Source organism: Cibotium barometz, chromosome 22 (genome assembly GCF_041138505.1).
Source record: "Cibotium barometz isolate CiBa-2024 chromosome 22, ASM4113850v1, whole genome shotgun sequence".
Lineage (NCBI taxonomy): Eukaryota > Viridiplantae > Streptophyta > Polypodiopsida > Cyatheales > Cibotiaceae > Cibotium > Cibotium barometz.
In genome coordinates this window covers 12,277,189-12,349,277 of record NC_141067.1, presented here as the reverse complement: position 1 = coordinate 12,349,277, position 72,089 = coordinate 12,277,189, and the positions used below count along the sequence as shown (strand labels likewise).

Genomic DNA, 72,089 nt, shown 5'->3' with positions numbered 1-72,089 from the left:
CAAACGATGCTCGTCTTTGATAGCACCAGTGATAGTGAAGACCATCCCAGCACGAGACGAGAAACTCCTAACCCCTCGAGGGTGGAGAACCCGAATCTCAATGTATGGACAGACCACCTGTCCACCAAGAGCAAGATCTTACCTCTCCCACACATTCACAGAGAAGCCTTGCTTAAAGGCTCCGCAACTTTATCCTGGGAAACACACAGTCAAAAGAGCCAAAACCCAGGGCGAGAGGTATGGAGCATCCACAAGAAAGTGAGCCCATGCCATCTCTAGATCCTAGAGTAGAAATAGGGCAGAGCAGCCATCTAGCCACCGATCTGGAGAGCCATGCCTGTCTCAGGAGTGGCTGATTCTTACATGCCCAAAGACCCATACAAAACCTAGGGCCAGGTCCATCTTCTCAAGGACCATAAACATCATACCAAAGAGAAAGGGCCTACCCGAGCCCATCACCTCAGCCCAATCCACCTGTATATCAATAGTACCCACCACCACAGGGAGCATACCCCCCAAGGTACCACATGGGACCACAAGGGGCACAACCAAACCCACCCACAAGACAAGGGCCTCCAATGATCTATTATTTGCTTGGCCCCGCTCCTCCTCCAATCATTCCTCAACCAACATCCGCTCCAACCATGGCAAGAGGGCTAACACAAGAAATGTTAAGGTTAGCCATGGAAATAGGGAGGGGGGCTGGGAACATCACACCCTTAGCTCCAGTGCAACCTACACCAGGACCCAAATTAGAGCGGAATAAACCCGCAAACATCTCAAAGCTAATCACACTAAATTTGATGGGACTAGAGACCCCATCCCACATTTGGAGATGCTCAACCAAATTTGTGAAGCCTTTAGCCACGTGGAAGATCAAGTTAAGGTGAGTGCCTTTGGCCTCACCCTAGACGATAAAGCAAGCCAATGGTTTAGGTCCTTGAAAGCTGAGGACAAGGCCACCTTTGAAGCCTTGAAAGAGGCATTCACGGCAGGATATTCTCACCAAGGTACAGATGGATTCCGGTGGAGCAGCTGCCCATGAGATAGAGGAATGGTAAAACCATCCGAGACTATATCAATAGAGTCAGATATCTCCACTCTCACTATAGTGCCAGAGACAATTTCTCTGATGAAAGATTAATAGGGAGATTCTTGGAAGGTCAGGATGACGATTCCTTACACAATTCATTGTATGCCTTGGCCCATACCTCCTTTGAGCAATGATGTTGGAGTGCTATGGACTTTGAGTACAACTTCAAGGGAACACGTTCCTAAGAACTCCATGAGGGTATATCAGAAGCCTCATTCAAGACCACCAACTCAAAATCTGATGGAAAAAACAAAGAGTCCACATTTGGATAGCAAGTTGAGCAGTTGGCCGCTGCATTAATGTGCAGCAAATGACCCAACATTGGAGAACCGAAACCGGCCAAGGCCGATGGCCAACCCCATCTCTATCCAAGGAGGGATCTTGTATGGTGCCCAATATGTCGAGCTAACCATACCAACACGGAGCGTCCACATTTGTGACCCTGTCCCACCCTCTATTGCACATATTGCCAAAGATGGGGTAATCACGAAGTCATGAACTGCTATTAGTAGCAAAGGGCTGCTCAAGCTCAAGCTATATCTCAAGCCTTGCCTGCAAACCCAAGGCAACCACAAGCTTTGCCAGCACCTGCTCTCCAAAATGCACCTCAACCAAGCCAAGAAGTGTCCCAAAGAGGAATTCTTAGGGTACCTAAAATGCCCTTACCACCCCCAGTTCTCCTACCTCAACCCCCATTGCCACAAATCACACCAGTTCGTCAACTAACCCTGACGAAAATCTTTGAAGAGGGAGATGAGGGGGAAATTCTAGAAGGTCCTAACTACGAAACCCTTGAGCCAACAAGTCCACCCTCTCAAATTCTAAGCCACTATGTAATGGAGGGTGACCGAATGTACCCAGTGTACTTAGCTGCCCCAATGCCCACGGGCCTGAGACATGAATACAATGGCAAAACAACCACCTATGCAATGCTATCATTGCGCAAGACCTCACCAAGTGGCTAAGTGTCCTATCAAGAAAGGGATGGCAAGTACCTCTGTAGGTGCTCCCGCCACCACTAACCCCTTTATGCATTGGGTGTGGAATTGACCATATGTATAAAGATTGTCTACTGAGACCTGGAACAATGAGGAAGGCTTGTGAAGCTAATCCCAGCACCAGCATTAACTTGTTGAGTGTAAGAGATGGCTTCATCCACACAGTTCCTCTCAATGTTGTAACCAGATTGCAAAACAGACAGAGGGCCACAGCTCATGCTACAGCAAAGGCATCAACCTCACGAGACTAGGGACAAGCGAAGGTCTTATTCTCAAAGCATGTCCTTGAACTACCATAAGCAACTAGATGCTTAAGAAAGAAAACCATGAAGATCGGCAAGGGAGACAGCCGGGTAGTATTATAAAAAGTGGTTCGGAAGATGGCATAACACATTTATCAACCTTTTCGTGAGAAGAAGAAGATCTGCTACGCTCAATCGCCCGAGCTAGGGAGCCGATTGACGCTAACCAGCTCCCGAAAAAGCTTGCCAAATATCCTAACCCCATTGAGGAGAAAGGAAGACTCTTGGCAGCCCAAGATTTTGTCAAGGATTACTAAGCACAAATAAAAGACGAGCCTCCTACTGCTTACCTTGAGCCATGTCCATCGGTCTCCAACATGAGATTCGCCAAAGAAGCTCATGTATATTCTAAAGAGCTCCCAGACCAGTCACCCCCACAGAGGCTGACAGAAGCATCAGCACCCACTGTAGCAGCTACCCCCCAACTAGGGAAACCGGGTAGTTGAATATCTTAAAGATTTGGGGGATGACCATCTTAAAAGAACGGATACTGAAATCCCCGTCCACATACCATATACACATAAGAGCTTAAGATTAAGCCAAAGTGATCTTGCTCACGGAACAACCTCCGCTCCTAGAGACATTGTTGGTCTCTCTTCCTTCCTTTCTTCTTAGATCCAGATCCCTATTGGCACCTTGCTTCAAGGTAGAGACATTGTTGGTCTCTCTTCCTTTCTTCTTAGATCCAGATCCCTATTGGCACCTTGCTTCAAGGTAGCCCAAGATTATGGAAAGATCTGAAGGATTGGATGGAGGGACGCCTAGGGGCAGGCATGTAAGAATCCATGGAGCTAGATAGCTCTAATAAGTACGAGGAAGATGAACCTGTTGTACCCCACGAAATCATTGGTTCGAGTAAATAAGCTTGGATAATACTTTGAAGGCGACAAATTGAATGTGGCTTTGCTAATAACCTTCGATGGCCTCTAGGTCATAACAATCCTGGACGGGGGAGCAAGACTGAGCATTATTACTAAACAATGCTAGGAAAAATGGGAAGCACCCGCCATGGATGACACCACATTGCTAATCAAACTCACCAAAAACAGAGCCACAGCTAGACCAATTGGTCTACTGAAGGATTTAAAAATAAAGATCCTTGGAACTACCTACTGCCACCACAAGCTCTTCTGTACCTGGTAAACAAGCCCTATACGATAGGAAGCATCACCAGCTGGCTACTTATCTGGCTTGAGTTTGACTTCACTATTATAGTGAGGAAAGGTGCCACAAGCTCTTCTATACTTGGTAAACAAGCCCTATACGACAGGAAGGATCACCAGGTGGCTACTTATCTTGCTTGAGTTTTACTTCACTATTATAGTGAGGAAAGGCTTACAGCATGTTTTGGGAAACCACATGTCAAGGATCCCTAACGGTGAGCCGCCAGTGGGAGTGGATGATGATTTACCAAATTTCACCCTATTCCAACTATGCTTAATTCCTGAGTGGGGCGAGGAGGTAGCACACTTTCTAGCCAACGGCTTACCAATGGACCCCCTCCTAAACAAGGATCGCTCCCATCGCCTAATTAAACAAGCAGCCCCCTACCAACTCATTGTAGGCCAACTCTTCCAACTCCTTGCCCTCCCCCCATAGAACCCCTTTCCAACTCCTCGACCTCCACTACCAAAGTGTCTGTCTTAACTTGCTCCAACACAACATTTTTCTGGAAAAGCCCCTCTTCCGCACATCCTATAATTATATCCTCACCAAGCTTCCCCTCTCCAGCATCACCCTCCTACCTCTCTTCTTCTTCCAAGGGCTCATCTCCTTCAGCCACCCCCAGATCTTCTACGAGCTCCCCACCCACCCTCTCCAAGCCACCCTCATCAAGTGGTGCCACCTCCTCCGCTTCGGCCAACCAACACAAACCAGCTGATCTCATTGACCTCTCAATCTTTGATGGCTTGCGGATCAAGTCACGGTGCAATCTCCTAATGCTCACAAAGGATAGCTGACGCTCTTCAACATCTTCACTGTAGGGGTTGGCACATAGTCGATGTTGCCTACCGCTCCCTCCGTCACCGTCTCACGAACTCCCTCCATACTCCGCAGCTGGCATTCTCATCCTCTACCAAAAACGATGCCATGTATAGATGGAGGTAATGGAAGCCACGGGCATCATCCAATTCGATGACTCGCACATGGCCTTCCTGATGGACTTCACACCTCAAGAAGCTGTAGAGGCAAAAGCATTTTTCAGATCGCATGGCCCAAAAGACTACGAAGACGAAGCTCATGGCAACAATCACGACGACGGCCATGACGGCGGGGACGACAGTCGGCGGCCTCGAGACGCCCCTATTTACTAAAGCCCTTCATTTGGGAAACCTACTGCAAGGTGCCACGCCCCCTTCGCATCAACCCATAGTACCTGCCGATCCAAAGAAGGTGGGCTTTGAACCTCTTCCATAAGGAGCAACAAAAGAACCCAAAGCTACAGTTCAACTTCCCACGATTTGGTCCTTCGACGCCCCAGCAACCCTGCACATGGAAGAGACCATGATCAAGCGTGTCCACGAGTTCATCCAAAGATACGATCAGGTCCTCAACCCACCGTGATAACAATGATCAGATTCTTCAACTTGATCATCACGCTGTTGGAGGCCTTCCCTGATTGGGACCACTACCACGAAGGCACGTAGGGCTTGGCCTTCAACATTAACAAGGGGCTGACACTCAAACAAAATTTTGGCTACTAAAACGAGCGTATCATGTGGATGCCTGCCTGGCACCTCTAGACATTCGAGGACATGATGGAGACTACATTATGGACAAGCTATCAAATCTTCCATCGAGCACTCCCTACTCCTACCTCGCACCGCGACTTTATCCACATCTATTCGATCTACTACCACTAGATCCAGCCAACTCCGAGGACGGACCTGAATCAAGGAGGGGGATATGTTAACCACTCTGGTTACCATTACTTTTCAAGTGTGGCTACACTCATTCTAACTCATCTTTTGTAACCGCACAAAGCGCTTAATGATAAAAGAGACATGGGATGACCGAGCTTAAGGCTTGTGTAATGCCAGTCATAAGAAAGAGTTGTACATAGACGTAGGAAGACTAGTTTTGGGCCCCTAATTGTAAATAGGCGGCCGGCCATTGTAAACTAAGAGCTCTTGTATATAAGACATTTTATGAAATATGAAAAGGAATAATCCCATTAGTCTCATTTGAGTTTTGCCTCTCTCTCTCTCTCTCTCTCTCTGTGAATGAGCTTGTGGATGTATGATTGCTTGTTGTTGGCTTGTATGCTTGATTGTTAGTGTGTGTGCTTCTAGAGATGGTGATGATCTAGCTTCTCCTCTCCTCTCCCCTCTCTTTTCTCTCTACCAAGGTCCCTCTTTTCTCCTCTCCTCTCCTCTCCCCTCTCTTTTCTCTCTACCAAGGTCCCTCTTGCATGCCTGTGGCATGGAGTGAAGGTTGAGGTTTCCATAGCTCCCTCCTTCTTGCTCTCTACCTAGCTCTAGAATCTCTACTTGGGTGACACAAGTAGAAGTAGAGTGAGCCCCAAGCGGCTTCACATCAAGGAGTTAACCCTCATTAGGGTTTGCTAAGTACACATCTCCCAACTCCACCCTTGCATGTTTTTTCTCTTCTTCTCTCCATCTCTCTTGTGTGCAGCAAGGTAGTATGTTAACAACATTTCAGAAGGCATGGACACATCTACATCATGGTGTAGCCTTTTAGTTATAGCAGAGTGGTTGGTGGGAAGTCCAAGATCCAGCTAGTTGATGTTTATAAGGTGCTCTTTAAGAGGAGTAGCCATGTTTGAGCATCCTAGATATGGAGAATGTAGGTTTGGACATCGAGCGAGACCTTGTGTGGTCAATGACGAATTGATAGCTTATGGAAGGTCTAGCTCAAGACAAAGAGGCCAACGTAAAGTGTTGACATAGTAGAATCATTATGGAAGTATTACGGATTATGGCTTTTGCACAAAACATGGAGAAAGTCTACTTTTGATCTGATTATGGGTGCTAGTTTAAAACAAACATCTAGCTAGTTTGGGCATATTATTAGGTGTTTAATGGTAAGTGATGGTTTACTTTCGATCTCTTTTATATGATTGTGAAGTTGGTCACACCACATTGGTCTATTCTCTTACATGGCATTAGAGCCAAGGTGCCAAACCTTTGGCTTAGCACACACATCTTCTTCGTTAGATATTGTCCAAAAGCAACTGTTGGGAGAAACGGTTAGAAGGGTACACCTGCCTATCTTTGGCTTGAAGGAAAGCTCACCACACTAGTAATAGAGTTTCTCACATCCAAAAAGCCTCACTTGTGAGGAGGCTGAAATTCCATTGTGAGAAGAGAATTTGCGATAGAAAGCAAAGGGAGGCGAGATTGAATGTTTATCACCAAATTGGAGTGTAAAGAAAAGAATGAAGGAAGAGGGCAAGGAATGTTCTTAGCCCTATGATTCATTAAATACTTAAGGGGTAAGTGTCTATATTGTATCAATAAGTTGCATAATGCCAATGAGTGCCATTGATTGTAGGAAGAAGCAAGTGGATGGCACAAGTAGCAATATGATAAATTTCGTGGCAAGTTTGATTACCATTGCAAAACGTGGATACCGTGTTTGAATAATGATCAATACCCAGATTTAACATGATCTTTGCACGGTAAACAGAGAGTTGTGGCCAATTGACTTTTGAAGACCTAAGTCAATGAGTTGCATAATGCCAGTGAGTGCTAGTGCAGGAAGAAGTAAGAGGATGGCATAAGTGGCAATATGAAGACCTGAGTCAATAGTCAAGGAAGGCCATGGAGTCGAACTATCTATTCATCTCTCGGGACGAGCATTTTAAAGAAGCTGAGAAAGTTGCATTCAATTGTACTTGGATTATCATCAATAATGGGACATGACATAGAACCAAGGGTGGTTTGTTGGATATTTCAAAGTCTAGTAAGTGTCCAATGGTGTGTGAATACTTTAGGTGTGAACACCCTCTTATTAAGAGAACATAAAATAGGTCCTTAGTGCCTATATAAAGCATTGTGCATGATGGAAGAATTATCATAATATAATCATTGTTGTGCTATGCAACCTCTCTCTCTCTCTCTCTCTCTCTCTCTCTCTTTATGCACCAAGTCACCACCATGACTTGATCTCTCCATCTCTCCTTCTGCTCACACTCTCTCGTGGTGGTTGAAACCATGTTCACCTACATGGTATCACACCTCCATTTTTTTTCTCCATTCAGCCTTTTGTTTTTCTCTACTGTTTAGCCTTCACCACCTATACTGGCACCACCTCTCCTCCCTACAGTTTTTTCTAAACAAAGCCACCATGTGATGTGTTTTTCTAATGCACACATGATAAAACGCTACGTTCTTTTTGTTGCTCCCTTCATTGTTACATTTTTCTAATGCACACACGATGAAGCCTTGTATTCTCTGCTAGCTGTTGTCCATACATAGCTAAGCACTTCTCTTTGTTGCCTCTTCATCATTGTATTATGGGTTGTCCCCCCTGTTGTGTAACCAGCTACATATATATCATCCTCACTCATGAGCTGCCTCCTACTATCTTTGACATACAAACACAGCCCTAACACGATAATTTCTTCATCAAAATCAACCAATTAGCATGTGTGTTTTTTTTTCCTAAATCATCCACATCACCACTTTTATAGCTTCTTGCATAGCATGGAGGCACACATCATGAGCAACATGTCTATTGAGAAGTTTATTGGGGCAAACTTCCTAACATGGCAGACTAAGATCCAACTTCTGTTAATGTGAGAAGGAGTATGGAGCATCGTTAAAGGAACAGAGATGAAGCCTGAAGATGCCTAGAAAACCCTAATATGGAAAAACAAGAATGACACTAGTTGGCTTGGGGATTTTTTTTTTGTTAGCTTTCCTTGTAAGCTTCCAAGAATATCTCGTGGGCTTTTGAATTTATAGTTCTTTTCAAGAAATTATCTTTAGGTTATGGTGAAATTTATAATGAATTATTCTCTCTCTCTCTCTCTCTCTCTCTATCCAAATCATACACCATAGTGCATGTTCGCTTGCAATAAGTTACAAATAAAGCTTTGCATGGTGGGTGCTTCCATTTGTCTTTTTATTATTCAAACCTCAGACCACACAAAGCCTTGGCCGAACCAACGTGCTTAAAAAGATGCATAGGGCCCTCGAAAAGATGTTTAAGGCCCACAACATTCCACCTCCACCTGAGTCTATGCTGAGACTAGCTTGTGGCATCACACACACACGCGTGCGCGTGCGCGTGCCATCATTATATTATAAAAAACTTATAGTGCATAATTTTAGACTTTTGACATAACAAATAGGCATCAGAGATTTGGCATCTGAGCTTTGTATTCTTAAGAGAGATTAAAAGGTATGGGATTAAATGGATCTTCCTAGACCCATAACTCTGATAGCACTAACATAGATCCAATTCTAAGGAAAATAGGGAAAATAGGAACTTGCAAGAAAATAGATTATTCAACCCAAATAGCTCATCAAATCCACAAATCCAACATATTCAAGAATTGAATGAATAACAAATAAAATACGTAGCTCAAAATAATGACTCAAACATTGGGTGCAATCACCCCCCCTCACGTGTGTGGCCTCTCTACACGCATGAGTATTTACGTAATTCTTTATTCCAAAATATGCCATAGCCTCCAAACATATAAAAAAGTGCTTTTACTTGCACGACAATCTCTTATTCTCAAGGCTAGGGTTAAAGCATATCACGCTTTACAAAAATAGTAAAGTTCAAGTCTAAGCTTGATAAACCAAGGCTTTCCAAAATAAATCAAAATGTACACAAGCTAACACATGTATATACAAAGCTTGTTTACAAAAAGGTGTGCAACAATTAATACTGTGTGTATTCTCCTCAATCTTATTAATTCTCTTCACCTATAAAATAACCAACAACAAATTGGTAAACAAATATTTCATCAGTATACAAACCATAACCACACATATGTTTGCTAAGCGTAAAGTAACCTAGGAATCACCCTTCAATACAAACCAACTGTAACAAACATTGGAGGCCCTAAACATATGTCAATATATACCAAATGTATTAATATTTATAATGTTATCACCCATGATATTAACATGATTTGGCTCGATGCAAAGATAATCCAAGCATCCCCAAATTATCTAAGAGGGTAGAATAATATTCTTAAGAGAGCTTAAAATATAGTCCCATAATAAGAAGTTGAATAAAGGGAAAGCAGTGAGGGAGTTTCTCACTAGAATTAAAGATCTTTGAGACCAAATGGCTATAATTAAGATGAGGTTCCCTCTTTGACCCTCGTGCGTCACTTCATGATGATATTACCTGTCAAATATATCAATTTTGTCACATCTTTGAATCAATCTTTGAATGTTGGGAGTCATAGAGAAAATCCTCTCACCTTCGAGGAGTTTTGCTCTTTAAGATAAGGAGATGTAGATGCAAATTTATAGCCATTGTGGACTAAGATTTCTCCACTAACACCAATAATAGGACTAAGAATTATAACTTCTCAAACTAGAATTAAAGGTTTAATAATTTTATTAACACAAAAAAGGACACATGTCTAAAGTGTCAGAAAAAGATACCAAAATGGTTATCGAAAATGTCAAAAGAAACCAAAAATATATCTAAAGAGCGCAAGAAAAAGATGCCAAAAATGGTTATCTAAAAACAATGAAGAATCCAATCATAATATAAAATTTGAGATATTTGTGACTATTGAGAAGGTGTATAACAATACAAACAATGCAAAAATGCAAAATATGATTCTTAAATCATTGAACTCTTGATATGATAATTCACTTATTAAAAGTATGACATGTTAGGTCTTGATATGACAATTCTGTTATTAGAAGTTTGTCATGTTAGCTTGATAAGTCTTGATATGACAACAAACGTATCAAGATATAGCACAAATCCCATTCAGAAGCTTGAGTGTTTGTATGGTTGAGGTCTTAATTCTTAAGACCCTAGACCATGACGAAGAAGTTATGGTTGAAGATACCTTTGAAGAAGATGTTCAAACTCATGAGCTCACTTTTTAGATTCCATAAAATAGAAACTAAAAACAAACACAAAAACAAAGAACATAAACCTCTAGTTCTCTCTGCTCAAGCTTTTTCTTTATAGTGTTACCATCAACAGTTTTAAAGCTACACCAATATAGTATTAGAGCTACACCAACATAGTTTTAGAGCTACACCAACATAGTGTCAGAGCTACACCAACATAGTATCAACCTCTAGTTCTCTCTTCTCAAGCTTCTTCTTTATAGTGTTGCCATCGATAGTTTTAAAGCTACACCAACATAGTATTAACCTCTAGTTCTCTCTTCTCAAGCTTCTTCTTCATAGTGTTGCCATCGATGGTTTGAAAGACCAACATAGTATTAGAGCTACACCAACATAGTATTAAACTACACAAACAATTACAAATTACACAAAATAGACATTGATATTCTCCATAAAACTTTAACTAAAACTCATCAACACAGCTTTCTCTCACTTGTTCTTGCATAAGAATCTCTCCTTGTATGTACAAAAAATCTTATCTCTAGAGCACCACCATGTGTTATGCAAGCTTTTCTTCCTCTCCTATTCTTTACTTAATGGATTCTCAAAGCTTTCACTCTTTGCCTTCTCTCTTCTTATGTAGATTCATCTCATTAACTTACAATCCCCCTCAAAGCTATCAGCACAATGTGGCTAGTTTCCTTAATAGCTATCCTTGTTTGTAACCTACACCACTTCCCCAAAGTCAGCTTATTAATAAACATTAAAGCTATTTGTTGCATAAGCCAGTAAAAGCCTTGTTCCCCACAAGGAATTTTTGGCCTTAACTTGAATGGGTAATTTTTTGTGCCTAAGCCTTCATGGACTAGCTACTCACTTTGCTTCTCCTGAGGACTTTAGAGTACACCCAAAAAAGGAAAGCACACTACATCACAAGGTCACACTTTTCCCCCAACGCCTCCTACATGATCTGTAAGAATATTTACACTAGCCTCTTTGTGAGATCTACATGGCAAGCTAGCTTCAAGAAGTAACCCATCAACTATTGTTTCTTACCCCATGTTGACTCTATTCAAACCTTTAGTAAGATTAATGAACTTGACTAAACTCCATGTTTTATACACACTTGGGATCTTACGGAAATAGAAGTGGGTTTAGAAGCTAAGTACAAAAGTGATGGTACATTAGATAAGTACAAGGCAAGGCTCATGTGATGAAGGGTTTTGCATTAGTTGAGGGGTTCACTCTAATAACTAGATTGATCAGTTCTTGTACTTGGCTGCTCATAGTAAGTGACTAGTAATACGAATGAATGTGAAACATTTTTTAATGGCCATCTCAAGGAGAAGGTTTACGTGGCACAGTCACCTGGGTTTGAGATACCCGGTTTAGAAACAAAGTGTGGAGACTTCTTGATACATGGTACCAATAGATAAATGCTTTCTTTATAAGTATTTGTATTTCCCTCTGTGGATTTAGAAACCTAGAGAGTAAGTTCCTTTAATGCCTAAGGTAAGATTGGGGCAACCTTTGCATAAGGTTCTAGGAAGATGGTTGATAACTTTTAGACAAGTCATTGGCTAGTTGGCGATATAAATTAGCCCAATTTAAGGTTATATAGCTCTTGCACTACGGAATTTTCTTAGGACCTCTTTCCTTATTATGTGTTGCTTGTGACAACATGCAACTATTGCTACTATTGGGTCACCTCATATATGTTTAAAAAAACTTTCTTGGTATTCCTTAGTATTTGTTAAGAGTAGTCAAAGTCTCAAAAAATATTTCTTGGTAAATTCCATTGTATTCCTTGGTACCATTCAAAGTCTCTCAAATTTTGCATCAATTTTGAAAAGTTTGGAGAAAAAGATTGCACAAAACTACTTAATTCCTAGCTTGATTATGGAAGAGTTTAATTAGGTAACAAGTTTATAGCCTTTCCAGCCTTTTACTTTCATGTTCTTAAATTTAAACAAAGTAACAACTCTTGGCAATAACATGGAGGGAGGGTGAAGGAGGTTGTTAGATAGTGATGTGTTACTTTCTTCTAGATTTTTGTTATTGATATGTGTTTTATGCATTAAAATGTCACTTCCTTAAGAGTATTGGTGAATAAATGCTTTATGCATTTACTTCTCCTATTCTCAACTTGCCATGGCAACAAGGAGTTCATGTACTAATGAGACCATTTCTTAACCTCCTATGGCAAGGAGTTCAATTGATGAAACCATTTCTTAACCTCCCATGGTAGTTGAGAAGTAAAAATGTATCCCTAACTATTCACTTCAACTAGGAGTCTTTTCATAGATTAAATTGGCATAAGTTACCACATTTTATGCAACTTTCACCTGCCCAAATTGGTCCTACAAAGGCTAACTATTGTTTAAAAGCTAAAGCTATCTCATTGCTAACTATTAAATATTGTTTAAAAGCTAAAGCTATCTCATTGCAATCAAAATTCATGTGATTAAGGAATTGGTTATTGTAGCCATAATGCTCTAAAAATTACTATTGACTAAAATGGTGCATGGTGTCTCTATTGCCAAGCAAGAAGATGTCTTACCAAAGATGAAAGATAAGAGTTTTTTAATCATTTTCTCACTTGTATGTATAAGGAGTTGCTTTCTCATCATATACACAAGGATCTTACCGCTCATAAAAAATGGATATAAAAGGGAGATGGTTGTCCCATATACTTTCATTTGAACCCGTGGAAGAGTTACATACAATGACCTTGTCCAAGTGGTTCACTCAAATTTTGCATAAGGTCTTTGGACTCTGTGTAAGTTTTGAATCATGCACTACATACTAACAAAACATTAAAAAATTAGGAGTGGTGCAAAAACACTCTTCTTTATAATCATTGGGGTGGAGAAGCTAGCTAGGAAAATGAAATCTAATAGGACAATAAGGGAAACTAAACATAAAGAAGCAAGTCTAACTTCTTCAAGAATGGGCATTGTAAATTAACTTATTTATAGAGCTATTTTACATGGCACTATCATCCATTGAGAGATCCATTTGTTATGGGCTACCACACCTCTAAGAGAGAACTCTACACATTCACCTAATGAGTGAGTAATACATCACAATCGTCATAGGGTACTTACCAATGCTTTGATCTTGAGTCCCTTGAGGCCTCCAAGCTCGCTTTGTTAAGCTCCAAACTCCAAGCTATCACCATGGAGTCGCTCACACCGTTGCATAGGACAATCATTGCTTATGCTACCATCACTGTTATGTTTCACCTTATACACCCACTTACAGCCAATATCTTTCTTGCCTTTAGGCAATGGCACCGAATCCCAAGTCTCATTTCCATATAATGCATCCATCTCCTCATCCATAGCTTTGTCCCAAACACATATTTCCAATAGCCTCATCAAAGCATGTGGGTTCTACAACCTGCACAAGTTTTTCCATATATGCATAGTGATGTGCCACATAACCATCATAAGTCAACTTCTGCACAAGATTTTTGATTCTTCCAGATCTTTGCAACTTTACATTCATAGCTTCCATAGCCTTGTTCACACTAGGTGTCCTCATTAATAGAATCCCAAGCTCCTTATCAAGGCTCATCTCCGAGCCACTAGAATCTCCATCAACAAGAGAATGCCCTGCAGAATATCAGGCATACCAAGGTTTTAACCACTTTCTCTTTACCTTTATGTGATGTACCACCACTCTCATACAAGCATGAATCATACAAGCATAAGAGAGGCACAATGTTAGAATGCTCTCACTCCTTCAATCTCTCTCAAGACACAAAGGGAGAACTCTCAATAGGGGACAAAGAGGATTGTGTCTCCTCATTATGAGAAAATGCCTTATATACAATTGGCCCTTATTCACAGTCGGGCACCTAAAACTTACGAGGCCTTGGGTAGCCAATCTCTCATAATGTACAACTTTTATAGTGCCATTTCATGACACTTATTAATGTCCTCAATTGAGGATCATGTTTGTTAATCCAAAATGGGATTAACATCCCACCCTTCCTGATGTAGGTTCTGTCCTCAGAACCTGTTACCTAGGTCGGAAGACCTGGTCACCGAACTCATGTCGATAAAAATTCCTTCTGGATTGGAGTTTTTTAAGTGTTCGTCTGAAGGCTGAATGGGATCTCCAAAATCTAGTATCCACCATATCTTCAAAAATGTGATGTGCATGTAGCCCGAAAGACAACGAAGACGGTGGTAATACAACATGATTTCTCTATCTGCTGATGGGCCTTGGTTCATGTCGACAAGGTCAGACTTTTGCAGGTTCCTCTTTTGATTTTTATACTATTCATGGTGTCATATTGCTTGATTGGATGACCCTTAAGTAGGCTCTTAGGCTCCCAGTTCTGCATACCCTTAGTGTTGGATATTGTGAGGGCAAGCTTCTTGGAGTGGGTGCTGGTGCTGTTTCCTGATGTATTGCCTCTGTACTTGTTGTTTGTTTATCAAATATGACGTGCTTCCCTTCGTTTGTCGAGTTCCATAAGAGTATGGACATGACCTTCTCGCCTGTGTTGAGCAATGTTGTTCTCTCTTCCCATTGGATAGTGCATTTACTGGCATAGATCCAGGATTGTCCTAGAATCATCTCTTCTTCCATGGAACCTGCAGAGCAGGCATGACAAACACCTTTCCCACCAACAAGGAATTGTTTCGGATGGAAATATTAACATTTAAATACCCTTCGGCTTTTATGGTTGTCAAATGAACGCTACGAACCTGGGCATCAGTGGGTTCAAGATGTGGTTTGTCTAATGCTACCCAAGTCTGATAGGAGATCAAGTTATGACTTGACCCTGTATCGATTACTGCAATACTTGTTGCATGGCTCTTAGCTATGGTCAATCCCACCTTAAGTCACGCTGGCTCAATATTCAGTTCCCCTTCGTCCAAAAGGGTCACAGATGCCATGTTGACATGTATGAGTCTTTGTGCATTAATTATCTAGCCTTGGCCTCCCTAGCCTTAGCCTATTATTGTGCTTGCTGGATTTTTTATTTTGCAAGATGTTTCTGTTGTTTTAAGAGATGTTCTTGCAAGAGCATCTCTTGGGTCAGTGGTCCAAAATACTTTTTTAGATTACTTCCATTGACATAACCCTCTATTTGGATACCGTCAATTGTTTCAATTCGAACAGATCCTAGAGGTGTGATTTTCGACACTCGAAACGGTCCCAGACCTCGGTATTTAAGTTTCTTTTTCCTAGTGCTATCGACACCATACACGAGGATAAGATCCCTTGTTTCCAGTTCTTTTTGCTTGAGGTTTTTGTCGAACCAACGTTTCCTGCGTAGTTTTTCAACCATGAGCCCATGTAATGCCATCAACTTGGTCTCATCCACCTTTTCCAAGTCAATTAGTCTTTCGGCTAAAGCATTCTCCATTAGACGCTCTTTTACAGCAATCCTTAAGCTTGGGACTAGGTATTCCATGGGCATAACTTGCTTCAACCCCATAAGTTAGACGAAAGGGAGTATATCCCGTCGCTACCTTATATGATGTGCGATAGGCCCAGAGGGCTGCCGTTAGTTTATGCTCCCAGTCTGTTCGATTTGCTTCTAATGTTTTTGTCAGGATAGTATACAAAATCTTGTTTGTACTCTCTGCTTGACCATTGGCCTGTGAGTAATAAGGTGATGATTTTCGATGGATTACTAGGAACCCTGCAAGTAAATGATCAATCACCTCATTGATAAAGTATGAGCCGTGATCACTGACTAATTCTAATGGACATCTGAACCTCGAGATGATTTTCTCATATATAAATCTTGCTGTTGTTCGTGCATCAGCTATCTTAGCGGCTCTGGCTTCTGCCCATTTTGTGAAATAGTCAGTGGCTACGATCACATATCGGGCTTGGGATGGATGTGCCGCTGGACTAATAGGTCCCACAAAATCTATCCCCCATTTCTCAAATGGTTGTCTTACAATGATGGGGGTTAGTGGCATCTTGTCCCATTGTTATGAGATAGCGAAACGTTGACATTCTTCGCATCTTTTGACAAATTCTATGGCATCTCCGAATAACGTAGGTCACCATAGTCCTACTTGAAGAACTTTTTGAGATGTAATTTCTCCAGAAAAATGCCAGCTATCCTTGAATAACCTTCTGCCAATATGGTGACGAACTCATCCTCTCTAACGCATCTTTTGAGTACGTTATCTTTTCCTAGCTTATAAAGCTCTCATGGAATCAATTGATAAGGTGCAGCAAGCTTGATAAGCCGTCACATTTTGTCTTTGTTCAAAGGTATTTCCCTATGGAAACCCATAAGCTGATACTCTGAGATTTCTTCACTCCATTCGGGTACCATGTCTAACTTAAATAAACAAGCATCAGGAAGATCATCATCAACACCAGTTTGCTGGTTCCCCATTAGGAATTCTTGACATGTGATCAGCTAACACATGCTGTGTTCCCTTTCTCACTGTGACTGTAAAGTTGAATTCCAACAACAATAGCAACCATCGTGTGATTCTCCCCATGGTGCAAGGTTTATTTACTAGGTATAGTAAGGCTTGATCATCCACGAAAAATATAAACTTGTTGGCCAAGAGGTAATGTTGGTATTTCTTGACGGTGCAATCTTTTCTCTATGTGGTGATGTAATTCACCTCTACATCGTTTAACTTACGACTAGCAAAGCAAACTGGATGATACAATTTAAACTCACCAGGCTGAGCTAGTACGCAACCAATTGCAAAATTTGATGTATCAATATGCACGTGAAAAACGAGATCCCAATTGGGGGGTTGTAGAATTGGTGCGCTAGCCAATGCTTGCTTTAGATGATCATATGCTTCCTGACACTCCTGAGTCCACTCAAAGACAATGAGAAGCTTGTGTAAAGGTCTCGCTATCTCAGCATAAAAAATTATAAAGCGTCGATAATACCCCACATGACCCATAAACCTTTGCACTCCTTTGTAATTGGTAGGTGGTGGCAGCTCCAATATTAGTTTGACCTTACTATCGTTAGTGGATATGCCATTCTTTGAGACAATGTGTCCCAATATCACACCATGCTTGACCCAAAACTGACACTTCAAGGGGTTCAAAAAAATACAATATAATCGACATCACTCGAACACTTTCCTTAAGTAAGTTAAATGGTCTACCCATCGGGAGTGTGCACATAGATCGTCAATGAATACTTCCAACCACTTTTGTAAGTAGTCCTTGAAAGCTGTGCACATAAACCGTTGAAAGGTCGTTGGGGCATTTGTGAGGCCGAACGACATAACTTTGTACGCATATGTCTCCCACATTGTGTTGAAAGATGTCGTGTTGATCCTCTGGTGCTATGGACACCTGATTGTAGCCGGAGAAACCATCCAAGAAGCTATATGCTTCTCTCCTAGAGCCACTCTTTCCAAAATGTGTTCTGTATAAGGTAATGGGTAATGCATTAGCCTTTTTAAGATCAAAGCATACCCAAAGTTTTCCATTCTTTTTAGGCACTATCACGATTGGTGACAACCAATCCATATGTTCGATTTCATAGATGAAATCCACAGCAATGAGCTTATCAAGTTCCTCCTTTACAACTGTCGCATACTTAGGATTCATCTGGTATGGTTTCTGCCTGGTTGGTCTCGAACCTTCCATGATTGGAATCGTATGTTGTACCACCTCAGGCGGTACCCTCTTCATCTCATTGTAATTCCAAGCGAAACAATCTTTAAATTCCTTAAGGAGAGCAATGAGCTCTTCCTCCTCTACCGAAGTCAAATCCTTAGCAATGTATACGGGTCAAGCTCCTTCCCCCAGTCCCGCAATATCCACTTCCTTGACTTCTGTCGGGCCATCGTATGATGCGGATAGCCCATCCCTTTTCACCCTCGTAGAGCTGTCAGTCGAGCCACCCTACGTTTGTCAAACAGTGTAGTTCTTGAAATGGTTGAGCACCGTAAGTAAGTCTGGCTTGTCCTCACGGTCACTTTTGGCTTTAGCCATGATCTTTTTTGCTTCACGTTCTACCTTTGCTAGGACTTTACTGTATTTTTGATGTTCTACTTTTGTAAGCTTGGGTGCGTCTGGCACTTGAAGGACGACCTTCTCTTTATGCCTCCCCTCCAACGATATCTTACTCAACTCCTTGCCCCAATCCTTTGAGAATTCATCGTGTACCTTAGTAGCCTCAAGGTATCTCAGCCACACTGGGCGTCTGTAGGTCTGCTTCATAGCAGGGCATTTTGTAGGGCTATATATCGTTTCTATCTCCGCCATCGTCTGAGGTGTTGAGCACTGGTACGGCTTCGTGCCACAGTATCTTCTGTACTTGATGTTTCCCCTCCTAATTCCTCATCCATGGTCTGCTAATTAACCATGCAGATAGAGGTTATAGGGACGGTTCCAGATTCCAAATACTAGGTTCCCGTAGGTTGTATTACATCAATGGTAGCCAACACATTCATCCAGTTTTCACTTAAGTCTGGAGGAGGTAGTGTCACATACATTCTCGTTTCGTTCCTTATCCCTTCCATTGGGTGTGCTTTCCATGCTCTTAGATCAATCGTCAAGATTTGCGAATCCCTATGTACATATATGTGATCCAAGGCCCAATCATGCACCAATTTGGATTCCCTCATGAAAGGTCTCCCCAATATTATGTCGTCATAGGTATCCAATTGGCGCAGGAAGTCCATGACCACAAATGTATGATGATAGCGAAACGTAAAAAGTATGAATTTAACATTTTCCAAGAGCCCAATGGGTCTTGAAGATGTTCCATCAGCCATTTTAACGATTAAATCTACTCTTTTTATATCAGGTTTCCCCCAGTTTTTCCAGCAATGTTTAATAATGATGCTAACCCCCGCCCCACCATCCAGGATAGCCAATGTCTGGTATCCATTATTATGATGAATCGGGATGGTAGCGTTCGTGTCGTTGCTTTCATAGTAGCATCCCAATTGGTTAACCGGTATCTTGACAACTTGGGTTTCCCTTGTATGCTTCAAGGTTCTTTCTATACCAGGGGTGGCAGAGTCTCATCTATAGTATCGGGGTTGGCCTTAGACCCTCGACCCATTCTTTTATGGCTGTCCATAAGGTTGGTGAATTATGTAACAGTTGTCCCAATGGCATTTGGACAGGGGTGGATAGCACCACTGCGAGACTCCCTATATCTCTAGGTTCTTTGGAGACAGAGGGCTCTTCCCATGTAGGTGTCTCATATTCTACCACAGGGAAGGAATGGATGGACTCCCCTAACCCATTTTCTTCAAACATTTTGGACATTGTGTTTGCTTGGGACTCCTCTTCTGTTCCTTCTGGAATCGGGGTTGGCACGTCTAATACCCTATCCCTGTTTGGCTCGTTTCGTAGGTAAACTGTATCCCTTACCCTGTTGGCCCTTAGCTTGGCATAATGAAGCCGTTGGTATTCTTCGACTAAGGCCTTGGCATCTTCAAGCCGTTGGTATTATTCGACTAAGGCCTTGGTATCTTCAAGCTTTCTTATTTCTTCGTCTCGGCATTGGGATATTCACCGACCCCCTTAGGAGTCGTCGGTTGCTCTCCTTGCTTCCCTTGATCTGATCCTCTATGATTGATCTCTTGACCCCCTTCATCCTTTGATTGGGTGGATCCGGTATCAATTGTATCTTCTTCGGGTCCATCTTGGATTGTGACCCATGTCTCACCCTTACCTACTTTTTTAACTCTTCTCCTTCGGCCAGTTCTAGGAATAGTCTCATCCGCTCGATTTCTTCCCTTGTCCTCTAGTTGAGCTTGAGCTCTTGTCAGGACATTGAGCGGTGTGATCTTCCCAGGTTGTACACTAATGGTCCGGATGGCGGTTTGATTGGTAGTAGAGGCAAGGTTACTTGCCTCTACTGGTCCGGATGGCGGTTTGATTGGTAGTAGAGGCAAGGTTACTTGCTCGATATGGACAGTCTTTGATCAAATGATCAATACCGCATTTAGTATAGGTGAGCATTGGCATGTCATTGGGTCGCCTCTTGTGGTTGATGTGTATGACATATATTCTTGTTAGGGCAATCGGCTACTCAATGTGGCCCTCCACAGCCAAAGCATTATAGAGGTCCCCTTCTCAAATTCGAGTTCATGTCCTTGGCCTTCCATTGTATCGTGGTTTGAAACACAGGTACTGGTGTGTTATTCTGTAGGACGTAGTATTCCGGCATAACTTCCACTGTTTCCCTGGCAACACGCCTAAAATGTTATGGGCTACCATACCTCCAAGAGAGAACTCTACACATTCACCTAATGAGTGAGTAATAGATTTCAATCGTCGTAGAGGGTACTTACCAATGCTTCGATCTTGAGTCCCTTGAGGCCTCCAAGCTCGCTTTGTTAAGCTCCAAACTCTAAGCTCCACCTCCACGCTATCACCATGGAGTCGCTCACACCGTTGCATAGGACAATCACACTCTCTCTCACTCTCTCATACATGCATGAATCATACAAGCATAAGAGAGCATAAGAGAGGCACAATGCTAGAATGCTCTCACTCCTTCAATCTCTCTCAAGACACAAAGGGAGAACTCTTAATAGCACAAAGGGGATTGTGTCTCTTCATTATGAGAAAATACCTTATATACAATTGGCCCTTATTCACACTTACGAGGCCTTGGGTGGCCAATATCTCATAATGTACAACTTTTATAGTGCTGTTTCATGACACTTATTAATGTCCTCAATTGAGGATCATGTTTGTTAATCCAAAATGTGTTTAACACCATTGAGAGAAGCTACAAAGTTGTAGACCTCAACTCAAGGGCTACGAAGTTGAAAATACCAAATGATTCTTATAGTAACAATAAATAAAAAATCGATTCACCTTAGATATTTAAAGGACATTGGAACCCTAGTAAACACACAAGGGATGAATGCAACCCTAGGTGGCAATGTTCCACTCTATAGCTTTGGTGATGGGACTATATGCATTACTAGGGTTTGCCTTTTGTTATAGAAGATGCAAAGTTAAGGTTGCTCCTTGTTTAATGTCTTTTTACTCTTCCACTTGTTTGATAGATCTTGAGATTTGAGAAGATGTTGCTGCTACTTATTATTGTCCCCCTTGATACCTCCATCCTAATTGCCTACATCAATGATGAAGCAAAAAAAAAAAGTTGAAGCACACAAAAAGGCTATATGACATTAGGGTTAGGAGGGTTTGGTCTTGACCTCTTTACAAGCAACCTTGCAAGTCCTTTTTTGCCATAGCCATGTAGGTAAAACACTCCAAGAACGAGCGAGACAAAAAGAGAGAGAGAGGGGATAGGTTAACCTAAGCAAAGACTTGATCCGAGGTATAATCTTACCTTATCTCTACAATTTCCTATAGGTAAAAATGAATGTAGCTTTGTGGTAGGGTTGGCGTTTGGAAAGAAAATGATGCAACTCACCTCTATGAGACTTCCAAGTTAGCATTAGGGATATGGATTATAGAGCCTTTTGTCAAGGTTAGGGTTTGCAAAAAAGCTATGAGACACGATTAGGATGGTTGTTGCAATGCTAGACATATATCTACAATTAATAGACCATATAATCAAGATAATGGACAATGGGTTATGCATAGATTAGAGGCAAAACGATGGAAAAAGCCAAGGGATGGCTCCTCGATAACGGTGCCAAAAATGTTATGCCTCACCCTAACCCTCCTTTGCAACACATCCAAAAAGAGATTACCTAGTGAACCGCAACTGTCGTGAGGATCTTTCCAATGGCCGAACTTGTAATACTTCAGGTCTCCAAGCTCTACAACTCCTTAAGAAGCAATTCCACTGCGTCTTTCACGAGCATTGTCACACCGCCGCGTTGCACTACGGTTCCTCGTCCCTCCTCTCACCTCACTTCACTCGCACACTCACTAACATGCATTAGGGAGAGAGATCATACCATTCGATAGGTTGAAGCAAGGGAGGCTTGGAGGTCCTCCTTTGACATATATTTAGAAGTGTTGTTTGGCCATCTACTCTAGCCATGTAAGACAACTTTTATAATTTAGGAGGGTCACAAAGTCCTTGCAAGTGCCCTTTGTAAAGAAGCCCAAGATTGGGTTGCCCTTTTTGGCAAATGATTTTATGCCATATCATTTAGGCTTTGTGTCTGCCATACCTTGCGTACTTGTCACGTTGTTCCAAACTTGTTAATGAAGATAGGAAAACTAGGTATCCATAAGATATGGGTGGTAAGATATTCATATGGATGGAGACAAAGGTAGACGGTTAAACAAATTCACAAGGTAGCATACCTTTAAAAATAGCAAAATCTTCCCAAAGAAGGAGCAATATATAGGAATATTTTTTTCCAAAGCATACCTTCAAAAATAGCAAAATCTTCCTATAAGGAGGAGCAATATATATAGGAATATTTTTTTTTTTCCTACACATTGTCTCTCTTTTCCCACCTCTTGGACAAGGAGCAACTCTCTCTCTCTCTCTCTCACTCTTCCACCTCTTGGAGTCTTGGACAAGGAGCAACTCAACTCTTTGCATAGCACGTATAAAAAACCCTAACCAAGAAAATGTCTTAAAATTTCAATTCCATAGCATTTATCTTTGCATTCATTTTAGTAGTCTCTCTCTCTCTCTCACACACACACACACACACACACACACGCACACACACAAGCGCGCGCACACACTCATATCTCATCTCTCATCACTCTCATTACAAATACAAGCACAGCACGAGATCACCAACCTAGAAGGGTATGGCATCCCACGGTCTTCTTCACCTTGGGCCATTAGGTCTCACGGCCTCTTATTGCGGTAGTGGGCGGTCTGCTGTATTGCGGTCTTCCTGTAGAGCTGGCAACGTGAGCTGCAGCAGCAATTGTGCAGTTTCTCTGGGATTCAAAAAAACCCCACAACAGAGAGTGGGCGGCAGTGACCCGTGGGGCATCAGCCCATTGATAAACCTGCAACCCAGTTCAACTACAGCATCACAAAATCGCAGGTCTCTTCGCTTCTCATCTGGTTAGCTCCCCACCATAAATCTCATTATTTTTCTCTGCTTCTTTGAAAAAACTCACCTCTTTTTCTTGGGAAGTTATTCATAGAAAAAGGGCCTTCAAAGTATGCACCACTATTCAAACTTCACACCATTTTCTTTTGAAAAATCTAGATTTTTTTAAATTGAGATTTTGAAGCGGTAGGTTTTTGTACCTTTTTTGGAATTTGTAAGGTTTTACTTGTGAAATGTGAGGTCTTAATCCTTGATAGCTGGGTAGTTGTGGATGTGTTTTCCTAGTACTTTTTGTGATAAAACTTGAAATTCAAGATCAGTGAATCATAATAGAGCTGTATATTGTGTACTTAAGCTGGGGCCAATTGCTTGAAAATCGTTTTGGAGGGTTCCTCTTGCTTTATTTGTTGCCTAATTGTCGTTTGGTAATGATAGTATTTTATAATTTGCATATATAATGAAACGTGACATAGGAATTTCAACCTCGGAGGAACATACATCATATCAACAATTAGCTATATTTGATTCTATATAAATAACTTATATTACTATAAACGTATGGCAAATAGATCATTCAACAAATAAACCTTGGGTTGACCATGACAATTGGTCACATTCATGGCTCTTCTGGCCTCCATCACTTCTTCATTCATTGACAGGTTCATCGGTACTAGTTTCCCTACATGGTAAACCAAGATGCCGCTTCTCCTTACGCGGGAAGGAGTTTGGGGGAGAGTTTTTGGCGGCGATGAGGAGCCCGAAGCCGATGAACCAATGAAGTTGAAGTTGTGGTAACAATGTAGCCAAAGAGCTATTGCCATGATTGGCCTCAGCTTGGTAGATTCCTTGGTGCATCACATCGTCTTCAAGTCCACAATAAAACAAATATGGGAGAAATTGGAGAGCATTTTCGGTAATAGAATCACTAACTCTAAGGTCTTTCTCAAGCCCAAGTTTTACGATCTTAAAATAAATGAAAGTGAAGAGTTACATGATCATCTTGCCAAGTTTGGGTCGATAGTCCAGCAGCTCGCTAGTCTGAAATGCGAGCGTGATAATGAAGATAAGATGGCTGTGCTTTTAAAGAGCATGTATGGCGTGTTCAATAGACTCTAGAAGTCCTTCGCCTGGCGGCCACAACCTACGATGACCTAGTGGCGCTACTTATTGAGAAAGATAGAAGAAATAAAGAAGAAGAGCAAACAAACAGGAGCTATAACTTAGACAAAGCCTTCATCAACACCAACAATTGGAAGACATCCAAGAAGATTCAGTGTAGATATTGCAAGCGAATGGGCCACAAAGAAGCTAATTGCTTCAAAAAGAAGGAGAAGGAACAGGAGCAACATCATGCAAATCTTACTATTGAAGATGTTTTAGAACCATCTAAGGAGAGAGACAAGGATGCTGAAAATGAAGAATTTCACGCTATCATTGCTCAAGTTCTGATTCCTTTCCCATGTTATTCCCTGTTAGTAACAAGGGCGGTGTCGAAGAACTATCCAACTTCATATGCCTGACTGGAAAACTACTATGATGGCACGGAGGTGCACATGCATAGGTAGGTTATTCCTTTGTAGGATGTGATGGAAGAGGGGGGGGGGGGATAGGGGGTCTTCCTTTCATCTTGGGTCACACCTGTTAGCAGTCATCTCCTGTTTGTACCATATTACTCAGTAGGGAGTGAGGGCCTCTGTTGTGGGTGTGCTCGCCCAGTTAGGAGTACTCTCCATTTTTTTCTCATTTTTTGTGTTGTTTTCCCAGTTTTGCTAGTCGTGGGGGGACTTCCTGTGCTGGCCGACCATTGTGATGTTGGCCGATTTGATCTGGTCCTGGCCGACCTTGTTTTCTCCTGGCCGACTGCCATATTTGCTGGCTGACTGGTTTTATTCCAATCGTGGACCTCTTTGTTGCTGTCGGCTGTTTTTGGGCTAGTCGACCAATAGCCTAGGGTGGTATAAATACCACCCTTGCCCCCACTTGTCATTTGTACCGGATCTTGTTGTATATAGCAGAGTTTATATAGCTTTTCTCTCTCTATACTTTTGCGTTTTCTTTCTCACAGTAGTTGTCTCATTTTCTGCTGTGCATTCCGACATGGTATTAGAGCCCTAGGTGGCTTGAAGCTTGGAGACAGTGAGAGCTTGAGGGTTTGCTGTTTTCTGGTACTGATTGGAGAATTTCTAGGCTGTTTGGGACTTGGAGAAGCAGGTAGAAGGCGGCCATCATTGCTGGACAGCCACCTTGCATAGTGTTTGTAGCCTCTTCTTCATTGTTTTTCCCACCCACCCTCCCTTCACAAGACCTTGTGAACCCTTGAGATGATAGATTTGCTTGAGATGGTTGAGAAGCATGTGAAGATCTCCACCCTCCCCACATTCCCGGTGGATCGATAGTTGGACGGGACAACTATGGCATCTGGAAGGTAATGATGGAGTCTGTCTTGGAGTCTTATGACTTGGCTGATTTCATTGTGGTTGGTGTTCCAAGGCCAGAGTTGGAAGAGGGGGAGCTTTTACCTTCTTCCAGGAAAGAACGGGAGGCTTAGGCAGAGTTATGGGATCCTGTCAATGCCCGTGTGCGTTCTTTCATCTTCGTTAATCGCACACCCCATGACGCTGGCCTGAGGGATTTGGCAGCACTTGGCTTCTTTGTATAATAGGGTATCACCCATGAAGCAGATTTCCTTAGAAGTGCAGATGCGAGTGATGGATCTTGCAAAATCTTCGACGATGCGGGAGCACATCAACAAACTCCAGGCTCTTTAGCAGGAGGTTCTTCAGGCTAGGAAGGAGATATCTTTAGAGGACATGGCCATCACTGTGTTGTGGCATCTGACTCCTTAGTACTCAACTTTGTATTCTTCTTTGATCACCAGTGGGAGGCTCAGCACCATCACATGGGAGGAGCTTGTGCCTATGGTTTTGGACCAGGAAGAGTAATTTATGAACCCTCCACAGGGCAGAGGTTCTGAGGCCTTGATTGGCCAGCGGTCGAAAGGCCGCCGCAACAACAAGGGCAAAGGGAAGTCTTCACAGGTGAAGTCTTTTGAGCAGGAGCTTGACTTGGATCGTGACGCCTTGAAGGCCGAGCGGATCTGTAACCATTGTGGCGAGAAAGGTCACTATTGGAGGAAATGTCCTCAGCGAAGCACCATGAAAGGTGCAGATTCCTTAGCTTTAACCGTGAAGACTCTAGCTTTTGTGCGCTTGGAGATTATGGACACCGGAGTTTCATCTTCTTCGAGCAGAGAGGTGGTTGGACTCACCGCTAGGGATACTCGGGAGTGGATTCTGGACAGTGGTGCTTCTAGGCAGTTTCGTCATGGCCACTTGAATGTGGATATGTTGCGGCGGGCTTTTTGGGACCAAATTGTGGATGGCTTGCTAGATGTTGGCAGCAAGCAGGGACATTCTAGTTCTTGCGTTCGTCAGTCAGAGGAGCCTTTACAGTTGAACTATACTTTGATGTCTCGTATCATTCAGGACAAAGAGCCCACGTTCGTTAAGGAAGCTCTTTCCCAGGAGACTTAGAGGAAAGCCATGCAAGTGGAACTTGAAGCCATCGAGAAGAATAACACTTGGAGTTGGTTCCGAGGCCGTCAAAATAGTCTGTCATTGCTGTCAAGTGGGTCTATAAGACCAAGTATATGTGTGATGGGTCAGTGGACAAGCACAAGGCCAAACTTGTGGCTAAGGGCTATGCGCAGCGGCTTGGCATCGACTATGAGGATACCTTTGCACTGACAGTGAGGATGACCATGATTCGGACAGTTCTCGCCCTTGCCTCTTCTCAATAGGGTGGCCCATATATCATATGGATGTAAAATTTGCGTTCCTTAATGGTGACTTGCAGGAGGAGGTGTATGTGGAGCAACCTCTAGGCTTTGAGGTTCCGGGATCAAAGGGGATGGTTTACAGGTTACGGAAGGCCTTGTATGGTCATAAGAAGGTTCCAGGACTTGGAATCAGAAGATTGATTCCTTCTTTCTACGGAAAGGTTTTCAGAGATCAGTTACAAATCCTAACTTGTATCTCTTTCGGAAACGCAGTATGGTCACTTTGATTATCCTTTATGTGGATGATCTTATTCTCACTGGCGATCATGTGGAGCACATAGCTGAGACGAAGGTTGTCTTGTCAAAGGAGTTTGAGATGACCGACTTAGGCTTACTCCATTTCTTTTTGGGATTGGAGATTTGGCAGACCTAAAGGGGGTTCTTTGTTTTAGAGCAGCGGTATGTTCATGAGTTGCTGGAGACCTTTGGGATGGAGAATTGCAAGCCTATTTCTTCACTGATGGACCCAAATAACAAACTTACAGTTAATGATCCTTGTGAGTAGGTTGATGCCTCCTTGTATTGGAAGCTTGTTGGCTCATTGATTTGGCTGCTCAACACCAGATTGGACTTGCCCTTTCCAGTGGGGCTATTGAGCTCATTCATGCAGACACCTTTGAAGACTCATTGGGACGCAGGATTGCGGATCTTGTGGTATTTGTAGGGTACGAAGGATCTTGGACTCTTCTATGACACTAGAAGGGAAACAAAGGACCGAGTCAGACTCCAAGGTTGGAGTGACTCAGATTGGGGAGGAGATCCAGACACGAGGAGATCTACATTAGGCTACAGATTTACCCTTGGCTCAGGAGCTATTTCTTGGAGCAACAAGAGGTAGCCAACTATTGCCTTGTCTTCTACAGAGGCAGAGTACCGGGCTGCTTGTGGTGTTGCTTGCGAGGTTGTGTGGCTACGGAGGTTACTTGGTGAGATTGGGTTTCCACAGAAGGAACCCACGGTCATCCAATGCGATAACCAGAGTTGCATATCTATTGCTCGGAACCTGGTCTTCCATGCCTGGACCAAGCACATACAGATACAATTTCACTTTGTTCGTGAGAAGATCTTGGCTGGTGACATCTTGCTTGTTTATTGTTCAACGGGGTATATAGCAGAGTTTATACAGCTTCTCTCTCTCTATACTTTTGCGTTTTCTTTCTCACAGTAGTTGTCTCATTTTCTGCTGTGCATTCCGACAACCTCCTTCACTCTGAAGGGGGGTTTTGTTGGGAATCGGAGCTCCATGTGTGAAACAGCCATTATATGTTTGTAAGTGTGTGTGTGTGTGTGTGAACAGCCTCTTAGGCTGAGGTATTATATGTGTGTGTGACATGAGTAGTGATGTCAATGACTCCCATTCGGAGACTGATCTGCGACCTTGTACATCTTCACACTAGGCTCACAACATGCTCTTGGCCCATCAAAAAAAGTGATCGACTATCCTAGAAGCTCCCTAATGTCCGCGTGGCACCCTAAGAGAATGGTGCACATGACATTTGGTCTCGCAACTTAGGATTTCTCAATGTTTTTTGGTTCTGGCAGTTTCTTTGTCCAATTTAGGGTTAGCCCTTGGTGCTAGGAGAGCACTGTATGTGTGGGGGAAAGGCGACTTTTTTTAACGTGTTGGAAGCTCACGATGATCACCCCTGGTCACTTTGGTGCAGCGAGCAGCCCTCCTTCGAATTTAGTTATCCTCCACCCATGGGTTCGGAGTATAATAGGGACTAGGGTAACTGCAGCCTTAGCTGTTAGTACATTGTTAGGCGTTTAATCATGTGGACTTTGTTGTGATATATTCCTATGAACAATAAATTCCACACGCAAACTCATGAGATTTAGGTTGAGAGAATGTAGACAGTGCATACAGTTCACTAGTTGGTTCTAATTGTTTTTGGAACGACCAAAGTCGCTAGGTGCTTGGTAACAAGCTGTGTTGATTTTAGAGCCTCTCAGAACCCCTAGTACTTGGTATCAGGCTGTGTTAATTTTGAAGCCTTTCTTATCTCATAAAAGCTTTGTTGAACTCAAACAAAAGTGCAAGCAAACATATGAGGGTAGATTTAAGGGAGATATGCATAAGAAATCTAACCAGGCTGTTTTTTTTTTCTGCTTCTTAGATGTCAGATCAGTGTTGACTCCAGCAGAGCTTGAAACTGGCTTCGAACAAATGGTTTTAGGAACCCAAAGGAAGTATTACATGCTCGGTGGCAAGGGTGGCGTGGGAAAGACAAGCTTGGCTGCTTCTCTTGCAGTAAAGTTTGCAAATAGTGGGCATCCGACATTGGTGGTTTCGACAGACCCTGCCCATTCTCTGAGTGACTCATTTGCACAGGTGTGATTTTAATTGTGTTTGCAAACCACGTGACTGTGGGTCCTATGAAAAAAATTATTCATATTGCTTGTTTGGCAGGATCTAACTGGTGGTATGCCTGTGCCTGTTGAAGGTCCCGACTTCCCACTTTTTGCGATGGAGGTATGTTATTGGTGGGTTTCTTGAAGCTTATATCTGTGCTCAAGCTGTGGGTGGCAGTTTTTGATTGTAGTTTTGGGTGGCTGTGGCATGATTTCATGAGAAGGAAGAAGAGGGGGGGGGGTGAGGTAGAGGCCTTGTCTAGCTCCGGTGGTGGCTATGCAAACTGAGCCCCTTTTTTAGTATTTTTTCTTAAAAGCTCTTTGGCTGTCAATGACACACCAGATTAATCCCGAGCAAGCAAGGGCGGAGTTCCGTGCAGCTACTTCAAAGGATGGAGGGAGTGGTGTGAAGGATTTTATGGACAGCATGGGACTTGGTGGATGGGTGGAACAAGTAAGTAGGAAATTCAAAGTATATCCATTGTCTAGCAGAGTAACTGCTGCCTGGCTTCCATATACAATGCCAATTTTTTCGAAAAGACTAATCATTTAAATTATTGTAATTTGAGCTCTTTTCGTGGTAATTTGTTAAGTTAGGTGAATTGAAGCTTGGGGAGCTGCTAGATACGCCACCTCCTGGCCTCGATGAAGCTATTGCTATTGCAAAGGTTCCCTTTTAATGCCATTGCAGTCATCAATGTACTGTGTTATCATGCCAACAAAAGGGTCATGTATGCTGCTTTATGGTTCACTTCCCTGTTTTTATGTTGGCAGGTCATTCAATTTATGCAGGCGCCCGAATATAGCAAGTTCACCCGCATAGTGTTTGACACAGCTCCAACGGTTAGTAGTATCAATACATTTATATGCATCTGTGTACATGTGTGTGCACGTGTGTGTGTGCGTCATATGTAGACATTTTGTCCGACAATGCCCACACGCATGCATGTGCACACACACAACACACACACATTCACATGCATGCATGCAAGCGCACACATATTGGCAAGCCCTTGCCTGGGTGGCCATCACACCATGCTGCCCAGCTGGGGCGTTAGTTTGGACCCCTAAATATGACTCAACTAAAAAAGTACATGCACTGCCATCCTTTTATGGAACATTAATTTTTGCAGGGTCATACCTTACGCCTGCTTTCTCTTCCAGACTTTTTAGATGCTTCTATAGGGAAGATTCTCAAGGTAGCTTTGAATTCTACCTCTCTTTGAGGCTTTATTACTAACCTTATTAAATTATGTAAACAAATTAAGTTGAAAGCAGTTAGTTATAGTCAACAAATCAATTATACTAATTTTGCTTTGTCATTCAGTTGAAACAAAAATTATCATCTGCAACTGCAGCCATCAAGTCAGTGTTTGGACAATCCAGCGATGGAGGGGACAGTGCGGTATGCCTCTTGCCTGGACCTTTATGTGTATGAACACAAGTATGCCTCTAGCTTGTACCTATTTGTGTATGAACACAACTATTAATTTAAACTTAGCTTCTTTGCAGCATACACACTTCTACAAAACAAAGAGAGTACTGGTTTTAGTGCCTGCTTGCATTGTGTCTTCCACCTCCACAGAAGTGATAGAAACTTGGTATTGTCATCTATTCATAAAGACTTCTCCACAGAGGTGGATATGTCTAATTCTACATTAATTATACATAGGTTACGTATGGTATGTTTTCATACATTAAGATACATGCATGTATGGCGTGAGTGCATTCATGCATTCACGCATGGATGTAAGCAAGAGGTGCTAAAGAGATGGGAAGCAAGCAAGAGGGGCCAAAGAGATGTTGTGCAGGGAAGAGATGCCAAAGAGATGAAAAGCAAACGGTAGCAAACAATAAAGGAGATGTTTTTGAAAGCCCTACTCTCGCTTGGGTGCATCCATGTCCGTAAGTATTGACATAGGGGTGTTTGGTGCATATCCAGTATGGATGTACTCACGCATGGATGTAAGCAAGAGATGCCAAAGAGATGAAAAGCAAACGGTAGCAAACAATAAAGGAGATGTTTTTGAAAGCCCTACTCTCGCTTGGGTGCATCCATGTCCGTAAGTATTGACATAGGGGTGTTTGGTGCATATCCAGTATCTACTTTGCTTAATTCAAAGCTTTCAACCCTTGGGAGAATAGTAAAAGGTATGTAATGTACCATATGGTACAATAAGATCTGTACCACAGATGGGGTTTAAGTATGAGCATGGAGTCTACTATTCATGAACATGCACCTACCCGTGGGTGCTGATGATGTGACTGGGGATGTCATAGCTGCTAGTCTGTGCTATGTATAATGGAGTTGAATGGTTTGAAGCCTTGTGACCAGACTTTTGTGAAGTTAAGATCACACTTTTGTTTTGGTAAGTAAGGGAGGCAACCTAAACTTTCCATGGAGTCTGCTAAGCAACGGATTCATTGAAAAAAGAGAAATTTTAAAAGATAGGGAATTGAGGTCAGTTTGCATATTTCAAAGTGACATGTGAGAGATGTTGGGAAAAGGCTTGTTTTGCTTTAGAAAACAACACTCGTTCAGCATCTTATTGGTTTTTCTTCTGTTTTCTTTTGCAGACGGATAAACTTGAGTTGTTGAAGGAACGCATGGTGATGGTGCGAGAAATTTTTCGAAACAAAGAATCAACTGAATTTGTCATAGTGACAATACCTACAGTATGATCCTTAATTCTGCCTCTTTATATCACTTATCCAAAATCATAGGCATTCTCTCTCTCTCTCTCTCTCTCTCTCTCTCTCTCTCTCCGGGCAGAAATGGAAGCCCTAAAGGCTATTGTCAATGACCATACAGTGGAGGAAGGGGAACTGAATATATAGGAGGGTCTGTGCATGCACATGGACATGCTTTATCCTAGGCTAATCCGTGATTTGCAGCAGATAAAAACATCAAGATTTGAGCAGTTGTAGCTGTTAAGAGGCATGTGGAGGCATGATGTGTGGACCAGGACCCTGTCGGCCAGCAGTTTAGCATGTATTTGAGGTGGTTGGTGAAACTGGCCTCTGGTAGAAACCAAAGTGCGGTAGACTAGCAGTCACCCAATCCAATTGTAGTCCAGACAAATAATCAAATAAACAGGAGCTAGAGTGCTCCAAAACAAAAAGGAGAAAGACACTTGTTGGCCCCAAAGCTTGGCGCCCCTTTTGGTACTTCTTTATTCAATTTCAATGGAAAGATTTAGATGATTACAACATGGCCATCCATGGCTCGTATGTCTGCAAGTCCAATCTGCCAATCCTCAGTACCTCTTAGCATAGAGGTTACACAGCCTTGTGTCCCAAGAACACCACACTGTTATCACCTCTAATCTGCTAAGTTTGTACATCCATGAGGCTTTGAATAAGCATCTGACTGAACCATGCACATAGCCATAATCTCAGCCATGAAAACCAGTCCACAAACTCATCCAAAACAGCCCACAAACTTGTCCTGTTTCCACCCTCTGAACTGCCAAACCCTTCCTCTCACAAAGGGCTAGAGAGAACCACTCTAGAGCAGTCTTGAAAAGAGAGACTTCAAAAGACATCACCTGCAGTCCCACTTGCTCACAAAGAAAGAGAAACTTACAGTCTTGATGTCGGTTTCCACAAGGATGAAAAGACTCGAGGAAAAGCCTCGAATTGTCTTGTCCTCTTGTCTTGCAGCCGGAAGAGGGAGAATACTTGTGAGAGAACCTGCTGTCCAGCCTTGTGTTCCCTTCTCACAACTCACACTTCCCAACTGACAACCATCTTCTTGCCAAAAGCAAAGGAGAGAGAAAAGAAAGAACGTGTTGGCGCCTGTACCTTCTGCAATTCAGCAACCAACTAGCTCTTCAAGAACTAAAGAGAGAGAGAGAGGAAAGAGTCTTGAATCTCTGTTCTGTAGCACAGCCAGCAATCAGCCTTTGACTTTTCCCCCATGAAACCAGTCGCCTGTATCTTCTGCAGATCTGCTTAGGTGTTCACCATAGAAAGGGGGAGGTCCATACACTATTCAGCCCCTGCCCGCCAGTCGCTCCAAGATGAAGTACACCTCTGCGTATGCATGCAGTTAACAGACAGAGAAAGGGAAGAAACTTTGTAGCTGTTTTTCCAGGCTTCAGAACAACGCTGCCCTCCTACAGTCTCTCCAAAGGCAAGAGGAAGCGAGGAGCAGCCCTGCAACCAGCTTGTATGCCTTGTTTTCAGAAAAGCTTCCCTCTCCCTTGCGCTGCCCGCCAGCCTTCTATTTCCAAAAAGCTAGAGAGAGATAGAGAGGGAGGCGTGTACTCTAAAAGTGGAGTAGCCCCCTCTCCCCATAAAAATCCTAGGGGCCTCATAAAGTTAGTCCCTTGGTCCCCCTTCACACTTGGGGGTCCACATGTTAACTTTTTGTCCGGCCACCCAAGTATGAATCATTAAATGTTTATCTTGCTCACCGATCACCATGCCCACACTTGTGCTGTACCAATTTCACAGGGTCATGACATACCCCCCTCTTGAAAAATGGCAAGCGTCCTCGATTGCAGTCTGGTGATACAGCAAGACATCCAAAGTGAAAAGTACAATATGGCAAGATCAGCGTCCCAATCTCTCTAAGCCATGCATATGCATGCATATGTAGCAACATTCACTGCAAACCAATGGTGTAGTAATAGTCCAAGTTGTATACCACTGTGAACCATACACAACCACAACATCCAATGTGACTAGTACACATATATCATAGAAGTCCCATAAACAGATGTACTGTCAGCCATCAGTACCTTCGGGTGAGACAAAAGCTGCACCAAGCGACCTCTAGATGTCATCTGAGCCTGTCTGTATCAAGGGAGCGGAGGTGCTACTCCCCTCTTGAGCATCAGGCAATGCTCCAGACCCATGCTGTGTCGAACCTGAATGAGCCGTAGCAAGAGTCGGCTCCAACTCAAAGGCATCGAGATAAAGCTACAAAACCCGAGGTGAATCTGCTAAGTCACCTTCCTCCATCCACTTCGCATCCATTGGTGAATAGTTCTTGAACTTCACAAGATAGCGACGAGAAACTTTACCTCGTACCTTTCTTTCCTTATGTGCCAGTATCTGCTCTGGAATAAGAACCTCATCAAGTTCCTCAACTTCCGGCTGAGCCTCATCTGATACATCCTCAGGCACATCCCCACAGAAAGGTCTAAGTAGACTCACATGAAATGCATTGTGAATCCTGCAGTGATCTAGTAGCTTCAAACGATAGGCCACCTCACTAATCTTTTCCAATACCTGAAAAGGTCCATAATAGCGCATGCTCAACTTAGGGAATAAGCGCTCTTTACCCTTCATCTTTTTGAGCCTAGCTTTCTCAAATCGCAAAAGAACCCAATCACCCAATGCAGACTCTAATGCACGTCTGTGACGGTCTGTTGCTTTCTTTTGCTTTTGCTGAGTTTTCTGGAGTGCCAACTTAACTCTCCTATAAGCTTCACCCATGTTCTCCACATACTGGTCAGCCTCAAAGATCTTATCCTTTGTGTGCAAAATAGGTGGTACCTTCTTCCCTCCTTCCACGATCTCAAAAGGCGCCTTGTCCGTCGAGGTATGGACGGTGTTGTTATAAGCAAACTCCACCAAAGGAAGATACTTTTCCCATTGTTGCTTGTGCTCTGACACATAACACTTAAGAAGATCTAACATTGTGGAATTAGGCCTCTTGCGAGACTGACCATCTGTCTGTGGATGAAACGATGATGAAAACTTGAGAGTTGTACCCATGTTGTCAAACAACCCTCTCCAAAATAAACTTGTCATCTGTGGATCACGATCACTAATGATAGACGAAGGCATGCCATGATACTTGAAGATGTTCGCCATGAACAACTTCACCATGTGATCAACTTTGCTTGTGCACGGGAATGAAATGAGCCTGCTTACTGAACGTGCATATGATAGTCCAAATGCCATCATTCCCCGTTTGTGTCCTCGGAAGATCAAATATAAAATCCATGGCAATGCTCTTCCATGGTCTATCTGGAATAGGTAAAGGCTGAAGTAACCCTGGTGTCTTCTGACGGTCAAACTTCACCTTCTGACATACGATGCATTGCCTAACAAAAGCATCAACATCTCTTCTCAAGGTCGGCCGATAAAAGAAAGCCTCAACTGCCTTTATCGTGGCATCAATACCTCTATGACCTCCATACGGTGGAGCATGACTTTCAATCATAACCTTGAGTCGTAACTGCCTAGTAACACAGTCTGCATCGACAACATCCATCCCTGAGAGTATAATGATCATGCTGTTGACTCTCAGACATCTGATCATAGACCCTTCCAAAATCCTCATCTTGGGCATAGTGCTCTTTCATCTCATCAAGCTCATGATAATAAGCAAGTGAAACTGCTGAGACCTGTGGCTTGTGTGACAAGGCATCTGCCACAACATTCTTTTTACCTTCCACATGAACAATCTGAAAGTGGAACATAGACAGAAAGTTGGCCCATGTCATATGCTTCTTATAAAGTTTAGTTTGCGTGAGGAAATAACGCAAGGTCTGATGATCTGTCTGCACAGTGAAATCAGCCCCAAGCAAATAGTGTTTCCATGTAGAAAGAGCATGAATTATAGCCAACATCTCTTTCTCATAAACCTGTAAATGCTTCTCGGCATTCTGTAAAATATGACTCTCATAGGCTATCACATGTCCTCCTTGCATGAGAACTGCCCCAATGCTGTTCCCACATGCATGACACCAAACAACAAAAGCCTTTCGGAGATCCGATAATACCAATACAGGATCCGAAGTAAGCTTTTCTTTAAGCTTTTTAAAGGCTGCAATTTTTCGATCAGCCCATCGAAACAGAGTTCCCTTCTTTGTTAAAGCATGAAGGGACAAAGCAATCTCAGCAAAATATCGTATGTACCGCCTGTAATAGGAACACAATCCCAAAAAGCTGCGTACATCATGCACGGTCCTCAAATCTGGCCAATTGAGAATTGCTTCCACTTTCGAAGGATCCATACGGACTCCATCTTTAGACACGATATGCCCCAAGGAGTGTATCTCTTCCAAGAAGAACTCACTCTTCTTGCCATTAATGACCAACCTATGCTTCCGGAGTTCTTCAAACACAATGGCCAAATGCTTCCTATGCTTCTCCTCTGTGCGTGAATGCACAATCATATCATCAAAGAATGTGCCCACAAACGCTCTCTGAGGTCGGAAAATCTTGTCCATCATCCTGTTAAATGTGGCAGGAGCATTTGTCAAACCAAAGGGCATGACCAAGAACTCGTATAGCCCAAAAGTGGTCTGAAATGCTGTCTTATGCACATCCTCGGGTCTAATGCGAATCTGATGATACCCGCTTTCAAGTCTATCTGACTAAAGACTGTCACCATTTGGCCACCCAATTGGTCCACCCGTGCTTTCTTATCATGTATGTACATTGGACTGGTGTCCATGGCAGTTGTTTATGCCGGGGATTGATGCCACTCATGTGATACTGTAGACTTGGCTTTCTGTTGGGAAATGTGCCTCCGTGTACATGTCCGGAAATGCTTGGTGGATTGGTGTTCCATTGGGTATGGTACCTTGTGTACTTGCCTGGAGCACGTCTATTTTGGTATAGTCTCATGAACGGGGATTGTCCATACCAATGTTGCATTGCATAGCATCTTTATGTGCTTGCCTGCAAATGAAATTGCATACTGTTTTCATGCCTGCATGACCTATGTGTAGTTCCGGGCTAGGGGACGCTCGCCCGTGAACCGTGCGTGTGAAACTGTCTGCTGACATGGTTGTGTGGCATGTGAACAGGTGGTAAGTATTACCCAATCTAGGCTCAAATAGCCCTTAGGACTTAGCCAATATTTATAAGTGAGTGCGTTCCCACTTAAAGTTTGGGTGCCCAAAAGTCACTTATAAATTATGACCGCTTCCAAGTTCACACTCACTGAAGTCCCGAGGCGGACAAGACTCAATGTCCAAGACCTGATCCTCCCCTTTTACTCGTAAATGGGCATCTCCCCATGTCCCTTCACCTGATTGGACCTCAATTCACTTACTTATTAGGAGAAAATTCGTGTTTTCTCTTCATGAAGATTTTTGGAGATTGAAAACTCTGTTTTTTCACCATTTCTCTCCATTTCCAAGCTCTCCATAGCCATACCCAACTTGCTAGGGTGTTTTCCAAGCTTCCAAGAGTGTTTCCAAGTGCTAATCACTCTCCCACTCACTCCCAATGAGACTGAAATTCAGCAAAACAGCTCTCATTTTTGCTGTAATTTTTGGTCTTTTTGCTGAAAACCCTAATTTCAGCCTTCCTTTCTCAAGTTGAACCATAGGGGAAGATTTCCCAAGGTTCCCTTCATCCTCTTGAAGACTTTTGTCGTGAAGAAAGGGGACAAATCAAAGATCTCAACACTCCAAGGACTTCCATCGCGAAGACTTCCGCTGTCATCGACTCTACTTGCTATTGGTAAGCTTTTATGCTTAAATATGGGAGCAAGTAGCAAGAGGGAGGAACCGGATTACAAGATCACATACCTTGTGTAGTGTTCTCTTGTCCTACGTGCTCTCTTGCAGATTGTTGCTACCATGTGTTGGTGGAACAATAGAGAGCAGATGGTAGGGAACATGGGCACTTGGGAGGGTAGTGTGGGTTGCAAGTCTACATCGACAACCACTTGTTTGCAATACTGTATTCATATGCATTGGTATGGAAATCTGGTCAGAAATGCCCATGACACTATGTACTTGATTCTCCCAAGATTAATATACTTTATTTGAGGGAGGGGTCGGTCGTTCTGGCTCATTGTGTGTCTCTTGTCAATTCAACAATTTACTTCTTGTATTTGAGCAAGTGTCCATCAAATCTTAGTATATTTAAGTGTATTGATTAGCACTGTGCTCAACCAAGTTACATTGGTATCAGAGCATACGGTTCTCTTTCACTTCTATCGTGAGAGACGATCATCGTGAACACTAGCTATCTCTACACTTAGAACATTATGGACAGCCATACAATGAATGTTGGAGATGCGAATACAAGAGGCAGGGACAATGAAATGCATGCCTCCAATGCTTTAGAGGATAAGCAAACTCATGTGGTGCACAATAGGGAACATGAATATGTGGGACAGCCGTCCCGTGGCAAAGAGAAGATGCAGGAAGAAGAGTCCATAGTCTTGAGGGCTGAACTTACTCGTATGCAGAAGAATTGAATCTCTACCGCCGCGAGGATCTGTCACCATTTGGCCACCCAATTGGTCCACCCGTGCTTTCTTATCATGTATGTACATTGGACTCGTATCCATGGCAGTTGTTTATGCCGGGGATTGATGCCACTCATGTGATACTGTAGACTTGGCTTTCCGTTGGGACTTGTGCCTCCGTGTACATGCCCGGAAATGCTTGGTGGATTGGTGTTCCATTGGGTCTGGTACCTCGTGTACTTTCCTCGAGCATGTCTATTTTGGTATAGTCTCATGAATGGGGATTGTTCATACCAATGCTGCATTGCATAGCATCTTTATGTGCTTGCTTGACCAATGTGTAGTTCCGGGTAAGGGGACGCCCGCCCGACTCAATGTCTAGGACCTGATCCTCCCCTTTTACTCATAAATGGGCATCTCCCCATGTCCCTTCACCTGATTGGACCCCAATTCACTTACTTATTAAGAAAAAATTCGTGTTTTATCTTGAAGATTTTTGGAGGCTGAAAGCTCTCCATAGCCATACCCAACTTGCTAGGATGTTTTCCAAGCTTCCAAGAGTGTTTCCAAGTGCTAATCACTCTCCTACTCACTCCCAATGACTGAAATTCAGCAAAACAGCTCGCATTTTTGCTGTAATTTCTGGTCTTTTTGCTGAAAACTCTTATTTCAGCCTTCCTTTCTCAAGTTGAACCATAGGGGAAGCTTTCCCAAGGTTCCCTTCATCCTCTTGAAGACTTTTTTCGCGAAGAAAGACCACAAATCAAAGATCTCAACACTCCAAGGACTTCCATCGCGAAGACTTCCCCTGTCATCGACTCTACTTGCTATTTGTAAGCTTTTATGCTTAAATATGGGAGCAAGTAGCAAGAGGGAGGAACCGGATTACAACATCACATATCTTGTGTAGTGTTCTCTTGTTCTACGTGCTCTCTTGCAGATTGTTGCTACCATGTGTTGGTGGAACAATAGAGAGCAGATGGTAGGGAACATGGGCACTTGAGAGGGTAGTGTGGGTTGCAAGTCTACATCGACAACCACTTGTTTGCAATACTGTATTCATATGCATTGGTATGGAAATCTGGTTAGAAATGCCCATGACACTATGTACTTGATTCTCCCAAGATCAATATACTTTATTTGAGGGAGGGGTCGGCCGTTCTTGCTCATTGTGTGTCTCTTGTCAATTCAGCAATTTACTTCTTGTATTTTTGAGCAAGTGTCCATCAAATCTTAGTGTATTTAAGTGTATTGATTAGCATTGTGTTCAACCAAGTTACATTGGTATCAGAGCATACGGTTCTCTTTCACTTCTATCGTTAGAGACGATCACCGTGAACACTAGCTATCTCTGCACTTGGAACATTATGGACAGCCATACAATGAATGTTGGAGATGCTAACACAAGAGGCAGGGACAATGAAATGCATACTTCCAATGCTTTACATGATGAGCAAACTCATGTGGTGCACAATAGGGAACATGAATATATGGGACAGCCGTCCCGTGGCAAAGAGAAGATGTAGGAAGAAGAGTCCATAGTCTTGAGGGTTGAACTTACTCGTATGCAGGCTCTTCTCCATGCACAACAAGAAGAATTGAATCTCTATCGCCGCGAGGATCCATTGGTACATGACCGTTTGAAGGCCAAGAAAGCTGAATCTTATATGGATCATGCAATGGCAATGATTGCTTAAGAGTTGCACATGCAACCGAGGGATGCAGCACGTGCATACTTGGCTCGTACCGAGGATGCCTATGCAGAAAAGGCAACCATCCCACATGTCTTGGAATCCCCACAAGTACCCGAACAAGAACTTATGTCTAAGAGGATGAATCTCCATGCTATGGGAGAGGAACAATCAGTGACTTTACGCCATGCAAGAACACCTTATGTAGCTCGTGAAGGATACAATGTTTATGGCAGTGGTCAAAATGTATGTCAAATGCCATTGCCGGTTGAAAATGTGCATGCACAACACATGCAACATGGGCTGCAATTTTCTGTTGGTGCAGGTATTCCGCGTATCTCTCATGCCACTCATGCCTTCGAGTGTGCTCGTGAGGGAGAAGTTATGGCTGAAAATGTATCAATGCATGTTGAGGGGTCAGCCATGCCTCATGCTTACAGGGCACATGTATCTATGCCTTATGCACCACCTTTTGGTCCTAAAATGATGCCAGTCACAGGGGCTGACCCAATGGACAAACATGGGGGAAAACATGTTGAGATGCACACACATACATCAAAATCTCGTGACTTCAAAGCCGGAGACAAATCTGTGAAGTTTGACACATATCATGGAGAATATGATGCATCAAAGGCACTTGCTTTTATTGCCCAGTTTGATATTGCTTTCAGTGATGAGGATTTCACTCAGAAATCCATGATCCGGCATGTAAGCATATTCATGAAAGGCACTGCTGCCCATTGGTGGCTCACGGAGAAGCTCTCACCGAATCCTGTTAGATCATGGGAAGAGTTCAAGGAGAGGTTCTATGCTCAATTCTTGCCTCCCAATGCATTGAATGAGATAACAATGAAGTGGGATTGGGTAAAGCAAAATGAGGGGGAATCGGTAAATGCATATGTACAAAAGTTTTGGAAAGTGCTCTTGGAGGTGTCTCCATTTATGCATGTCACCGAGGCGGAAAGGAAGAGAAGGTTTCAATCGGGATTGCAACCCGTGTACAAAGCGGGACTACAAATGTATCTTGGTCATACCTTACATCAATTAATCGCAGCCGCCACCGCCACCGCCACCGCCACCGAGCAATTGGAACTCAAATTGAGTCGATCCAATAAGGCTAAACCCTCATTTCAAGGCAAAGAGAGGGTTGTCCAAAACCTGCAAAATGATGGACAGCCACCTATAAAGGACCAAAACCAAGATAAAAATGGTCTAAAGGCTCAAAATAACACTACCAAGAAGCGTCCCTTCAAATTGAGAGACTATGGTCTCACTCCGGAATAGAAAAAGCAATATATGAGTGAGGGGAAATGCTTTACTTGTGGTAGCACCGAGCATATTGCAAAGGCATGCCCAAATAAGAAGCAACGTGATAATGCAAACGCATCAAAGCCTAATGTGCATATGGTTCCGGCATGAGATCCGTAGTATTCTTGGATTATGCTCTTACTACCGTAGGTTCATTCGGCACTTTGCATGGATTGCTTCTCCTCTACATGATTTGACAAAGAAGAAGGCCGTGTTCAAATGGACTAATGTAGAGAGAGATACATTCCTCAAATTGAAAGATGTAACTACTCATGGTCCAGTGTTGATCATTCCGGATTTGCAAAAGCCTTTTTGTGTGGAATGTGATGCATCTGGAAATTGCATAGGAGCTGTCCTAAATCAAGAGGAACATGCCATGGCTTATGAGAGTCGTAGATTGCATGATGCAGAGCTATCTCTTGGTATTTATGAGAGAGAGCTCTTGGCTGTAATTCATGCACTTACTATATGGAAACATTACCTTCTTGGGGCTAATTTCACTGTGAAGACAGATCACCAGAGTTTGAGGTATTTTCTTACTCAAACTAAGTTGTCAGAGAAGCATATGAGGATGGCCAATTTCCTCTCTATGTTTCATTTTCAGATCTTGCACACCCCGAGAAAGAAGAATGTAGTGGCCGATGCATTGTCACGAAAGCCGTATGTAGCAGCTATCTCGGTTGCCTCTCATGGAGACTTGTCTACTATGCGTGATTTGTAACATATGGATGCTGATTTTGCCACTATTTGGGCTGATTTGATGGCTGGTCATGCACATGCCTCATATGTGATCAAAGAGAGTTATCTCATGAAAGATAATTGCCTATGTGTGGTGTCTGACATGAGGCAAAAGGTTTTGGATGAGTGCCATGCTCCTGCATATGCTGGTCATAGAGGCATAATGCCTACTACGCACATGATTGAGAGGTATTTTTTTTGGCCAGGTATGCGGAAGGACATAGAGGCACATGTACGTGCATGTATCACCTGTCAAAAGGTCAAATTTGATAGGCAAAAGGCACCAGGTTTGCTTTAGCCATTGCCTATTCCTACGCAGCCATGGGAAAGTATTACAATGGATTTCATTATGGACTTGCCACGTACCCAACAGGGTAATGATGCAATTTGGACAATTGTGGACAGGTTTAGCAAGCAAGCTCATTTCTTGCCGGTCAAAAAGACCATCAAAGCTGAGCATATGGTTAAAATATATCTTGTACAAGTGTTCAAACATCATGGAATGCCGAAGTCCATTGTGGGGGATAGAGATCCCAGGACTACAAGTCTCTTTTGGCGGGCCTTATTTGATAATATGGGCACCAAATTGGACTTCTCGTCAGCTTATCACCCTCAAACGGATGGGCAAAGTGAGGCTGCAAATTCAGCTGTGTTGGATCTCTTGAAATGTTATGTGGCGGATCAGAAGTCTTCTTGGGAGAAGTACTTACTGCTTGTGGAATTTGCATACAACAACACGGTGCATGCATCTACAGGAAAGGCCCCGTTTAAGATTGTTTATGGTAAGGTGGTTTTGCCACCCATCCTTCGCACAAAGGATGAGATATTTGCCAGCTGATGAGTATGTAAGAGACTTGGATATTGCTTTTGCTCAGGTGCGGACAGCCATTGCAAGGTCACAAGACAAGCATAAAAAGGCTTCCGACAAGCATAGAAGGCAATTGGATGTTAAAGAGAATGATTGGGTATTGCTGAAATTTGAGAAAGCAAGACTTGCAAAGAGGCCTGGCAAAGAGGGTGCATATCCTAAGCTTGCAACCAGGTACTATGGGCCTTTTCGAGTGATCGAGAAGATCAATGAAGTGGCTTTCAGATTGGCATTACCTAGTCATTGGCACATACACAATGCTTTTCATGTGAGTCTCCTTCGCAAGTATGTAGGGCCGGAGCCCAGTGAAATGGTCATTGAGGATCCACCAGAAGTGGATGAGCTTGAGGAGATCTTGCAGCCAGAGCAGATTGTGTATCACAAGGAACGCAAGCTTGCTGCAGGCAAAGTTGTGAGGCGTTACCTTGTGAAGTTTAGGAACTATCTTCCCATTGATGCTAAATGGGTAGATGAAGAGTTCTTCAGAGATTTCCCGCATGTGCTTCCGACATATTTGGATGCTTTTCAGTTGCGGACAACTGTTTAGAAGCCGCCCGGGGAGGGGGGGGAGGGGGGGTATCACCATTTGGCCACCCGTGCTTTCTTATCATGTATGTACATTGGACTGGTGTCCATGGCTTTTGGTATAGTCTCATGAACGAGGATTGTCCATACCAATGTTGCATTGCATAGCATCTTTATGTGCTTGCTTGCAAATAAAATTGCATGCTGTTTTCATGCCTGCATGACCTATGTGTAGTTCCGGGCTAGGGAACGCTCGCCCGTGAACCGTGCGTGTGAAACTGTCTGCTGACATGGTTGTGTGGCATGTGAACAGGTGGTAAGTATTACCCAATCTAGGCTCAAATAGCCCTTAGGACTTAGCCAATATTTATAAGTGAGTGTGTTCCCACTTAAAGTTTGGGCACCCAAAAGTCAATTATAAATTATGACCGCTTCCAAGTTCACACTCACTGAAGTTCTGAGGCGGACAAGACTCAATGTCCAGGACCTGATCCTCCTCTTTTACTCATAAATGGGCATCTCCCCATGTCCCTTCACTTACTTATTAAGAGAAAATTCGTGTTTCTCTTCATGAAGATTTTTGGAGGTTGAAAACTCTGTTTTTCCACCATTTCTCTCCATTTCCAAGCTCTCCATAGCCATACCCAACTTGATAGGGTGTTTTCCAAGCTTCCAAGAGTGTTTCCAAGTGCTAATCACTCTCCTACTCACTCCCAATGACTGAAATTCAGCAAAACAGCTCTCATTTTTATTGTAATTTTTGGTCTTTTTGCTGAAAACCCTAATTTCAGCCTTCCTTTCTCAAGTTGAACCATAGGGGAAGATTTCCCAAGGTTCCCTTCATCCTCTTGAAGACTTTTGTCGTGAAGAAAGGCGACAAATCAAAGATCTCAACACTCCAAGGACTTCCATCGCGAAGACTTCCGCTGTCATCGACTCTACTTGCTATTGGTAAGCTTTTATGCTTAAATATGGGAGCAAGTAGCAGGAGGGAGGAACCGGATTACAAGATCACATACCTTGTGTAGTGTTCTCTTGTCCTACGTGCTCTCTTGCAGATTGTTGCTACCATGTGTTGGTGGAACAATAGAGAGCAGATGGTAGGGAACATGGGCACTTGGGAGGGTAGTGTGGGTTGCAAGTCTACATCGACAACCACTTGTTTGCAATACTGTATTCATATGCATTGGTATGGAAATCTGGTCAGAAATGCCCATGACACTATGTACTTGATTCTCCCAAGATCAATATACTTTATTTAAGGGAGGGGTCAGCCGTACCGGCTCATTGTGTGTCTCTTGTCAATTCAGCAATTTACTTCTTGTATTTTTGAGCAAGTGTCCATTAAATCTTAGTGTATTTAAGTGTATTGATTAGCATTGTGTTCAACCAAGTTACAAAGACCGTGGAGTCCTGTAAGCGGTCCAATATGTCATCGATCCTCGGAATAGGGAATCGATTCTTGATGGTGTTCTTGTTTAGCGTCCTGTAGTCTATACACATGCGCCAAGAACCATCTTTCTTTTGCACTAAGAGCACAGGTGAGCAAAAGGGTGATGAGCTAGGCTGAATCAACCTCTTTTTTAACAACTCCTGTACCTGGCTCATAATTTCTTCTTGTTGGGCTACACTAACATGGTACGGTGGTCTATTTGGTGGGGTACTCCCCGGACTTAGATCAATAGCATGATCTTTTGGCCTTCCCGGAGGAAGTTCTCTTGGCAATGACTCGGAAAAATAATCTTGTAACTCATGTAAGAAATCAGTCCTGTCTTTATCTAACATAGACAAATTAGATTTAGACTCATCATCTTTTGCATCCTTTACAAAAACCAAGTACACGGAAAGATGCTTTTTCATTACTGATGAAATGGCTGAAGTCGATACAGGAACAGATTTCCCTGTAACCTTTACATCCAAAATATGCTCTTTCGCTCTATGAGTCAAACTAATCTTCTTGTTGTACATATCCTCCACCGCATGTACTCTATGGCACCATGGCATACCCAACAAAACATCTTACCCATGAAGTGGCATGATAAAGAACTCCTCATTGTCCACACAACCCTGCACATGAAGCCTTAGCTTCCCAATAATAGCAGTAACGGGTTCTGCATACCCAAGATAAGCCATATTAGCCTCATACAAAGGCCCCATCTCCTCTGCGCGGATTCCCAATTTGCTAGCCAAATCCGGTGAAATAAAGTTGGCTCTAGCACCTGTGTCAAAGAAAATCAAGGCATTCTGATCTCTCACTTTTTCCCATGCCCTGCACAACTCAGTCTCTTCACCACCTGGTTGTTCGCCAACAAGATCAGGAACTAACCCTGCAGAAGGCTTTGGTTTCTTAGACTTGGGCACCCCTTTTGTGTCAGAGTCCTTTTGGGACTTACGCTTGGGACAATTAAAAGACATGTCCCTCCTCAAGAACTAAAGAGAGAGAGAGAGGAAAGAGTCTTGAATCTCTGTTCTGTAGCACAGCCAGCAATCAGCCTTTGACTTTTCCCCCATGAAACCAGTCGCCTGTATCTTCTGCAGATCTGCGCAAGTGTTCACCATAGAAAGGGGGAGGTCCATACACTATTTAGCCCCTGCCAGCGAGTCGCTCCAAGATGAAGTACACCTTTGCGTATGCATGCAGTTAACAGACAGAGAAAGGGAAGAAACTGTGTAGCTGTTTTTCCAGGCTTCAGAACAGCGCTGCCCTCATACAGTCTCTCCAAAGGCAAGAGGAAGCGAGGAGCAGCCCTGCAACCAGCTTGTATGCCTTGTTTTCAGAAAAGCTTCCCTCTCCCTTGTGCTGCCCGCCAGCCTTCTATTTCCAAAAAGCTAGAGAGAGAGATAGAGGGAGGCGTGTACTTTAAAAGTGGAGTAGCCCCCTCTCCCCATAAAAATCCTAGGGGCCTCATAAAGTTATTCAAACCTTTGTAGGGGCCACTTATGGATTTTAAAACCCACCTAGGGACCACCCAAGGTTATGAACCTTAAAAACTTATTCCCTTGGTCCCCCTTCACACTTGGGGACTTGTGCCGTACCAATTTCATACGGTCATGACAGTTGGCAGCCTATATATTTATTCATGCCCATTGAACTGGCCGACAGCTGGACGGCCAGTTCGTTTACTCCCCCCAAGGCCTATATCGAGTCCTTTGAATCGGTGCCTGAGGAACATCCTTCACCTTCTTGATGTTAATTTTGTCCATGTTTACTTGATGTGGCTCGATGGGCTTGCCTTTGCTCAATGAGATGGAGGTTGCAATGACAATACACTAACCGTTCCAATTGGGTAGTGCTAAGCTTGTTCCTCTTCTTTGTATGGAAGAGGGCCCAGGAACTCCAGTTCCTTTGACAAGGACTCGAGCTGCAATCTTGTGAGAGAACTCTAGTGGCAAGGCGTTTTAGTCATTAAGAAGACAAGAAACACTATAAGTGTCATATATGCAATATGTATTATCTTACGTGAATCACGGTTCACAAGTTTTAGACTCACTAGATGAGGAGTGCTGAGCCCACATCTGTCCACCCGTCACACAAAAGAGTGCAACCTCGAGCTGCAATCTTGTGAGAGAACTCTAATGGCAAGGCGTTTTAGTCATTAAGAAGACAAGAAACACTTAAGTGTCATATAGGGAATATGTATTATGTTACATGAATCACGATTCACAACTTTTAGACTCACTAGATGAGGAGTGCTAAGCCCACATCTGTCCACCCGTCACACAAAAGAGTGCAACCATACTTCACCCATGTGGCCTTCAAAGGCTCTCTCTCTTGCTTCACATGCAATGTCTCCCTTCTCAGTTTTTCCTTACGCAAGGACTCATAATTGGGTCCCTCCCACTCATGCCCTATGCGGCTGATTGCTTTAATTGCTTTCTTCCAATACGAGGGGTGCATACCATATTAAATGACAAAGCACATTGTATGAAGAGCTTTGTCGACTCCCTAGTAGCTTCATTTATAGCTTTCTTCTACAAACCTGCTCTTATCTTTGCTCTTTGTAGAGAGCCTCTGGTGGGCAAGCCGGTTCTATGGGCTCGTGGAGCTGAGCTGCATTCAATGTTACCAGAAACACTTTGAGCAGGAAAATCAGATTGGTTGCCCATGTCATGCCTACTAGTCTTGGCTCTCTTGGATACATCATCAGTATCCTTCTCATCCTGTGGGTGGGGTGAAATCCTCTCTTTGCTTTCTTCTGTCTCCTCCATGCTTGTAAGGAATCATTAGCTTGCTTGGGAACATTCTTGCATGAGGAAATCCCTTCCCCTCTCAAACCCGATAAGTGTGCTGTCACACGGGTTACACTGCCACCTGCTATCAAAGCACAAAACATATACTTCCATTCTCTGATCCTGATTTCTCATAGGTTTACAATTTTGTGACATGTTTCCATGCAACATCCTTGGCATGAGGCATGTTCCTCGATGCTAATGTATTCTGATTTTTGGGAGAGATTGGGGCAGCCTCACACCAAAAGCCCTAATTTCAAAATCTGATTTTTTCCCAAAAAATCAACAAAAGTGGTATGTATAGATTGTGCTCAAATATGTGTGAACGAAGTCCAGCAGGCTGTTAGCATTCATCTCCTGTCTGTACCATATTATACCGTAGGGAGTGAGGGCCTGTGATGTGGGTGTGCCCGCCCACGGGAGGAGTCCCCATTTTTTTTCCATTTCTTCCCCAGTTTTGGAGGCATGTAGTCGTGGGGGGCTGTTTTTTCTTCTCTGGTCGGCCTGTAGGAGTCGGCTGGCCAAGAGGGGCCTGACTAGGGGCTGGCTGACCTGGTCGTGGGGTCCATATTGGGGGCTGTCGACCCTGTTTACACAGGCCGACTGGCTGTCCCAGCCCATATATAGATGGACACCTTGCCCCCCCCCCCCATCTTGTACCGGATCTAGCGTGTACATACCAGAGTTTCACACCACATCTCTTCTCCAACATTTCTGCATTTTTTGCTCTCTGTTTTAAGTCTCATTCCCGCTGCACATTCTGACATGGTATTAGAGCTTAAGGTTGCTTGAAGCTTTGGAGACGGTGAGAGCTTGCGGGGCTGCTGGAGCCTCTTCTTCAAATTTTTTTTTCCTAGCCACCCTCCCTTCACAAGACCACGTGAGATAGCAGATTTGCTCGAGATGGCGGATAAACCTGTGAAGATTCCCACCCTCCCGATGTTCCCAGTGGACCGACATTTGGACGGGAACAAGTATGGCATTTGGAAGGTGATGATGGAGTCTATTTTGGAATCTTATGATTTGGTTAACTTCATCACGGTTGGAGTTCCAAGGCCAAATCTGGAGAGGAAATTTCACTATTAGTCACGACAAAGCGGGAGGCCCAAGCACAGTTGTGGGATTGTGTCAATACCTGTGCACGCTCTTTCATCTTCCTCAACTGCACACCCCGAGTGATCAATCATATCAAACACATGACGCTGGCTCGAGGGATTTGGCCGGGTATCACCCATGAAGAGAGTTTCCTTGGAAGTGCAGATGTGAGTGATGAATCCTGCAAAGTCTTCGACGATGTGGGAGCATATCAACAAACTCCAGGATCTTTAGCAGGAGGTTCTTCAGGCTGGGAAGGAGATATCATCGGAGGACATGGCCATCACCTTGCTGTCTCATCTGTCCTCTTAGTACTCAGCTTTCTATTCCCCCAGCGGGAGGCTCAGCACCATTACATGGGAGGAGCTTGTGTTGATGATCTTGGACCAGGAGGAGCGGTTTCTGAACCCTCCACAGGGCGGAGATTTTGAGGCTTTGACTGGCCAGCGGTTGAAAGGCCGCAACACCACCACCAAGGGCAAAGGGAAGCCTTCACAGTCGAAGTTTTCCGAGAAGAAGCCCAACTCGAATCATGATGCCTTGAAGGCTGAGCGGACCTGTAACCATTGTGGCTAGAAGGGTCACTACTGGCGGAATGTCCTCAACGGAGCACCGAGAAAGGTGTAGATTCCTCAGTTGCAGCTGTGAAAACTCTAGCTTTTGTGCACTTGGAAATTATGGACACTGGAGCTTCATCTTCTTCGAGCAGGGAGGCGGTTGGTCCCACTGTAGAGGATACTCGGGAGTGGATTCTTGACTGTGGTACTTCTAGGCACATGACTCCTTCCCTAGAGTTGTTACAGGACCTTCGCAGGCAAACAGGTCACATCTTTATTGGTGACAAGTCCACTTTCCCGATTCACAGTGAGGGTAGGTTGGAGATCGTTTCCGATGGCAGAGGGGGGAAGCATTCCTCCCCGGTTCTTTATGTCCCATCTCTTGGCTTTTATCTTTTGTCAGTGCATGAGGTTTGCAAGACTAGCATGCGGGTGGAGTTTGATGAGCATTCAGTTGCTATCCGGGACAAAGCAACAGGCTAGGTTGTTTGGGAAGGCGGAGTGGAGAATGGGATTTACAAACTCTCAACACTCTCTTCTCTTACAGGTACTCACCTCGGTGATCTGTGGTGTTTTCGTTTTGGCCACTTGAATTGGGACGCGCTGTGGCAGGCTTTTCGGGACCAGATGGTGGATGGCTTGCCAAATGTTGGCAGCAGGCAGGGACATTGCAGTTCTTGCATTCATGGGAAGCAACATAGGGAGTCTTTTTCGAAGGAAGCTACTAGGTGGTCCTTTTGTTTGACGGAGGACAATGTGGCGGACCTCTTCACGAAGCCTCTTCCTCAGGAGATACTCTGTCAGCACTCTAGCTCACTGGGATTGGTTCCACATCCAAGAGCTGAGAGGGGGTGTTAGTATTCATCTCTTGTCTGTACCATATTATACTGCAGGGAGTGAGGGCCCGTGATCTGGATGTGCATTCCCGCGGGAGGAGTCCCCGTTTTTTTCCATTTCTTTCCCTAGTTTTGGTAGGCGTGTAGTTGTGGGGGGCTGTTTTTCCCTCTGTGGTTGGCCTGTAGGATTCGGCTGGCCAGGAGGGGCTGACCAGGCCATGTTGGCCGACCAGGTCGTGGGGCGCATATTGGAGGCTGTCGGGCCTGTTTATGCAGGCCGACTGGCTGCCCCAGCCCATATATAGATGGGCACCTTGCCTGTAACGCGCGGAAGCTCTGGGTAGTCTTCTTTCAGCCCTAAACACTCTTGAAGACCTTCTGATGCAAAAACGCACCATTATGCAAAAACGCAGGTAGAGAGAGAGTAGAGAGAGAGAGTGAGATGTGCTGGAAATTCAGTATATACTATGGTACAAAAAGGTACATATCCTTGCAGCCATGGGCTGCCTTCATAAAAAGGTAATAAACCCTAAAATCTGTCCCCTATGGGACCTACTATTGACTCACACCCCTAGTGGGTGGAATGAATAAAGCCTTGAGCCTAAGGACCTTTTTATATGAGTCTCTGGACACTTTATGCTGGCCGACTGCTGGTCGGCCAGTTCATGTCCAAATAATCCCCTTTTTGCCCTGTCCGACTGCTGCTGGTCCTTGCCTTTGATGCGCATGCTGCCCACCATTCCTGCTGACGTCAGCCGACAGCCAACATCCTCCTTTCCTTGCAGCCGACAGCTCTAGTCTGGGTTCATGTGCTTCAGCCGACTGCTTCCCTCCATGGCCCCACTTGTCCTGCTCCATGCTCACCTCAGATGCTACACCTGAAGCTCCTATTTTCTGGCTCTACTGGTTCATAGTCTTTTTCTGCTTGCCTCTTCTGGATCTAGCCCCTGGAAATGTCCATGGCATCTGTGATGCACATGACATCCCCCTCTGCTAAACTTGATGACGGGAATCCAACCTGCTCTTGGATGACTGTCATCATCCCAATCCTTTTCCCGAAGTCCCTCTGTCATCATCCATCCCTGGCAAACCTTTTTCTCTGAAAATCCGGTCTGTTCTCCAAACCACTCTGTCTCTGATGAAGATCTATGCATCTGGTCTTCCTCTAGTCCACAATCCATTCCTGCCCTGACTCTGAACACCGTCTTGGTCTTCGTTCCTGGAACTGAGTCTGGCACTCTCACATCACCCTTGGAGGATCAACCTCCCTTGGGACCGTTCCCTTAGAACCCATCTGGCTCACGGAACTGCCATCCCCATCTGGCACTGTGGAACACCACCAACAAACCTCCTGGGAGTTCTTCCCGATCTGTGTTCTTGTCTTGGGCTTCGAATCCGTGTACTTTCCTGTACCTTGGACCTGTACACCATCATATGGGACTGAATCAGTGTTTAGCTTTGCTGAGCCTGATGCTCTGATACCAATGTAACGCGCGGAAGCTCTGGGTAGTCTTCTTTCAGCCCTAAACACTCTTGAAGACCTTCTGATGCAAAAACGCACCATGATGCAAAAACGCAGGTAGAGAGAGAGTAGAGAGAGAGAGTGAGATGTGCTGGAAATTCAGTATATACTATGGTACAAAAAGGTACATATCCTTGCAGCCATGGGCTGCCTTCATAAAAAGGTAATAAACCCTAAAATCTGTCCTCTATGGGACCTACTATTGACTCACACCCCTAGTGGGTGGAATGAATAAAGCCTTGAGCCTAAGGACCTTTTTATATGAGTCTCTGGACACTTTATGCTGGCCGACTGCTGGTCGGCCAGTTCATGTCCAAATAATCCCCTTTTTGCCCTGTCCGACTGCTGCTGGTCCTTGCCTTTGATGCGCATGCTGCCCACCATTCCTGCTGACGTCAGCCGACAGCCAACATCCTCCTTTCCTTGCAGCCGACAGCTCTAGTCTGGGTTCATGTGCTTCAGCCGACTGCTTCCCTCCATGACCCCACTTGTCCTGCTCCATGCTCACCTCAGATGCTACACCTGAAGCTCCTATTTTCTGGCTCTACTGGTTCATAGTCTTTTTCTGCTTGCCTCTTCTGGATCTAGCCCCTGGAAATGTCCATGGCATCTGTGATGCACATGACATTGCCCCCCCCACATTTTGTACCGGATCTAGCATGTATATACCAGAGTTTCACACCACATCTCTTCTCCAGCATTTCTGCATTTTCTGCTCTCTGTGTTCAGTCTCACAGGCGTGGAGATGGGTGTCAAGGGCCAGAAATCTGAAAAATGAGCTTCTGAGGTTGATGCGTTTCATGCACATAAGCTTGCAGCCATCGTTTTTTTGCTTGTAGTATGATACGTGGGTCACTATCAAAGCCTTATCTTATAACATGGAAAAACAAATGTTTTTAAAAAACTGCCAGGAAAATAACGGGTATGAAACGTGCGAAACGTTTCATACTTGACCAATGACCAGAGTACTGGAATTGGAAAGCATAGGCACAGCAAGACACGACGACGGCATGCATGTTGACGAGCATGACAGCCACAGGCAGAGCCCCCTTCCCTCCCTCTAATCCCATGTTCACTTTGTTAAAATGTGGAGGGATAGGGGGCTAAGGGGGCTATTGTAAGCCCCTAGGACCCTATTTACAACATATGGGATATGTATCACACATGTAGCAGGCAGCCAGGCAACTGAATTCCAACACCCTCCCTCGATGGCCAAGACGCAAGGGTACCCAGGGGCTCTGACGACACAAGGCTCAGAGGTCCGCCTACTTGACGTGACTTGTCCTTCTCCTCGGTCACACATGCTTTCGGCCTTTATCCAGGATCATGAGTGGATCAATCAGATGTTGACGACCAGCTCTGGCAGCAACATGTACCCCTCCCAAGCTCTGATACCATGCTAGAATTGGAAAGAACAGGTGCAGCAAGACACGGCATGTTGACGAGCATGACGGCCACAACAGGCCGAGCCCCCTTCCCTCACTCTAATCCCATGTTCACCACGCTAAAACGTGGAGGTCCAAGGACCTTATATACAACATATGGGATATGTATGACACACGTGGCAGGCGGCCGTGCAACCGAATTGTAACACAGGTATGAAACTTGTTCCATAGCTACTATGGCTGCGTAGTTGTGCGTTTCTCTTCACAGCTGCGCCCGTCAATAGTTGCGTTAACCACCTCTGATGTCATCTTGCAGTACCCATCTGCACTGTGCACTACCCTACGTGTTGTCAGAGCTGCCTTGTGCTCTTCGTAGCCCTCAACTCCATGGGCATCTGCCCAGCACGTCATTCGTGTGTATTTGTGTAACTATTTGGCCCTCCTAGCTCTATTTCACATGATGAAACCCATGCCCGGACACCAGCCAAGTGGAAGAAGACGTGGGAACAGGGTCCATAAGGTTTGATTAAGAAAAAGCACCATTCTTAGTCAAAAAGCACGAAAAAGCAAAAAGTCAAACAAGGTTGACCGTGAGCCAAGGGTACCATTGGAAAGAGGAGACTGAGTTGGACCCAGGCTTAGTTCCGTACGTCGTACGGATCAGACCGTACGTACGATTCGTACCGTACGGTACCGTACGATCAGGTACGATTTTTCCCTGTTTCTGCCCGTTGGAAGTAGCCGTTTTTTCTGCTGTTTTCCTTTCATCTCTCCTGAGTCCTTCTATAAAAGATTCAAGGACCAAGCCTCTCCTCCATCTACTCCAAGCCTCTCCTCCACCACCCTCCATCTACTCCAAGCCTCTACTCCAAGCGGCAAGCCTCTCCTCCACCCTCCTCCACCCTCCTCCACCCTCCTTCCATCCCACTTGAGCCTCTACTCCAAGTTCTCTTCCTCCAAGCTCTTCCCATAGTTCATCTTCTCTACGCTCTCTCCTCTACTCCACGCTTTAGCCCTTCTCTTATCCATCATGCCTCGGGAGAAGCATGAGGCTTTTGATTTGCATTGCCTCAATGTGGAGAAGGACACCAAGAAGTCCAACTCCCATCATTGGACATGCCGATATTGCGGCAAGTCATACACCAGTGGTGCAACAAGGCTTCTCCAGCACCTTTCAAAGATTGGGGGACAAGTTGCCCCATGCAAGGAGATTCCGCAAAGCATTGCCGATGACATTTCGTGGAAGATGAGCGGCGGCTCAAATTCAAGTAGAGGAGCATCATCAACACACGCACCGACACCACCAAGTAGAGGAGCTCCAATCCCCGCCTTCATGATGATATTCCATTGCCCCCTCATGATGATACCCCACTGCCTAGAGAGCCCTTGTTTGATGATGACGGCAACCTACTTAGCGAGAATGATCCCCAGAGTGTCTCGTCCACCTTCGAAGAGTCCTCTTCAGAGAACTCTCTTGATGGACACTCTAGTAGTGATCATGTTGATGATCATGCAGATGTTGGTGATGATGTAGACTTTTGATATGTTATAGCTCTCTAGGCATTGGGTATCTATCTCCTTCTAGCCCATTGATGATGTATTGTAGTATGTAGTATCATGTATGTACGCATGTTGGCGGTCGCCTATGCCATGAGTTTTTGGCCTATCCTTTTGTAGCAATTTTGTACTCTAATGGCATGATGACATTATGTTCATGGTTCTACTATTTTGTAACTTCTTGTCTACAATTTTTAAGTTTAGGAAGTATAAAAAAAAAACGTACTAATATCGTACCGTACCTCAAAAAATTTTAAGGTACCAATTAGTACCGTGTTTTATCGTACCGTACCGTATCGTACCTTTCGTACTAACTAAGCCTGGTTGGACCAAAAAGGCAAAAGGCGCTTTCTCAAAAAGCAGCGCTAAGGCCAAAAAGCAAGGCCTTAAAGCTAGAAAAGCAAAGCACCAAAAGTTGAGTAATATTTTATTAATAAAAGTAAAAAGAGCAAAAGCAAAGGCAAAAAGGGAAAAGCAACGCATAAAAAGGCAACGCAAAAGCATGAAGGCTTTTTGGCAAAAAGCAGGGTCTCTTACAAGTATAAAAAGGATTGGACTTCTCTTGTAGTACCATGAACAAGATCATTGAAGATTGAAGGAGCTTCATCACGAGCTTGAAGATCGTCAAGGACAAGACATGAAGATCATTGAACAAGGCTAGGGATTTTCCTTCATCGTCAACATCAAGGGGGTGGCCTCCATCGTAGAAGGGAGAAGCTCATCGCCGTCTTCATCATCAAGAAATGTGGAGTCTCTTCTACCACCACCAACCTCCTATCATTTATGCACCGCTTGTGAACTGCTGCTGCAGCCCCCTGTCGCCACCGTATCTACTGTTGGAGCTATGAGCATTGCCTGCCTCCGCTAGCACATCTACCACCAAATCTGCCTCCAACTCCTGGCCGTACTGCGCAACCACCTCAGCCGCCAGCGCTGCCCTGCCTCAGTCGCCAGCACTGTCTTGCCTCAGCCACCAATGCTGCCCTGTCTCAGCCACTTAAGTGTTGCTGCTGTTGCTTGCGCCACCAGCCAACCTTCAGCGCCGCCAGATAGCAGTACCACCAGCCCTTGCGTCAACAGTGGCTATGCACCAACCAGCGGTGCTGCCTTCAATTGCCAGCCGCCTTCAGGGTTAGAGCAACTGCCAATCATCTCCGCCGATGACGGAAACCAATGCAGGCACTTGGTCGTTGCCTTTACCTCCTACTGCTCTTTCCTAACATGCGCTGCCATCTGAACCCTTGTTGCCTGAATCTTTTGTGCATCGCCATCTGAAGCTCTGCCGCTTGGACGTGCTGCTTTTGTGCCATCTGGCTGTACCATACAGCCATTAACATTGCCTGTACCTCTCAGCACCGTCTACACCTACCACAGCTTTGTACCACCTGGTGGCTGCCACATATAGACTTGTCTTGGTGCATCCATCTCTGTGCAAGCTTTCTTGTGGGTTGTCTCTATTCCGGATTGGATAACAGAATTTACAGTTTGGTCAACAAATACTTCGTCAACTATACACAACTCGTGTGTACCTTGTGTATGAGCTTGGAGTTATTTGGACTTGGATATATAGCTTGGGCATGAAACTTGGAAATGAACATGGAACTTGGACATATAGCTTGGGCATGAAGCTTGGACATAAACATGGAACTTGGACATATAGCTTGGACATAAACATGGAACTTGGACATATAGCTTGGGCATGAAGCGTAGACATGAACATGGAACTTGGACATGGAATTTGGACTTGGATTTAGATCTAGACTTGGATTTGGATCTGAACTTGGATTTTGGACTTAGACTTGATCTTGACTTGGTTTTGGATTTGATTTGGACTTGGATTCATTGGATTTGGATTTGGATGTTGGATCTGGCTTTAGCTTGATGAGAGATACTTGTGGGTCATCCCCGTGGTGTGCTCGGCATCAGAGATCTTGTGTCTTGACATCGACTTGGATATCCTATATTGGCATATCTGTTTGTTTTGTATTCATTGATTGCATTGATTGTATTGATCCTAGCCAGCATGCTTGTGGATTGTTCCTGAATAAATTCTTGAAAGGGGGCGGGGCCGGTTCCTTGCTCAATGTGGTGTACTGTGCAAGATCCCTATTCCCTTCTATCTCTCCCCTCTCTCTCTATATCTTTATTTCTGGGACATGTGGTTGAGTCTGTCACCGTACGTCCCGCTGGGCTTACAATTTGCCTCCAGCAGTAGTCCTGTGTGTGTCACCCCTTGTGCGCTCGCCTCTGTGCTGATTGCAGTTGCATTGCCCCATGTAAATGTCCATGATGCCGCTGGCCACTGCATGACATTGCCCAGCACCGCTCGCCATTGCATGACGTTGCCCAGCATTACTAGCCCATCACTATCATCAACTATAACGTGCAGCAATGCCACGACAACAACAAATTTTGGGGTTTTTCTAAAAAATGGTAAAATCATTTAATTGAAGCTACTAATTTAACAAGAATTCAGGGCTTTTGCGGAAATTTGAGGGTTTTCAAAAATATGGAGAGCAGCTAGGGAAGTTTCGGGATAAAAAGTTCAATGGTATCAACTTCTCAACTCGGTAGACAACACTTCGCCTTTATGTGATGAGGGATAACTTATGGTCAGTGGTCAACGTCACCGACAAGAAAGCAAGTAACAATGGAGGAGAAGATTCAAATCTGTCAATACCGAAATGACAAGGCCATTGCTCTCATCGGGCTTGCATTCTCCGACCATCTTGTTCACCATGTGGACTTGAACAAGAGTGCCAATGAGGTATGGGACGAATTGGAAAATTTGTTTGGCAACAAGATAAATAACTCTTAAGGTTTTTTTGAAGCAAAAATTGTTTGGTGTAAAAATTAGTGAAGAAGAGACCTGGGGAGAGCACTTGAACAAACTTGGCTCAATTTTGCAACAACTCTCAAGCGTGGGAGTGAATGTTGAAGAAGATAAGTCGGGTGTTTTTCTATCCATCATAGAAGCGATCCCCAAGTTTTTAGAGATTGACATTTTTGAGAGTGGCCAAAGAGCCGCACTTTGGTCTTACGAAGCAAGATGAAAAGGCATTTGATTCAGATAGAGCTATGGCAACCAAATGGAAAGGAAAGAAAGGGGGCAAGACAGTCAAGTGCAATTATTGCAAGAAGCTTGGTCACATAGAAGTAAGATACTTCAGGAAGATGGCCAAGGAATAGGGAAAAAAGCATGCCGTTGGGGGTGTTCGTGGAGCTCGATGGTGATGTGTCTCCTACGTGCGTTAGTGTTCTGCTGCGCATTCTGACACCATACACATACATACATACATACATATATAGTTTATGTATGTATGTATATGTATATATTCACACATAAGATACTATCACAGATCTCCTAATTGATAGCATGCGTGGACATGTTAATCTTGGATTGACATTTCATGTCCTTGAGACTTTGGCCTAGGCATGAGTATGGACCATATGAGTGGTGTCCGTATGGAGTCGAGAAACAAGACACGATGATAAGCACATATGCATGGATCTCTAGGTAGTGCCCATGAGGAGTCCAATGACCTGACGACGAGACTCATTGAGAGTGGTAACTCTTTTGAGTGTCTTGGCATTTATGGGAGGTCTGCAGCATCCTCCACCGGGCTCCCATCTCTCGGTGAGCTGCCTCCCAAAACGCCGGCCGGAGGAGACGATTATGAGAAGGTGCCACTCTAGCCTATATATGGCTCTTCAACTTCCCATGCTTCCACTTATGGGATAATCCAAGGCACCTTCTAGCCATAGATCACACGCTCAAAATCGCTAACCTTCCAACACCCTCCCTCGATTCGAGCTTCGCAAGCCACCGAGGCACGAGGGGGTCGCCCAGGACCACACACGCCCGGGCTCTGATACCATGTTAGAATGCGCAGCGGAAGACTAACGCACGTAGGAGACGCATCACCATCAAGCTCCACGAACACTCCCAACGGGCATTGCAGCATCCCTCCTCCGGGCTCCCATCTCCCGGTGAGCTGCCTCCCAAAACACCGGCCGGAGGAGATGATTATGACAAGGTGCCACTCTAGCCTATATATGGCTCTTCAACTTCCCATGCTTTCACTTATGGGATAATCCAAGGCACCTTCTAGCCATAGTGAAGACAAAACAGGGTTAGGGTTAGGGTTTACAGAAAGCAAACAGGCGTGGAAACCAAGGAGTGGGAGTGAACACGACTGCTGTATATCTCAATGATAGAAAAAAGTGAAGTACAAGCCACATGATAGTGACCCCTAAAGGATAAGTGTTCACATGTCCGGCCATAAATGTGCCGGGTGGACCAAAACACTTATAAACTGCATATAAGTGAAACTGAACTAAACTGGGGGAAAAAACCTCCACTAACTGAAGTAAAAAGTGCCCCAGTAACCTACTGATGATCACTAGCACTCCTCTGGGTGCATACACAGCATAAAACCCAACAAACCCCCCTGGAGTGATATGTGATCACTGTACATCATCCACCAAAAGGAAACAAATTCAAAGCATTGCGGAATGCTTCAAATTTCGGACGTGGTAATGCCTTGGTGAAGATGTCTGCCACATTCTGATCTGTAGGACAGTAGATCAGACTGATATCTCCTGTCTGGAGTCTCTCCCGAACAAAATGATAGTGAATCTCAATATGTTTCGTGCGAGCATGAAACACAGGATTCCTGGCCACAGCAATGGCACTCTGACTATCAGTATAGATAGGTGTAGGCTCCTCCACTGAAATATCCATATCAGTCATAAGACGACGCAGCCAAACACACTCAACAGTAGTAGTGTAGGCTGCTCTGTACTCTGCCTCACAAGATGAAGTGGCCACTGTGGTCTGTTTCTTGCTTAGCCAAGAAATGCATGAAGCGCCAAGGAAGAAACAATTCCCACTAGTGGAATGTCTGGTATCAAAATCACCAGCCCAATCTGAATCACTGTAAGCATGTAACTGCATGTCACCCCCCTCAGGATAAAGCAACCCAAGAGACAAGGTACCCTGCAAATAACGGAATACACGCTTCACAGCTTGCCAATGTGACAACCGTGGGCTGTGCATGAATCTGCTCAACTGAGAGACTGCATACTGAATATCTGGCCTTGTATTACACAAGTAAATGAGGCACCCAACAGCCTGAGCATATGTAGTGGCATCAAAGGAAACACTGTCATCTTGTAGCGACAGTTTCATCCCAGGCTCCATAGGAGTACTAATAGGCTTGCAATCCTGAAATTGAAACTTCTCCAGAAGTTTAGCAACATAACGTGATTGCAACAACCCAATGCCTCTGTTATCCTGCACAAACTGTATGCCCAAATAGTAATGTACAAGACCCAAGTCAGACATGTCAAATGTCTGTTGCAGTATCTCCTTAAATGCTGCAATTTTGTCATCATTTGATCCCATGAGCAAGAGATCATCCACATAAAGACTGATGACCAGCAGATCTGTCTCTTCTTTCTTCACATACAAAGTGGCCTCTGATGGACTGTTCACAAATCCCTGAGTGAGTAGAAAAGCATCTATTTTTGCATACCAAGCTCGTGGAGCTTGTTTCAAACCATACAAGGCCTTTTTCAGCCTGCATACTTTCCCCTCATGACCATGTTCTGCAAATCCCATGGGCTGAAATACATAAACTTCCTCCTCAAGGTCCCCATGTAGGAATGCAGTCTTTATGTCCAACTGGTGAACAACCCAACCACGATGTGCAGCCAATGCAATGACACACCTAAGTGTCGACATACGGGATGTAGGAGCAAATGTCTCCTCATAATCAATGCCCTTTTTCTGTGCATAGCCCTTTGCAACTAAACGGGCTTTGTACCTGTCAATGGATCCATCTGCATGTCTTTTCAACTTGTAGACCCATTTAGTACCAATGGCTTTCTTGCCTTTGGGCAGATCAACCAAATCCCATGTTTGATTCTTTTTAATAGAATCAATCTCATTCTGCATGGCTTTGTTCCAATGCACATTATCTCGTGCATCCACAAATGAATCAGGCTCATCATCATCCTGTAAACTGGCTGCCATAACCAGATTCAAATCCATGATGTGTGCATGCTCATTGGTCCTTGTCTCCCTACGAGTACGACCAGCAAGAGGACCCTCTAAATGGCTGTCCTGTAATGTCCTCAAATACCATCTAGGTATATGTCTGACCTGTGGTGCCTGCTGTCCCATATTTGGTTCAGCTTCTGGCTCATTTGGCTGCTGAATTTCTGCACCACCTACATCATTTGCTGGCTGTCCTGTACCCTCATGAGTTGGATCACCAACTGTAGAATGAAACTCCATGGGTAGTAGACCTTCAAACACATCATTTTCAGCCTGATTTGCCTCATAACCAGCCAGGGATATTTCTGATTTTTCATCAAAAATTACATCCCGACTGATGAATATCTTCCTGGATAGTGGGTCATATAACCTGTAGCCCTTGCTCTCACGGCTATACCCAACAAAAATGCATTTTGTGGCTTTATCATCAAGCTTCCTCCTCAACTCTTTGGGTATGTGTGCATATGCAAGACACCCAAAGATACGAAAATGCGATACAGAAGGCTTGCGGCCATGCCAAGCCTCAAAAGGAGTAATAGAAACCAATGCCTTTGTGGGACATCGATTCAAAATATGACAAGCACACATTACTGCTTCCACCCAAAAGATATGTGGTAGTCTTTTTGCCTTTAGCATACATCTGGCCATCTCCATGAGTGACCGATTTTTCCTTTCTGCAACCCCATTCTGCTGTGGAGTGTAAGGAGTAGTATACTGATGTTTTATACCTCTACTCCCAAGAAAAGAATTCAGCACATGTGACATATATTCCCCCCCTCGGTCAGAACGGAGAGTTTTCACCTTGCATCCTGACTCTGTCTCAGCAAGTGCTACAAAGGCCAAAAATGCATCATATACCTGTGATTTCTGTGTCAAAGGATAGACCCAGCATATACGTGAGAAGTCATCAATAAATGTTGCAAAATAAAAGCAACCACCTAATGACTTCGTTTGCATGGGACCACAAAGATCACTGTGTATAAGTTGCAACTTTGCAGTTGCTCTTAGAGCCTGATAACGTGGGAAGGAAAACCTGTGCATTTTTCCCAAAATACATCCTTCACAAATGTGATCTGGAGGCTTCTCCATGAGAGGTAGATCTGTAAACATATTATGTCTCTGCATAAGCATAAGACTACCAAAATTTACATGCCCCATGCGAGCATGCCATAACTCCGCATCAACCATAGCTGGAGTAAGAGTGAATGCATGATAAGCAGACTGATCCACTGGCTGAAATGCATCCAACTCATAAAGTCCATGACATAATGTACCAGTAAGCATCAAGGTCAAGGCATTTGCTTTGTCTCTGACCATGCATTTATCATCATCAAAATGGACTTGCATTCCACAATGTGCTAAAGAAGAAATGGACAACAAATTCTTCTTTATCCCTGGTACATATAAGGCATCTGTAAGGCGGAGAATGGAGCCATCAATGGCTGTAAGCTGAATCTCCCCAATGCCACACACTGGATATGAAGCATTGTTGGCACACTGAACAGTTTTGCCAACAGGGGCAGGGCCAACATGACTAAACAAATCCCTGCGAGATGTGATATGCTTTGAGGCACCACTATCAAAATACCAAGAACATGCATGCTCTGTCAAACTGAGTGCCTGTGAAGACCAAGAGGCATCATAGCTGCATGTAAAAAAACAGTAATCCCTGTCCTCAACAAAAGAAGCAGTCTCTGGAGGAGCTTTAGGAGCATCATTAACAGACATCCCAGCTTCCTTTGCCTTCTCTTTGGCAATCCTCTTCCTACATTCCGTGATGTAGTGACCTCGCTTCTTACAGTAATGACATTTGCCCTTCTTCTTGGGCTGTCCATCACCTTTCTTGGTATCCTGTGAAGAACCACCATCACCTGAATTTTGATTTGCACTCTTTGGCTGAGATTTCCCTTTCCCCTTTTGACCTGTAGTAAATGCTTGTTCGGCATTTGTGTTCATATTCATATTCTTCCTCATTTGCTCCTCTTGTAGTAAGAGAGCAACAAGTTCCTGATACTTGAGGGGTTCAACAGCATTCCTCATGCTGAGGTTCAAAGAGGTATGGAAAGCCAAGTAAGATCTTGGCAAAGAGTGCAAGATGGTGGACACAAGCTGTGTCTCAAGAATAATCTCATCCACATTGATGAGTTGCTCTCTCAAATCCTGCAGCTTGTTTAAGTGGCTAGACATATCATCTCCTTCATTCATTTTCTGATTTTCCAGCTCTCTTTTCAAAAATGAGATCCTAGCCTCATTACGAGCAGCATACATCTGCTCCAAAGTCACCCATGCATTTTGTGAAGTGCCAGCTGAACGAATATGAGGTATAATGGACCTCTGAACTGACAATGCAATGAGTGACAAAGCTTGTGCATCCCTGGCATCCCATGTCTTTTGAGCATTTGTTCTCTGAACAGGCAATGGCTGTCCTGGAGCCTGTACCTGTTGTCCTCGTCCACGAGCACCCCCTTGAGGAGGAGTCTCTGGAGCCAATGGACCTGGACGTGGTTCATCACCACTAACAAAATCCCAAAGACCTTTTGCCACAAGCACATTTTTCAGCATAAAACTCCACAAGGAGTAGTTCGTGCCATCCAATTTGTCTTCCTTAGACAAATATGTGAATACATCACTTTGCTGTTGATTTGCCATTATGCTTTACGCACAATGTTGTACCTGTTTACCAAAAAACCCAATAGCAAAAACCCTGATAACAACTGTACTCCACTGAATACAGTTCACCCAAATCTGCCTGCACTCTCAATCCTCTGAATGTGCAGCTTAATGCACCAATGACTGAGTAGAGCAGCAAATGGCGTACACAATGCCAAAATGCCCCAAAAATGCCCAAATTTGCTGCACCCAAACTGTGCAAAAAATCTGTATATTTTCTTGCTAGAAAATCTGCCTGTTGTGCCTGTATATTTTTCTTGATAAAAAAAAACTGCCTGTTGTGTCTGTGTATTTTTCACAGAGAAAAATAAGAATGCCCAAAACTCAAAACCTGTAATGCTTACCAGCTGAGATATGAGTTGATTGTTGTACTCGTAGACTGTTGTACTGTGCAGGTACTTTACGAAACCAGTCCTCTGTAAGCAAGCAGGTACAGTACGGATACTGAGGCGACCACAGTACTGTGCAGGTACAGTCGGCGCTGAAGGTGGCGCTCACAATAGTTGTAGGCGACGACTGACTAATGCAGTACCCGACTGAAGGCGACCAGGTACGGGCAGCAGGCGCAGAGTATATCTGACGGCGCACAGGTGTACGGGCTGAAGGCCAACTGGAGGCGACTAGACACGGGCAGGTGGCGCAGACTGACTGGTACACAAGCTCCGACTGAAGGCGACGTGCAGTACTGTACTGCTGGCGCAGTCGGCGAACTTGTACGGAACCTGCAGTGTACCTGCTGAAGGCTGCGCAGGCTTTGTACGGGCAGGTACAGTTGTACGGGCAGCAGCTATACAGAGCTTCAATGCTCTGCTGAAGGCGGCGCAGAATGTGTACGGGCAGGTAGTGTAGAGCTTCAAAGCTCTGATACCAATTGAAGACAAAACAGGGTTAGGGTTAGGGTTTACAGAAAGCAAACAGGCATGGAAACCAAGGAGAGGGAGTGAACACGACTGCTGTATATCTCAATGATAGAAAAAAGTGAAGTACAAGCCACATGATAGTGACCCCTAAAGGATAAGTGTTCACATGTCCGGCCATAAATGTGCCGGGTGGACCAAAACACTTATAAACTGCATATAAGTGAAACTGAACTAAACTGGGGGAAAAAACCTCCACTAACTGAAGTAAAAAGTGCCCCAGTAACCTACTGATGATCACTAGCACTCCTCTGGGTGCATACACAGCATAAAACCCAACACATAGATCACACGCTCGAAATCGCCAACCTTCCAACATATGGGTGTACATACATTTGTATGTATGTATGTATGGTTTTGTATATATTGTCTAGTATATACTATATATCATGTAGGTCTCTTTGTCTGTTTGTTTGTATGATGCAGTTAAAATCACTCTTATTTTTTGTAAAGTTTGGGAAATAACCTGATGGAATATCTTTCTGCCGTATTAGTAGACATGCAGTTTTTTTTTGGGAAGTCTTTGTCCAAGTTGCAACCGGCTGGTATATATTAATGTTTCTTATTCAAAGCAGTGCAATTACCAAACCAGCTACCATGTGTGTGGGTGTGTGCGCTCTTTAGTTCTAGCCTTCATCATGGCTGAGTTTCCTCTTGACCTCCGGAGAGTGGTGATTTCATTGCACGTAGTCTATGCTATGCATGATGGAGTTGATGATTCGACGCTTTGTGAGCAGACTCTCATGGAGTTGTCACAATTTAGTTTATCTTTTGGCAGACATGCAGATTTCTTTTGAGGTTGACCAAGTTGCAGCCAGCTGGTTTATATAAACATTCCCATTCAAATTGGTGCAATTGCCAAACGAGCTACCTTTGTGTGTGTGGCGTGCATGTGTGTGTGTGTGTGTGTGTGTGTGTGTGTGTGTGTGTGTGTGTGTGTGTGCGTGCGCGCGCGCATGTGGTGCATACCTTTAGAAGAGACGTCAAAATCGTAAACAATGAGACTAGGTAGAAGAGACATCCAAAATTGTAAACAATGAGAATAGGTAGAAGAGGCGTCCAAAATCATAAACAACACATGCACATGAGAAAAGGTATATTGAGTCATTGGTATAGAGGATACAAGACCATGCCTGAAATGGGCAGCTAGGTGACTGGGGGACCAAATCCTAAAAAAACTAATGTATATATTTAAATTTTCCATGTACAGATGATTTGTGTATGCATGGGTGTTTCTCATTTCCTATCTTATGCAGATAATGGCAATAAGTGAGAGTGGACGACTACACCAGTCACTTCTCAAGGAGGGGGTTCCTGTTAAAAGGCTTATTGTCAATCAAATTCTACCACCGTCTACCACTGACTGCAAGTTTTGCAACATAAAACGCAAGGTAGCCTTCTCATTATTTGTCCAAATGCAAAGCTTGCAACTTGTCTAAAAGGAGCTATAGCACAAGAGGCAAGGCTTGTTACTTTCATTTGCTTTTAAAACAGATTTCAATAGTTGTTTCCCACATTGAATGCAGGACCAACAAAGAGCACTTGAAATGATAAAATCGGACCCGAATCTGAGAGATCTTCGGTTAATAGAGTCGCCACTTTTTGATCTCGAGATTCGTGGAGTGCCTGCTTTGAAGTTCATGGGAGACCTCGTTTGGAAATAACTTGTTTGTTTTTTTGATCAACCATTAATGAAGAGTTGTTCTTATTGCATGGTTAACATGCAATTCTCTAATGGTTAATACATTTGTTTTTCAGCTTATGGTATCAGGTTTGCCAATCATTCGTTTGACTTTGCAAGGAGCATAGTTAAGGATTGGTGTTCAATTCATATCAACCATTTAGTTGAGAAGAAATTGCCAACTTGCCACATTTAATTTTTCTCACCATGCACCACGTCAAATCTTTTCAAATGAGATTTAGGCAAGATATAGCACTTGAGCATAGTATGCTAAACTATTATAGATATTGTAAAGAGCGATGCTTTTATGAATGCTAGTGTCACTACTCATGACATTTTATGGACCATGAGGCTGAAATATTTAGCTGTTAGTGTCAAAAAGAGGGGTGAAATGTAGATTAACTGTGTATATTATCATATGCACATGCAATAATACATGTACTATCACCCCCACTCCAATATAGACAACCAACACAGGTGTATATGCCCCCATGATGTAGCTTCTTCCCTTTATGGTTTGATGGTTTTACATAGAAGTGTTGTCTTGATTATTAAAAAGACTGGGATTTGTTGCGAGTTAGAATGGTAGGCATGGCTCATAGGTCACTGAAAATTTTAGTACAATACCTAAGGGCTAGGTTTGCACGAGGGTTAAGAAGCACTATATTGCATGAAACTGATAGCCCTTAAGAGATTTCATGCCCATATAAGAAGGCAGGGAGGAGGGAGCCTTGATGATATTGGCTTTGAGCAGTGGAGAAGTTGGTTTATCTTGTCCCATGGCGAGCATATAAAGGCTGAGGACAGAACAATGCACCCCACAGCCCAAGACCAAGTGAAACAATTAAATAGTACTGCCAAATTTTCCCATGGTGTTCTTTGGGTCAATATGTGATGGCCTCGTTATCTTCCTTAAGTTTGCTCTCCATGTGATTTGTTTCTCTTCTTCAACTAAATCGCATGCCCTCTCTCCTCAACTCTTATGCCATGTACATGATTTGTCTACTATAAGTTACCTTGTCCATGGTCCTCAACTCTACCATGTTCACCTCCTAAGGTTTGTTGCCAAGTGATTAGTATTGCATCTCCACAACCTTCATGTGACCATATGTGTTGGATGCCATGTACATGCAGATAAGGTGATAATACGAAATATAGTTCACCATAGGTTTGCCTCTGGGAAACTAGGTACATTTTGGGTATCGTCAAAATCGATTGTTAGGTAGATTGTTATAACTTTGATCGATATTCACAAATCCATGTGATAAAAAGTGTTGTTCTAAGCACATGATTTCTGAATTATATAGGCATTAATAAAATTAGCTTTAATTCATACATCTATGTAGAATAATGAACAACTTGACACAAAGATAATGTGAAACCATAGAGGGTAGAGATTGCATTAATAGTTAAAAATCCACATAACATGTGTGCATTAACTATGATAAAGTACAAAGTAGATGTATATTTTACAACACTATTTGAAGCAATATAACCTTGTGAAAATCTTCCTTGTTTCCTTTTTCCAATGTAGTTTTCCACATCATCAACCAACCCATACTTGCAAATAACATGGGAAAATCATTGTTAGTGTAATCCATAAATAGAAGTAAAGTACTTGCACATGTATGCCATAAATATAAGTCAAGTTTAAGAGTTAGTGTCTAGTAATATTGGATTGATACAAAGAAAATTGGCATAGCCCATGCACAAAGATCACACTTCCTCAATCCATATATGAGGATTGACACACTTCCTTGCCAAACAAATGGTTAAATCTAGGAGTGAGCCCTTGTTTTCTCGTATTTGAAAAGAGAGCAACAATCATGAGAAGTGATTTTGAAGCCATGGTCTTAGTGCAATAGTTTCTTGATAAGTGGATCACAAAGCTCTAGAAAATAAAATTCTAGAGCAACCAAAGTTCATGTACAAGTGTCTATTTTAAATGATCGCAAGGAAAGATTAATTATCAATATAGAGAGGCAAGATAACAAGGCCTTGAATCTCTATGTGGCATGGTGATGGCCGTTAATGTAGTAGCCAATGCAATAGTAGAAGCTTGTGGTTGGTGCAACATGCCTTCTTGAACTCGTAAGAGGTGATCCATCCTATGGTCTCCTAGTCACTCTAGAAGGAAAGGAAATCTCCTAAGCATAAGGGAATCGGCTACAAACTCCAATTCAAAAGATACCATCCTAGATATACAAGCGTTAAATCAAACAATAAAGGAAGTGTCACAGAAGGGAGAGAACAATGCTTGATTGACAGTGGGGGGTGTAATGACTCAAGAATGCCAAGAATAAGCAAAAATCTCTTCAAAATAACTTAAGGAGACGTTTTCACACTATGGCTGACCACAAGACTTAAAAAAGTCCCCCTAGTTTTACAACTAGATCCACTAGCTCTCCTTTACTATGTTACAACAAAGTCTAATTAGAGGGTGGCAATAGGGAGAGCACCATATAAAAGTGTTGGGTAGTGTTAATTACAAAGGGAAACAAATGCACCTTAATTAAAATTAATGAAGCTTCACTTTCTCATGTGGATACATTCAACTACAGTTTTAAAGAACACATGTATTTTTATTTGAAAAATACATGATTTTTTAAACCTCAAAATGGTGATCGTTTTTATCGAGTAGTCTATTACACTTATTTGTGAGCCTAATATTTTTCATCATTTTGAGGTTTAAAAATACAAGTTTTTAAACCTCAAAATGGTGATCGTTTTTATCCAATAGTCTATTACACTTATGTGTGGGCCTAATATTTTTCATCATATAGTGTGAAGCTAATGGTTTTTCGAGCTTTAAATGGCCATCATTTTCAAATGCACTTGAAAAGAATTGTTAGAGATAAGAGTTAAGGAATTGCATTTAATGTTGCAAGTCATTTTAAAGAGCTTGAATTTCATGAGGGTTCTAAGTTTTTACAACCATTGTAGGTTAGCTTACATAGTATCAGAGCTCTAGGTTATGCATACAACTTCTTTGCAAATTTAGTTTATATTAGATTGTGAGAAATGGCTACCAACAAACCCGACTTACCACCAACCACCAAGTACAACCTTTGGAAGCTTAAGATTAGGTCCCCTCTTGATTCTTATGACCTATTAGGCATGGAAGTTGATGGTATTTTGCTTAACTTTTGGATAGCTAAGATACCAAAGATGTGTAATATGATAAAATTTGGAATTCTTTTTGAAAGTAGTATGGGATAATCAATGCAACCAAAAAGCTGAACATGGAGAACCAGCTTCAAGTTGAGAAGCTTGGAGAAGGGGAGACACCACATTGGTTCTTGACAATGTTTGGGGATATTCAAGAGCAATTGGGGCACTCGACATGGCTAATCACCATTAAATATTTAGATTAGATTTGTGTAAGGAAAAATTTTCCCAAGTATGACAACTTGGTAACATCCTTGAACACAAGAGTTCGACATGGCTAATCACCATTAAAGATTTAGATTAGATTTGTGTAAGGAAAAATTTTCCCAAGTATGACAACTTGGTAACATCCTTGAACACAAGAGTTTGATTCACATTTGTCACTTTTGAGGAGTTCAAATTCATCTTAGTGGAGGCTGAGTTGAGAAAAAAGGTGCACAATGATGGAGACATTGCTTTCATGTGGCGAAACACAAAAGGGAGATGTAAAGACTTGGCATCCTCTTCTAGATTAAAGAAAAAGAGTGTGAAATGATACTATTACAAAAAGAAGGGGTATGCAGCCAAAGTGTACATGACAAAGCATGTTGATGCTAAAAATGTCACTCTAAAAATTAACGAGTGTGCCAACACTAATTCTATGATATAGTTTGTGTTACATGTATATATTTTATCATATTTTTGATGAATTAATAATTGTAGAAAAATATGCTTGGTGTAATATGTGCAGGAACTGGCTTAATGGAATGTGCGAATGTGCATAAGGTTATTATATATGTGTGCGAGTGTGCACAAAGTTATTTCATGTGTAAAGGCCCAATAGCATTTATATTTGGGCAAAGGATTTTATATGTACAAACCTTAGGAACTTTCATATGGTTAATAATATGTAGAGCAATACCCAAAAGTTGAAAAAGCAAGCCCAATTTGTACACACATCTATTATTAGGTCCTTGGGCTATTTTTATGAATACAATTCTCTAAATACACAAGTCATGGAAGTGGAGCTACACACTTGAGGGGGGAGATTGCACCCAATCTTGTCTTGTGTGGTATTTTCTATCCCTAACTCTTGTTGCAAATTTAATTTTCGTTTACTTTATTCAATTGGTATTCAATTTTTATAAGTGTTGAGCATGAGATATTTGATGAGTACTTGAATTAAATCAATTTTTGCAAGTTCTTCTAAATTCTATCTTCCTAGAAAATTAGATCCATGACAGTTTGAGATTTTCATTGCTATAGAAGAGATTCACACCAAAGTTAATCATGTGTCTATACACGCGATGATACTTGGATCATCAATATTGGTGCTTCTAAGCATATGAACAACTAAGGGGTTGTATTTCTTCCTTTGACCTATGGGAGAAGACATCAAGGTACCAAGTTGGAAATATTGCAAATGTCATATAATGGGCATAGGTACAATACCATTTGTTTTTCTAGAAGGTTCTATTGAGTAGCTATAAGGATGTTCTTTTTGTCCTAGATTTTGAGCAAGAACATTTTGTTTTAGAAATCACCAATCGTGACTTGTGGGTTCTCTTCAACAAAGAAGAGGTGGTCATTGTAGATCATCAAGATAAGATTATGAGAGGGTGTATTAGAAGAAACAACTTATATGAGATTTTAGTGCTTGTATCCCACGATGACATGCTTATATGAGATTTTAGTGCTTGTATCCCAAGATGACATGGGAGCTAACAAGTTGTGATATGAGCACTTTGGTCATCTTAATCTTAAAACTCTTTTTCAAATGCAAAAGAAGGGGTGTTGGATCTTCCCCTCAGGTCGTCACAAGCTTGCAGGATGAGAAAGTGACATTAACAATCATTTCTACAAGAGTCTAATTGCAAGTCTACATTTTGTTTTTTTTACAACTCATTCATGTAGACCTCTATGGGAAGATGCAGCAATGGCTTTGATCTTGATGACTATAAGAGAATTTTGGGCTATTTCCTCAAGGAAAATCATAGTCTTTTAGAAAGTTTAAAAAATATCTTAATATGGTTGAAGAAAAAATAACCTTGAAAAAGTGAAGAAGCTAAGGACATATTTGGTGGGGAGGAGAAGGCATTTGATGCTTTTTCAAAGAAGAGTGGGATTTAGCAAAAGCTAACCATGGCTAGTAAAATAACCAAAAAAAAAGGGAAAGGGGAAAGAGCAAGAATAGATTATGATATTTTTAGTTGAATTTTGCCATATTTCTGACTACAATAACAAAAAAGGACTCTTAAAAAAAAAGAAACCACCAAAAAATGGTATTAGAAAACTCAGGATTTGTAGTTAGGAAATTTTTATATATTGAATTGGAAACACATTTACTGAAGAAATTTTGAAACTGGGACTATAATATGTTTCAATTTGAAACTGGGACTATAATATGTTTCCTTACAATGATTTTGGGACTTGATTATTTTTCCTTTCAATGAATTAATTAATTAGGCTTAGTTTTACATTTACATTAAGTTCTTCAACATTTAGAAATTGGTTTGATTATTTCTATAAACGATTCAATATTAGTAATTAGATTAAAACTATGATTACTCTCAATGTAATAGCATGA

General features: G+C 43.2%; 1 protein-coding gene across 2 annotated transcripts; it reads left to right on the top strand.

Moving 5' to 3' along the window:
• The first annotated feature begins 22,974 nt into the window (after window positions 1–22,974).
• On the top strand, window positions 22,975–66,454 carry LOC147626287 (P-loop containing nucleoside triphosphate hydrolases superfamily protein). Of its 2 annotated transcripts, XM_086816436.1 has the most exons (11): window positions 22,976–23,366; window positions 29,311–29,525; window positions 29,604–29,666; window positions 29,889–29,999; window positions 30,139–30,213; window positions 30,320–30,388; window positions 30,679–30,744; window positions 30,873–30,950; window positions 32,123–32,221; window positions 65,931–66,065; window positions 66,201–66,454. In XM_086816436.1, the coding sequence occupies exons 1-11, from the start codon at window positions 23,102–23,104 to the stop codon at window positions 66,336–66,338; spliced, it is 1,314 nt and encodes a 437-aa protein (XP_086672562.1). In that variant the 5' UTR covers window positions 22,976–23,101; the 3' UTR covers window positions 66,339–66,454. The 2 variants fall into 2 exon arrangements, with proteins under 2 accessions (XP_086672563.1, XP_086672562.1); XM_086816437.1 differs by lacking the exons at window positions 32,123–32,221; window positions 65,931–66,065; window positions 66,201–66,454 and adding an exon at window positions 31,058–31,222 and having other exon boundaries at window positions 22,975–23,366.
• Window positions 66,455–72,089: the final 5,635 nt, after the last annotated feature.

What these genes read in the sequence shown, in the direction of transcription:
- LOC147626287 (XM_086816436.1), top strand. Translation starts at nt 23,102, where the DNA reads ATGGCATCCCACGGTCTTCTTCACCTTGGGCCATTAGGTCTCACGGCC. An exon ending in GTCTCTTCGCTTCTCATCTG is followed by an intron (nt 23,367 to 29,310) that starts GTTAGCTCCCCA and finishes TCTGCTTCTTAG; the next exon opens with ATGTCAGATCAGTGTTGACT. An exon ending in GCGATGGAGGGGACAGTGCG is followed by an intron (nt 30,951 to 32,122) that starts GTATGCCTCTTG and finishes TTTCTTTTGCAG; the next exon opens with ACGGATAAACTTGAGTTGTT.